Source organism: Camelina sativa, chromosome 8, assembly GCF_030686135.1.
Source record: "Camelina sativa cultivar CO46 ecotype springtype chromosome 8, ASM3068613v1".
In the NCBI taxonomy this organism is placed as follows: domain Eukaryota; kingdom Viridiplantae; phylum Streptophyta; class Magnoliopsida; order Brassicales; family Brassicaceae; genus Camelina; species Camelina sativa.
Genome location: NC_141887.1, coordinates 14,017,384 through 14,088,128, shown reverse-complemented (window position 1 = coordinate 14,088,128; position 70,745 = coordinate 14,017,384). Strand labels below are relative to the sequence as shown.

The following is a 70,745-nucleotide window of genomic DNA, read 5'->3' as shown; positions in this document are numbered from 1 at the left end:
ACGATGCTTAGTGACAAAAACGTGGCTATACAATTTTTTTTTTACTAGTTTTAATACCACTTTCTTGGTTTTTTTAATTAATCACTTTGATTAATGATTTCAACAAAATTATAAGTAAATAATGGCCAGTGGATTTGTGTTTTGATTCCCTGCCTCATTTTCAGACAAGCTTGTAAGTAGGCTTTTTGTTTTATATTTCTCTATGATCCAAGTGTCGTTATATTAATCAAACTTTCATATTTTCCTAAACTTAAAATTGATTTTTATTGTTCTTTTTTCCCATATGTTATAAAATATTTGAGTTTAGTTATGATCAACAGTAATGCTCTCCTCTCCTTTATATGTAACAATCCGTTTCATGGGTTTATATACCACAAAGTGAGTTTGTTTCTTACTTCTTACTTTCTTAGTTAGAAAATAGAGTATGAGCATGAAGGCATTGAGCAGATTGATTTCAGGGAAAGCACTAAAGGTTGGAAATTCATTTCCATATCAAATTTGTGTAGTTGGGGTTCTATGTGGAATCTGTCTCATTTCACTCTTCTTAGCTGCTCTCACTTCTCTTGGCACCTTCGAACTCGCCGCATTCTCTTTCTCTGCCTCCTCCTCTGCTTTTCTTCCCTACAATTCCACTACTCACATCATCAGTAAGTCTAAAAGATTTGGTTTTTCGTAACTTGTTTAGGTTTTATTAGTGTAATGAAAATTGGTTATAATGCAGATATGGTAGCTAGCATAGACCGGAAATTGAAATGGACGAACAAAAGTAAGACAGAAGATAATGATGATCAAGTAAACCTTTTGGTCTCTGCTTGAGAAATTTTATCACTAACCAATGAAGACTTCTTGAAGAAACTAGGGGTGAATAAATCTGATGTACCAAACGCTCTACATTTAGAGAACTGTGAGGAGATGTCACGAGTTAGGGAGCGTTTAGATAGACGGATAGAGAATCAGACGTTTCCAACTTGGGTATGCTTGTTATTGTTTTTTATTATTATTATCAAGCAATAACTATGATGACTAATTAAAAAGAAGTTTGTTTTAAGATCAATGGAGGAGATGAAGAGAACTATCCGTTAACGAGGAGAGTGCAAAGTGAGATATGGATTCATCAGCATACTTCGAACTGCGAAAACACGACCCTCAAGTTCCTTGTAGCTGATTGGGAAATGCTTCCTATATATGCATCTGGAGCCCAAATCACTGAAATGACCGGACTGCTCGCAAACGCTATAAACAAAAACCGTGTACTTGTTGCGAATCACTATAACCGAGCAGATCATGATGGTTGCAAAGGTACACAATGTTTTTTCTTTTCTCTCGCAATCGCTTATCATAGTCTACATCTTTTTGGTTAGTAGGCGAAAAAGTCTCATTGTTTTTGACTAATCCACGGGATAGAACCAAATTTTGAGTTTGAATTATAAAATTTCTTTGTTTGGTTTCAGGTTCTTCTCGTGGAAGCTGGTCATGCTATTTTCTACTGGAAACGTCAGAAGAGTGTCGAAAATGTGCGTTTGCGCTTGTGAGGGAGAAAGAAGCTTGGAGGAGTGGGATTGTTACAAGTAAACAAAACTACAGATCAAAGGTGATTTGGGATGGACCTGTTCCAAAGCTATGGGGTAGGCCTTGGAGTTATATGAAAGCTACTACATAAATAAATGGAAGTTTAATCTCGAGTCACCGGAAAATGGATCGGAGATGGTGGAGAGCACAAGCAGTTAGAAACTTGATGAAATTTCAACCGGAATACACTTGTGGTTTGATGAACGCTGCTCGAAATACCGCATTCGGAAAAGAAGCTGCTGAGATTGTTCTATCACGTGGTAGAGATTGGAGAAAAAACAAGAGAGGAAGAAGATTAGGACACAGATTGAGGAACAAGTATGGTCAAATCACAGGCCGTGGATTCCAAGGCCAATGTTGAGCGTTCATGTTCGGATGGGAGACAAAGCGTGCGAAATGAGAGTCGCGGCTTTAGAAGAGTACATGCGTCTGGCTGATCGGATAAACGATCGGTTTCCGGATCTCAAGAGGATCTGGCTGTCTGATGTAGTATTTTTCCATCAATTAAATTATCAATCCATAATTTGCATTAAACAACTCACTAAGAATACAAAAAGATGCTTAATCTATTCTTAAACAGGAAAAGATTATTTTGTAACAATCTCAACTAACAAACTGATTCAAATAAAGAAAACAAGACAATTCAAACAATGCAAACTCAAAGAAACAGAACAAAACTAGTAACAAGCTTTAAAATCAAGATTAAACAAGTGAACCTTAGGCAAGGTTATTGACTTGGGAGATAGCTAACCAATCCTAGATGTCTAAGCAACAATCAAGAACAATCCTATGGCTAAGAACACTTATGCAAACCAATTCATTTCCATGATAGAGATTCCTATGCTAATCAAGTGATAATAACCAATTTCCAAAGGCAATCACAAGGCAAGCATGCATTAAGAACAAGTCTAAAAACAACTAATCACCCTAATCATCAATTTCCATTGGCTAGGAATGCAAAGCTCTTGATTAATTTGGTTCAGGAATTTCATCAAACACCTTATGGGCATTGAAATCCTAATGTCTAGATTCAAGCTTGATCAAGGCTATCTAGTAATTTTAACACTAATCAAGATAAGAAATACATAAATAAAGCCTTAGACATCAAAGATCAATCATCTATCTCCCTAATCTACCTAGCCCAAATTTCCAAAAGATCTACTCACTCATGGTTATGATCACACAAAGGTAGAGAGGGTTGATCTTTGTGAAATCATAATTAGAGATTATTGAATAGGTGATTTGACTAAAAATTGCTATTAAAAACTTAGAAGTATTCAATCATTCAACAAACCAAGAGTAAACAAGCTTAAGAACCCTAAGTGGCTGCTAAACAAGAGATAAGATAAGAGATAAGTCTCCCCTTAATAGGGTTAGAGTATTTATAGGAAAATAGAAAAGTACCCGAGTCAACCAAAACAAACTGGATCAAACCAGGATTAAAACTAAAACAAGTATGGACTTCGTCGGCATCAGCCACCGTTTGGCCGATTGGCAAGGTCGATGGTGTCCACCGGTCACCTTCTGGCCACTGGTCCTGGCCGCGGGTAGCTCCTGACTTTGGCGTGGACAGTTCAATCGGCCTACACTTCGCCGCTGGTGGTGTCCGCTGGTGGTTCCTGATCGTAGACGTCCAGGAGTGGCATCGGCTATGCTCTGGCCGCTGATGGTGGCCGATTGTGACAAACGGCCATGGTTTGGCCGCTTGGTCTGACCGCTTATACCTCTTGATCCCTTGTCACTTCTCCAACTCCAACCTTCTTGCTTCTTTGCACCAAAATAAGTCCAAGTTCTAATGCTTGTCACAAGGCACCACTCTATTTCACCTTCTATCTATTGGTAAAGACTTGCAATCCTATTGAACATCTCTTTCACATTTATTAAAGTTTTTGGTTTGATCTTGCAAATGGAAAATAAATCAAGCTCAATTGGTTTAAGGGAAAGGCTTTTTATAAAGTGGTTGGAAATGGTGCTTTTGGGTGGTTTACTCTCAAACAAAGAGGAAAGCTAGACAGTAATGAAACCTATCTAAGACTGAGAATAATTTAGGCATACAAAGCTTAGCTCTTGATGTTCTACCCACCTAGAAGCTTTTCTACCTTTTTTCTCATCCTTCTTTTCTTTCTTTCAAACCCAAAAACTCAACTTGATTCAACTCAAACCCCTTCTCTTCTTTACTTATGGCCTTAAACTTTTGCATATCTCTAAGGCTTCACTTTAAACACAAGCTCTCTTTTTTTTTTATTACTTCTTTGAACTTCTATTGTTGAACTCCCATTCTTATTAAACTATGCTTTAGCATTCTCTTTTTTTTTTTTTTTTTTTTTAATAAAATTTTTCTAGGAGACAACAACTAGACTTTTCCTTCTCTTTTCATTCTTAGAGACTTAGAGCTTTTAACAACACTTAACCTTAGAGATAGATCTTTTCTTTTCTTTTGACCACGTAACTCTTCCTTTTTTCCCCTTTAATCTCTCTTGTTTCCAATCCTTTACCCAAATCAAAATTCTAATCACCTATTTCTTTCAAAACCAGTCCTATCAGCTAGTTCTAAAGATTCAAAACCTAGCTAAAACAAGAGCCAGTTCTTTGTCATTCTCAATACTCTCAAGGCTTCAAAACCTATAGCATTGTCAACAAAAAGACCTCACTCAACAAATCAACACAAGGCTGAAAGAAAAGGGTTGGTGTTCAAAGGTATGGCAAGAGATTGGGTTAATCAAAATAGAGTGGCAAAAAGAGATTGTTAACCCAAATGAAATTTCCATGAGCTAGTATTCATAGTCCATATGCAAGATAATTTTAAGATCAAATTAAGGTCCAAATAATATAGAGATGCAACAATGATCATGCAAGATTTACACTAGAAGAAAGTGCTTTCAAGTGACAAATTGCTTAAGCTTAGACTCTTCATTTTTTCCCAAAGATTAAACAAGCACCAATGAACTATAAATGAGGGATGTGGGTTCAATCCTAAGTCTCTACCTTTACAAGGCAACTTCATCATTATCCCCAAATGCAAATGCATACTAAATGCTTCTAGACTCAATCCTAACACAAAAATTAATATGCAAAGCTACATGCATTTTTTGGTTTTTAAATTTTTCAAATTTTTTTGATTTTTCTCAAAAAATAGCTATTAACAAATGCATGACACTAAAAATGAAGATCAAAGCAAAACACAATGTTAGATGGTTAGTCCCTCTCCCAAACTTAATTCACAAAGTCTCGGTGTGAGAAAGCTGGGAAAAAGACTAACAAGACAAAATAAAGATGAAAATAAGAAAAGACTATGTACAAGGGCTTGGAGTGTACCGCTAGTTCATGGAGAAGTCAAGAGAGTAGGAGGAGTTACTGGTGCATGGTGTTGGATATTTCTCTGCTCTTCTCTTCCTCCTTTGTCTCCTCTCATATGCTGAAGCTCTTGGTGGGTCATAAAAACCAAGTGCAGTGCTAGCTTCACCATGGAATGAGTGTCTCTCCAGCTCATCCTCAGCCACATTTGCTTGCGCTTCTCTTGAGTCCACAACAACTTCAAGATTTGGGTTTGAGGTACTTGCAATGTCAAGTTTTGCTTTCACATGCTTCAATCTTTTGTGAAGACCTTTCACTCCCTTGACTAGCTTTTTGATGTTCTTCCCTTGCCATTTAACCAAACGCTGGAGAAGGTGGATGTGGGTGTGTGCTTCTCTAAAAGACTTGTTTGTAGTGGCCTCTTCAAATGGTTGGAAATCATACGTAGCACTTCCATAAACTGGACTGGGAGAAGCTGCTTGTGAAGTGTCTTCAGCTTGACTTCTCCCCCTCCTTGAAATTGTTATTGGAATCACTGGCTCATCATCCTTAAAGGAGTAGAGGTAAGCATCTTTAATGTGGCAGCATATTCCAAACCTGACATAAAGGGATGTGACCTCCTGTTGAGGGAGTAGTAGCCTCTTCTTCTGCATGCTTTTGAAAATGTAACCATAGTATGCATATAAACCCTTCTCAGTTTGGCCAAACTCACCAAGCTCAATTCCTTTTGCTTGTAAAATGGGAGTGACAAGTCCACCCATACTTAGAACAGGAGTCTTATCTGTTGTTGTCCAAACCCAACCTTGGTAGTGAAGCATTTGGCGAATGAAGACAGCAGCAACACATGTATCTTCAGCATTAAACAATGGAGGATTCCTTTCCTGGTAGGTTCTTATGAAAGGTTGCAACCCTACTAAAAGACAACCAAGTTCATTGGCTTGAAATCCTCCAGCTTCTCTTCTTGCAAAAAGAGTGTGAGAGAGGACCTTGTGAGCATATCTCACTGTTGGATGATGGATGCTTGAGTTCTTCATTTGACCAGCTGCATAATTGCCCACACCAATAGATTGTCAAAAGAATCATACTCCCTTGGGTTAATGCTGTATTATAGCCTTGTTCCTGGTTGAAAACCATAAATAGCTCATAACTCTCCAAAAGTCATCTTGTAGTGCTTCCCTTGAACTTTAAACTCAAAATGTCCAAGATCATTGGCCTCCTCCACCATCTCATCTTCATAATAAGTCACTGACAAGGATGCAAGGAACTCTCTAGTTGGCTCAACATATGTGGGGAAAGCCATATTGAAGAACTGTCCTAATCCCAAAGTTGTAAAGATGGTTTGCATATCTTCCAGGAGTCCAGCATTGTGAAGAAATTCATGATCTGGGTATCTAGTTGGAGCAAACTTGATCTTCTTAAGTCGTTGCAGCAGTTGGGAGTAAGTAGGCTTCTTCTTGCTTGGCTTAAGCTGTTTTTCCTTGACAGCTAGAGGTGGTGGAGATTCAGGCTCACTCTCACTAATATCTCTTTCCTCTGAACCATATTCCTCAATCACAACCTCCTTACTCTTCTTCTTCCTTGTTGTAGCTTTTTGTTTACCAAGTGAAGACTTAGACTGAGTTGCCTTCTTCTTCTTCTTGTCAACATCTCTTTCCACTACCTCCTTTGCCTTTGTTTTCTTTTCTCCAGGTCTCAAGTTGGTTCTACCCATTGTTCCTATCAAAAATACTAAAACACTTGAAAAATATTAGTTAAGGCTCACTAGGAGCCACAATTTGAATTCACAACCAGCAAGTGCCAAGCAACTTAGGGGAAAAGCAATCCAATGAACAAATGAGAACCAACTTAAGCATAAACTCCATAAGCAAACTCAAGATTACTTCTTCTTAGGAATTTTAAGAACTCAATAAACCATCAAACATGATCAATTGTTCTCCAAAATTGCTAGTCTCCTACAGAATAATTCATAGTACAATAGACAAGGTAAAGAAACAATAAAACTCAAATTCCCCCAAATTTTAGATTTTAACAATTCTCAAGAACCCTAAGTGCCCAAAAATCAAAATTTTTTAAATTAAACAGCAAGCCCAACAATTCTACCCAAATTAGAGTTAGCTAGCATCAATATTAAGCTAAACAACCTAAAATCAAGACATAAATAGTTGGGAAGTCCAATCACACACTTATTGGATTCAAACTTTAGAAGAGAGGGTTGGTTTCTTACCTTGTTTTCGACGAGGAATGATGCAGAGCTAGCAGATGAGATTATAAGTAATGGAAAGAGCTTTCAAAAGCGAAACCAACACACCAAAAATCTTTACAAACGATTGAGTAATGAGAGAGATACAAGGTTTTTAGTGTTCTAAGGGTGGTGGAGATTGAAAATCGACAAAGTGAGAAAGAAGAAGAAGAGTTTCGGGTTTTAGGAGTTGAAAAGAGTAGTAAACCAGCTAAAACTGATTTGAAAAGTTTAAAAATTATTATGGTTTACTAAGATTGAACCGAATTAAACCAAGAAAGGAGGAGAAGACTTACCTCGATGGACACCAGCGGCCCCCATTTGGCTGATGGTTGTGGCCGATGGGTACGCACGGTCATGGCTTGGCCGATGCACGTTGCTGCGGACGGCTCCTGTTTGAAGTCTTGATGGCCATCACTCGGCTAACCTTAGGCCGAGGGCAATGCCCGATTGGGTCACGCGGTCAGCATCTGACCGATGGTCTTGGCCGCGCGTACTCCTTGTTCCAAAACTTCATGTGCTCGGAAATGTACCAGCGGCCACCGTTTGGCCGATGGTTGTACCCGCTCATAGTCCTGTTTAAGTGCCCCAAACTCTTCACTCGGCCTTCACTTGACCGGGGGGGGGGGGGGGGGCTAACCATGGCTTCATGCGGGCTCTGTCTGACCGATGCACCTAGCCACGTGTACCTCCTGGTCGAAACTTCAACATAACCATGCCGTGTTCTCCATCTGTTTATGAACTAAACCCACACAAGTTTCCCAAAATTTTCCAAACACAAAAACACACAAACTAAAAGAGATTAAGAAAATATGTACATAAGGATACCATGGGAATGCCTCCCAAGTGCGCTTGTTTTACGTCTCTAAGCTTGACGTTACCGCACAGCGTAGGCGTCTTGAGGTTCGAAGAGAGAAACTGTTGTTCCCTCCTCAATGAAGTCATTAGCCAAGTAGTGCTTCAACCTCTGACCATTAGCCACAAACTCTTTGCCAGCCTTGTTCAGCAACACAAAGGCTCCATAAGGTCGAACTTCTTTGATCTTGAATGGTCCTGACTAGCGGGACTTGAGCTTTCCCGGGAATAGCTTCAAGCGGGAATTGAACAGCAACACCAAATCTCCTTCCTTGAAAACCCTTGGAAGAATTCTCTTGTCATGGAATGCTTTTGTCCTCTCCTTGTATATCTTTGAACTCTCATAAGCTTCAAGGCGGATTTCCTCTAACTCATTCAATTGTACCAAGCGTTTGTCATGAGCATTCTTGATATCAAAGTTAAGAAGCTTGACTGCCCACATTGCCTTATACTCTAACTCAACTGGCAAATGACAAGACTTTCCATAGAGAAGGTTGAATGGAGTGGTTCCAATTGGTGTCTTGTAGGCAGTTATATATGCCCATAGAGCATCATCCAACTTCTTTGCCCAATCCTTCCTTGTGATACCAACTGTTTTCTCAAGAATTGATTTGATTTCCCTGTTTGAAATCTCAACATGACCACTAGTTTGGGGATGGTAAGGTGTAGCAACCTTATGCTTCACTCCATGCTTCTTAAGAAGGCTCTCAAAGACCTTGTTTACAAAGTGTTTTCCTCCATCACTAATGACCACTCTTGGAATACCAAACCTTGGAAAAATGATTGTCTTGAACAACTTCAACACTACCTTTGCATCATTGGTAGGACTAGCTATGGCTTCCACCCATTTAGAGACATAATCAACAGTCACAAGTATGTAATTGTTACCATATGAAGAAGGAAATGGTCCCATGAAGTCAATACCCCATACATCAAACACTTCAACCTCTAAGATAGGAGTTTGTGGCATTTCATTCCTCCTGCTAATGTTGCCTTTTCTTTGACATGAATCACACTTGGAGATGATCTCTTGAGTTTCCTTGAACATAGTTGGCCACCACAAACAAGCTTGAAGAATCTTTGTGACTGTCTTGAATGTAGCAAAATGACCTCCATGGGCTGCTCCATGACAAAGTTCTACTAAACCTTCTATCTGTTCTTTGGCAACACATCTTCTATAAATCTTGTCCTTACAAAGAGTGTAGAGGTAAGGTGCATCCAAATAGTAGTTGTTGATGTCCCTGAAGAACTTTTTCCTCTCATAACCAACCAGATTTGGTGGCTCTATTCCACAAGCAAGATAGTTAACATAATCAGCATACCAAGGAACATTCTCTTCCAACCTCATGACCTCTCCAAGCTTTTTCCAAGTCTCATTGGTCTTTTCAAGTAGTTGAATTTCCATTATCTGCTCTTCAGGAAGTGCATCATTGATTGGAATCTCATTGTCAATCCTTAATATTGATAGATGATCAGCTACTCCATTCTCAATACCCTTTTTGTCTTTAATCTCCAAATCAAACTCTTGAAGTAGCAATATCCATCTCAACAGCCTTGGTTTAGCATCCTTCTTTGCTAAAAGATGTTTCAATGCTTTGTGATCAGTGTGAACAACTACCTTTGAACCCACCAAGTATTGCCTGAACATTTCAAATGCAAAGACAATAGCTAGTAGTTCTTTTTCTGTTGTAGCATACTTGACGTGAGCTTCATCCAAGGTTCTACTTGCATAGTATATAACATGAAGCTTCTTATCTTTTCTTTGACCAAGCACTGCTCCAACTGCATAGTCACTAGCATCACACGTGAGTTCAAATGGCAAATTCCAATCTGGAGCTTCAACTATTGGAGCACTAACCAACTCTTCCTTTATCTTCTTGAAAGCTTGAAGACACTCCTCATTAAACTCAAATTCAACTTCCTTACACAGCAATCTTGTAAGAGGTCTAGCAATCTTTGAGAAGTCTTTAATGAACCTTCTATAGAATCCAGCATGGCCTAAAAAGCTTCTTATCCCCTTGACTGAATTTGGTGGTGCTAGATTGGTCATCACATCAATCTTAGCTCTATCAACTTCAACGCCTTTCTCTGAAATCTTATGTCCCAAAACAATTCCTTCTTTCACCATGAAGTGACACTTCTCCCAATTCAAAACCAGATTTGTTTCCTGACACCTCTTTAAGACCTTGCACAAATTCGAAAGACAACCAGAAAAAGAGTCTCCATAGCAGAGAAGTCATCCATGAAAACCTCCACAATATCCTTGATTAGATCAGAAAAAATTGACATCATGCATCTTTGGAAAGTAGCTAGAGCATTACACAATCCAAATGCCATCCTTCTATAAGCAAAAGTACCATAAGGTCATGTGAAAGTATTATTTTCCTGATCATTGGGATGTATGGGGATTTGAAAGAAACCAGAATAACCATCAAGAAAACAATAATGAGTATGACTAGCAAGCCTCTATAACATTTGATCAATAAATGGTAAAGGAAAGTGATCTTTTCTAGATGCAGCATTAAGTCTCCTATAATCAATACACATGCGATGTCCAGTTATTGTTCTAGTAGGAATCAACCCATTTTTATCACTCTTAACAACTGTAACTCCTCCTTTCTTTGGCACCACATCTACAAGTGAAACCCATGTACTATCTGATATAGGATATATGATGCATCATCAAGGAGTTTAAGAATCTCTTTCCTCACCACATCTCTTAAGTTAGGGTTTAACATTCTTTATGGTTCAATAGAAGTCATTGATTCATCATCTAAATGAATCCTATGCATGCAAAGAGTTTCAGAAATGCCTTTGATATCATCAAGTGAATAACCAATAGCTCTCATATACTTTTTTAATTCACCTAGAAGAGTAACAGTTTCTTGTTCACTAAGTTCTTGATTGATAATGACAGGATAAGTAGAGTTTTTACCTAGAAAAGCATATCTTAGCCCCTTAGGGAGAGGTTTAAGTTCAATCTTGGGTGCCTTAAGCTCACTCCAATCTTCATTTGAGTCCACTTCAACTGAACAAACCATTTGCTCTTTTAACTCAAGGAAGTTTCCATCATCACTAGAAGGCTTGTGAGAGTCAAGAATCTTTTCATACCCTTCACTATCTTCCTTTAGTAAACCAAACTCTCCTTGTTTAACTGTCAAGGTGCTTTGGAGCTCATCTTCTATTGCCAATTCCTCCAAAAGCTCATCAGCTAAAGCTTCCATCTTCTCAATATAGAAAACTTGACCATCAATTGTAGGCTTCCTCATCACTTTGTTGATGTCAAAAGTCAAGGCTTCCTTGCCCAAATTCAATTGAATCTTCCCACCTTTCACATCAATTATTGTTCCTGCAGTTATTAGGAATTGTCTCCCCAAGATGAGTTGATCTTTTGGTTCTTCATCCATTTCAAGCACAACAAAGTCAGTTGGGATTTCAAAATGGCCAATCATCACTGGTAGATATTCAAGCACTCCAACTGATGTTCTAACTGACCTATCAGCAAGAACAAGGGTGATCATACACTTCTTGTAGTGAGTGAAACCTAGTCTTTTGGCAACTGAGAGAGGCATCAAGCTCACACTAGACCCCAGATCACATAAACAATGGCTAAAAGATAGAGGTCCCAATGTGCAAGGGAGAGTGAAGCTACCAGGATCTTCAAGCTTCTTTTCTACTACCTTGTTTTGAATAATAGCACTGCACTCATGAGTTAAGATAATCATTCCTTGTACAGCTTTCTTCTTCTCCAAAACTGCATCCTTGAGGAACTTGCTGTATGATGGGTTCAGCAGGAATGCATCTATGATAGGCATTGTAATAGCAACATCTTTCATTTGTGCATCAAACATAGCTCTGTAATTGTCCACTTGTTGCTTCTTAAACCTACCAGGAAATGGCAATCTTGGTTCATATGGTGGAGGCACAAATAGAGTTTCTTTGGCAACACCTTTACTTTTCTTGTAATCTTCATCAATGGCCTTGTCTTGCTTTGGTTCCTCAACCACTTTACTCTTTCCTTTGTCAACCACAACTTCTTCAGCTTCTTTGTCTTTACCCAAATCTTTCAATATCAACTCATCCTCATCCTCAATCTCAACCACTACCTCCCTTCTTTTAGGCTCCACATGTGAATCTTTAGCTAACATAAATGCTAACTTAGTGGCAGTAACCCCTCTGCCCATTCCTCTAAGTCTTCCAGGGTTTTCTTTTCCTAAAACTTGACTCACATCATCGTCGGTAAGACTTGTTGTAGTGGAGGCCATTTCATTGTCAATAGTTTTAATTTTTTCCTGATACAAATATTTCAGCACAATGATGGCAAAGAATTAATCACCAAAAACCATATTATTAAATTTATAATTTCTTACAATAGTCTCAGCGAATTCTGGCCTCACTGGTCTCCCATCTCAGTGTGTATGTCCTGCTATCCATATCTTGCTTCTGGTCACCGTTCTCAGATTATAAGCCTTTTTCTTCTACAATTGTGAAACAATAGTATTTTATATGCAATTTCATCAATTCCCATCTAATTGTATGAAAGAGTAGACATATATTTACCAACTCATGAGCTAGCCAAACCATCCTTTTGCGGCTGGTGGTGTGTGGAATCTGCCCTTTCCGCATTGCTCTGTACTTAGCACTCAGTTCCTGAAAATTTCAGATAGGAATTATGATTAATATACAAGGACCCATACATAACCCATCTGCTTAAAAACAACATGTTTTTACCAATCTTCATTCAAATTAAACCTCCCTTACAATAAAATTGAATGTTATAGACAATTATAAACAGGCAAGTACATGAATCTCTTCCCAAAATGTGTCTTTAGTCTGAACAGGCAAGTACCTCCAATTATTAAGTAAGATAGGTACATGTTCTCTCACAAGCGGCCCAAAGAATGATGAAAGTGTCACTGATCCATCACCTACATGCTCACCAATAGATGTAAATTCAACAACTACCTTGTCGTCATGGTGGTTTGCAATATTCCGCATTTTGGTTGGTCCTCTTGTTTTACTTTTCTTGTTATTTGCCTGTACTTCCTCAGGTACATGTTCATTGCTGGGTTGCTGAATTTCTTCCTCATCTCCAGCCAGTACTTCTTCCGATACATCATGGTCATCTTCTGCGGCCACTTCCTCATCGGTATGATTGTCAACATGGTCATATTCTGCGGCCACTTTCTCATTGGTGTCCACATGGTCATCTTCTGCAGCCACTTCCTCATTAGTGTCAACATGGTCATCCTCCATGCCAGCCAAATCAGAACCAAGTACATCAGCAACGTGCTTGTCAACATGGTCAGATTCAGCGCCAAGTTTCTTCTTCTTGCTTCTTCTATGTTTTCTCAATCCAACATCAGAACTCAACTCAATGCCTTGCTGACGGTTACTGCGACGAGGTTTTGCATTATCACTTTTGGGCGCCATGATGGATTACCTGAAACACAACGAAGTTATAATCAAACTCACAAAACAAATAATTTCATTAAAATCATTGCTACAAGTCATCTCTAAGAAATCATTAAAATAATCAGCAACTCAAAACCCACTATTGAATTATTTCTAAGACCCCTTCACAGTCATTTCTAACATAGAAACTCTCGTCATCAGATGATTGATTGCCAAAATCATCAGTTTCCTGGGTTGGTATTGATGTTTAAACAAACTCTTCTTCTGTCTCTAACTCATGATATCCTCTTGGTGGGGCTTTCATGACAACATACCACAGTGAAGACTCATCTTATCTGGAACGGAAAACCTGTTTAGCTTGTGCTGCCATAATATATGGAACTTGAAGGAATGCAGATTGGTTTAAATTGAGGTTCACAAGAGTAAACTCGTCTTCTTCTTGAACATCGTTTCCTTTATTAGCCCAATTACACTTGAATATAGGAACTTGGAACATATGGTAGTCCAACAATATGATCTCCTTTATCACACCATAGTATGTAACTATATTAGCCTTTTGTCTTGTATCCTTGGCACTCGATCTACACATAGTGAAAGCTTCATATGTGACTCGACTATTTTGTGTCTTCCGCTTCATGTCATCTGTGTGAAATATATGTCCATTAATGACATATCCCTTATATGTCTAAGCAATATACCTTGGTCCAAATGCTAACCATCTCAGCTTCGTGGAGTGCTCCTTTGAGTTAATAGGGATCTGATAACAAAGGAGAGAATAGAAATAAATTTCTATTATTGTAAATGAGTCAATTAACAAAAAAAAAACAAATATCAAGTAACTGACCTTCTCTTTTATCCATAGTGAGAATTTTTCGGTATGTGTTTTCCATAAAAGAGTTTCATTTCTCTTACATCTTACATCAGTAGGTTGAAGTTCTTCTAAATGCAAACTGTTTTTAGATTTCCATATCTTAGTACACATATGGATCCATTAAGTAGTTAAAACATAAATCACTCAATGTGGCAAACATTTACTCAATATATGGTTCCATAACTGCCATGTTCATTAGAACATATCGATGCGCTATGTCCCGCTCTTTGTCAGTAAGTGTTACGTCTGTAGCCTTCCGCAGTGGCCGGCCTTCGATGATGAGTTTACTAGTCTCAACATCTTCACTGCGATTGACAGATTCTTGCACTTCTATAGTGTTTTGTAAAAACACGAAGCAAAAGGCCATACATTCTTCAGCCAAGTATCCCTCAGTCATACATGCTTCTGGCCTTGCATAGTTTTGACATAAACTTTAAGTTTTTTCATGTACCTACAAATTCAAAGATACAGGTTTTTCATATAATGGTTAAAAATATGAAATTTGAAACGAGGAAAATAGTTTGGGGTATACCTTTCATAGGGATACATCCACCTAAAGTGTACCGGTCCACCCAAACAAGCTTCTCTTGCCAAATGTAGTGGAAGATGAAACATGATATCGAAAAGAGATGGAGGAAATAACCTCTCCATCTGACACATTGTCTCCACTAGCTCAGACTCCAATGTTATTAGCTTCTCTAGGTCAATTTAAGAAGTTGCAGAGTCTGCTTATTGCAATCCTAGGTCCTTTTGGTAACAAGCCTCTCAAAGCAACATGTAACAAGTTCTGAAGAAGCACATGATGATCGTATGCTTCAATCCACCAATGATAGGTGGATCAATTGAGACACAATTGGCGATATTCTTATAATAGCCATCAGGTCCTCTAAACTTAGACAACCTAGTACAAAATCTCTTTTTCTCTTCTCTAGACAACCAATAAGCAGGTGGAGGTAAATATGGTTTTTTTCCCCTTAACTGTGTATGTAAGTTGCTTCGTATCCCCATATCCTCTAAATCGTTGAGTGCTTTAACCCCATCCTTTGATTTAGCATTTTGCATTATGATAGACAATATAGCATCAGAAACATTCTTTTCCACATGCATCACATCAATGTTGTGCCGGACAGGCATATCCTAACACAAAAAAGAATCATTAGTTAGAAACAAATAAACAGATTATAAATGATCATTGATTAGTGTAGTGCATACCTTCCAATAAGGTAACTCAAAAAGAATTGACTGCTTCTTCCATCTCCATTGATCAGTATCTTCCTCATATTCATCTTGTGACAACATCTCATCTTCAAACACCTCTGTTCTTTTTCTTTTACCTTTTCTCTCCAAAGGTTTCCCAAAATCATTTCTAAAATCCTTAAGTATCTCAGATATCTCATTTCCAGTCTGAATTTTGTTTGCAGTCTCTTCTTCTACAGTGTTGTCAAACCAGCCTTTTCTATGTCGGTAAAGATGCCCAGCTCTAAGTCGCTTTATATTACTTAAATACACATGCTTCCGACTGAACTTCAAACATCTAAAAGGTGTATCCGTTCCACAGACATTACAAGCTTGTTTTCCCTTGACTTTACAACCAGCCAATGTGCCTAAGGCTGGATAGTCACTAATACTCCACAACAACAAAGCTCTAAGTGTGAAATTCTCCTTTAAGAATGAGTCATAAACCTCGATGCCTTCACTCCCCAAATCTTTTAAGTCATCTATCAATGGTGATAGATAGACATCGATGTTATTGCTTGGTGCAGTAGATCAAGGGATCAATAATGTTAACATAAAATTCTCTGTTTTCATGCACAACGTTGGACTCATGTTGTAGTTAACTAGAAAAACCGGCCATGTACTATACTTTGTATTCTGTATAGCGAATGGGTTCAAACCATCAGTTGAAAGACCTAGTCAAAGGTTTCTTGGTTCAGCAGCAAATTGTGGCCATTTATCATTCACTTGAGCCCAAGCTATTGAGTCCACCGGATGTCGCATTGTCCCATCTTCACTACCATTGATGTAATGCCAACGTAAATCCTCAGCCATCCCTTTTGATCTAAACATCCGCTTGAATCTATCCTTGATTGGAAAATACCTAAGTACCTTAGCTGGAATCCCCTTCTTCTCCTCACCATTGTGTTTATCCCTTTCCCATCTTGAAGCATTGCATCTTGGACAGCTTTCCATCACCTCATACTATTTCCGGTAAAGAATACAATCATTGGTACATGCGTGAATGACATCATAGCCAAAACCGAACATCTTCAAGAATTTATTGATCCCATCTGTGGATGTTGGAAGAACATTATCTCCAAAGAGCATATCATGAACTATATTCAGTATCTGATCAAAGTAATTCTCTGACAAACCACTCTTCACTTATATGTGATACAACCCCATGATTGCAGAGACCTTAGTGTAATTGGGGCATCCCGAGTATAATGGAGTTTCAGCATCTTTGAGTTTCTTCCTGAACTTCAATTCTTCTTCGCAACATGTATGCTCAGGATTATCTCCATTCGGATTCCTAGAATCTGATTTTTCTTCACCCTCAAGAAACGCAGTTCTAATCAGCTCATAAGCTCCAAAATCTCCACTCAGGTCAACATCTGACTTAGCATTCCTTCTATCCCCATGCTTACTCCAACAATTACTCCTTTTATATTTCTCACCCATTCCTCTAACAATTAAATGATCCAATACATTCTCCATATGTTGGTGGCATATATTCTGACAATCTATGCATGGGCATAACATTTCAGTAGGATTACCCAAACTCTCGGCTGATGCATGCACACAATTAGTTGGTCCTTGCTCATATTCGACATTATTCCTTTGCATCCAAACCCAAGACTTATCCATAATACAATCAACTCAGACACACAACTAAGAGAAGACATAAAATCGATTATCAGTAAGAGCACTAACACATATATATAATATACCTGTTTAACTTCTTACTCCTATGCTGAATTTTTGAGATCCAGAAAACTGAAACTAAAATTAAAAAACAATTAACCCAAACTGAAAATAAAAACCCCAAATTGAAACTAAAAAAACTTTCAATTTCACATACCTTTCACTCTTGCAAACACCGAAATCTTCCTGTAGAACAACAATAAATTTGATTCAATGCCAAACCCCAAATTTGATTCAATACTAAATCTATTAGGGTTTCCCAAATAACCTTGAATATAGATTTAGCTCCTCATCAGTGTTCTTCAGTGGTTGCCGACTTAGTTCTCTGAGACGCGATTAAGTGAGATTGGAGAAGAACAGAAATATGAGATTAAGGGAGAGTGGGAAGAATATGGAGACCCGATTAAGTGAGATTGGAGAAGAATTGGAAGACGAGATTAAGAGAGAGTGGGAAGAATATGGAGATGCGATTAACTAAGATTGGAAAAGTTTAAGAGACGAGAGAGTGAGACTTAAAAAAAAAAGTCCCCAACTTTAAGATTTAACAAAAAAATTTACCTCCAATCTTAATTTTGAGGCGGGTGACGAATTTAATTCCCGCTGGTCACTTGTATAGCGTTTAATAAATTGTATGTGCTATTAGAAGAACACACATTAAAATCTCTAACATAATAAATATAAACACTCCTGCTTTTTTTAATAACCCCTAACTTATAGCGTTTCTATTTTAACAAACGCTATGACATATACAGAGTTACGTCAACAATAGCATAACTATGCTAAACGCTATCATCTAACGTTATCAATGCCCCATATTCTTGTAGTGCCTGTAGAAACTAGATCTCTCACAATGAATTTGTTTAAACAAATTTACTTAAGATCTCTCTAAAAAAAACTGGATTAAAACTTGTAAATAAAAGAAAATTAAGATGTCTTGAAGAAGAAGTTAGGTTTTCTCAAGAACAATGTTGAACTAGGGTTTTTATATTAATTGCTAGATGGTCTTGCATTGAAGAGGAATCCCCCTATTGATATGAATTCCAAACTTACAAGATAAGTCTATTTTCCTTAAATTTCGAAATGAATATTAGTTAAATTTCTCGGTTTAGTTGCTTTTCAAAAGTGATCGGTTTACCTCCGGTTTAGGTTAGTATGTCATGGATTCTAAATCTCGCACCAAAAATTAGCCCCCTCCCAGTTAGGTATATTCGAATCTCCGGACTATAGGAAGAAAAATATTCGACCTAAACTTTAGGAAACCAAATTTATTTCTTCGTATATCTGCACCGTCGCGACGTGCAATTCCGAATCGACAAGTGTCCAATACGTCGTTTCAACTAGGTCGGAAGCTGAAGCATCGCGTAGGTAATGATGGCCTTTCATAGTGTTGCCGCCCACTATGCTCCACAAATACTCGGCCTCCTTCTTCATTTCTCACTTTCCACCGAACACACTAAGGTATTTGCTCTGTTATCTCCCATCTCAGTGTTTCTTAATTTATCTTCGTTTCTCTTTCTATTCCGATTGATATTCTTCTGACTTGTTCCTCCACACTCTCTGTCGACTTAAAATGGCTATGACACCGACTGTTGCTTCTTCTTCCAATACCTAGAGTGACCAGTTAATTCGTCGAAATTTCAGATCCAACTCCCAGATCGAACAATGTGGCTCAGATTCCCAGATCCTTAGATCAGGTGGTGAAGTCCGTACCTCTGAGGCTGAACCGTGACTTCAATGGGAATACCGTAGCTCCATCTGACCTGCAGAGAGAGATCTCAACCGCCAATCCTTCTTTACCTCTGCGCGGACTCTCTTCTTGCGATCTACAGGATGAGGAATCATGGTTCGCGCTTCCGGGTGTAATGATTGAGGATATTCCTCCGGTACTTGATTATTGTGGCTAGATTGGTGGCGTTAGGACCTTGAGTGATGTCTGAACTGTCAATACGATGCTAAATTCCATTGGCCTTGCACATTGTGGTGTTTTGGCCGTTATTCCCCGCAAAGATCAACGTCCATAGAATCCACCGAAGGTATTACGTTTACCTTTACGAGTGCTACTTTAAACTTTGTTGACTCTGGTTCCCCCTCCCATCATTATTGACCTTGATGTTCATATGCACCAGTTGGGGATCTGCCAACTTACCCCAGCTGGTATATGTAACATTGTTGCGGCGTTGAGGTCGGAATCTGAGTTGTGGATAAGTGTTTCGAACAGTTGACGACTCTCAAATCATCAAAGAAAAGCGGGACCTGGACAGTGAATATGAATTCGGCTCATAAATTTTTGTTTGGCGAGAACGTCAGCAATTTCAAACAATGGGATGTACAGTACTTTGACGTCTGAGTGGATCATAACTCAATTGAAAATCCATTCAGCAGGAAGCAGAAAGTGTGGAAAAGTTCACCCAATAGGGTCACGTTTTCCTGCCTGCTCCAGATCGGGAAAATTTTTCTGACCTGATTTATTCTTTGTTTCTTGGGAGATTCCCGGAAGGATTTAGCAAGGTCAAAGCCGCACTCCTCTGAGGTTCTAACCGTAGGTGGGAACATTTAACTCGGATAAGAGGCGAGAGAGCTATGGGCAAACCCAAGACTAATTTCCCAAGTTTTGCGAGCATGTTAGGCAAATCGGCAAAGGACACTGGTATGTCTGTTGCCACCCCCGATCAAGTTCATGTCAAAAACCCGGCTCCTGTGATGAGGCTTCCATCCCGGAGGGAATTATTGATATCGAACAGCTCGATGATGATCGAATTGAGACCGATCTGCCAAGTACTGACCAAGCAGAGGTCGCCCTTGCAACTTCTGGACCAGTTACGCTTCCCTTTGAGACCAGAGAGAAGAAGAAGAAGAAGAAAAAGAAGAAGGATATGGGCAAAGACCCATCTGAAGGGTCAAGAATAAATCCAGCTGTAAGGGATTGGCTCAAGAAGTCGGATTCGACCCCTTTGGTCCTTTTTGAATTGTGAGGAAAGATAACCGAACTGATCAGTTCATTTTTGACTACTTTGGGGAGATTCCCCTTGTCGTGGACAGGGAAGCTGCCCGTCAACTTTGTCAGAACTTGAAGATCTCTTCAGTGATTCTTCAAGAGCCGCAGGACATTGAGTTTGAGGAAGATTACCTCAAATACGCCCAGTCCATTCTTAAGGTATATTTCTCGCTTCAAGATATTCAGACTTTTAGGTTCCTCGTAATCTGACGCATTTGATTTGATTCCGCAGTATGTCGCTTATATCAACTCCATGCTTCTGAAGTATGACTGACAGCTGAAGTCACAATCAACCGCTGAATTCGAGTTCACGAAGATGCGTGAATGTCTTAATCAGTTTCGAATTTTGGACTCGCCTCAGAAGAAAAGGATCTTGGAACTGGAGGATACGGTTGATGGGAAAAATGAGGCTTTCCCTCAAATTTAACAAGATGTTACTGACATGAGGTCCCGCGAGAAGATCATTGAGGAAGAGAAGGCTAAGCTACATCAAATTTTTGATAAGCTTAAATTAAAGTTCGACTTAGAAACGCAATGCCTTCGTCAAGACAGGCTTGCCAAGGTCGAGCGGACGACGAAGAAGGCGCATACCCGTCTTGATAAAGTGAAAGCCTTCTTGACTGAGCAGGAGACGACTGTTCTTCCGAAGGAGGACATACTCAACCAAGTGTTTGGGGTTGAGGCGTCCATGAAGGTCCTGCTTGAAAACGGTGTGATCATTCCTGATGAACAGATCACCCTGATCAAAGAGAATCAACTGAAGGCAAGAGCCAAAGTCGAAGCTTTGGACATCATTAACCTGGAAGATGGCGATATCACCATGTCTCCTAATCAACTTGGCTTTGGCATTTATCACCTGGGGGTTCCAGTTCTGACCTCTTTAAGAGATTTGCATGGCTACAGAGGCGTTTCAAGCCAACCTGTCCGATCCTCCGGAAGCATGATTGTGAACGACTGTCCTGGTCCCTTATTTCTTTTTGTTATTTGCGTTTAATTTTTTATGTTGCTGAAAACTCGATTTCCTGGGCTTTGAGCCCTTGTAATAATATTGGTCCTGTTTTTTTTGCTTTCCTTTTTGTTTTAGAATTCGTATAAGTTATTTCCTCCCTCTTTTTAAAACAAAGAAATTTGGTCTCCTAAGTTGGTTTAGCTTTTCCAATTCCGAAATGGAAATTCTTCCACAAGATGTATATAAATAGGCTGCTTCGCTTCCTTCCCTAGCCTTCCTTCTCTTGAACTTATCTAAAGAAAATTTTGTTTTAATCAATCCAATGGTCGGCTCCATCAAAAGTGTATGTTCCTCATTTGAGGTTGGAGTTAATGTTCCGACATTTTCGAACGCAGAGGCCGTCGAGAGAGGAATGTTTTATTATCCGAACATTAGGGTTCCATAGATGTTAATGTTCCATGTTAGTCCCAAGCAATGTGTGCTTTTGCGGGGAGCGAGATATGAAGCTCAGCTTATCCCCTTTGCATCTAGTTTGGAGATCGGATTGCAAAAATAAAAATCCATCTGACTAGAGCTTAGGTGCGAAACAAAAACTTTGGGTTCGGCTTATCTTTTGACTAAGAGTTCATGCGATTTGACGCGAGTCGAGCATCTAGCCAGGATGTCGATAAAAATCTTTTGGGAAAATAAGAACAAGTTCGGTTCTGAACTTGTCTTTTTTTTTTTGAAACGATTAACGTTTCCAAGAATGAAATTAATGTCGTCAACGCGCAACCGTAACAGTAATTAATGCTACACAGTTTTCAAGGCAGCCAGATTTATCTGCGGTGCCTCGGGACTCCGCGTTTTTTCGCCTGTTGCCCCTATCAATACGCTGGCTTGGGAAAGGTTCTACTTTCAACCATTCCCAGTGTATTTGATTTAAACCACTCAACGAGAAAAGCTGAAAACATACCAGTGACTACCATATCGGCTTGGTTAAGAAGAGCCTGTGAATTGATTGCTGCTAGGGTCAGCGAACACATGCAAGAAGATTCCAAGGAAGATCCGTTGCGGGAGGAAATTAAGACGTATCGAGCTCACATTCAGAAGCTGAGCACATATATTAAGGCCTTGCGATCCGAGTTCGAACATGTTTTCAGGTTTTGCCAGCTGGATAGGACCATCAGATATCTTGATCACTTAATCGCCGATGGTTTCTTTATCTCGGATTGGCAGACAGCAGGTTTGCTCGAAGATCGCTCTCGCTGTGAAGAAAGGATCGCTGAGGTGGTGGTACCTGACCTCTTAGAGGGCAATTATGAACCCCTAGTAGAGTCGGCGTTCAAAAATCACACAGACGTCAGAGCCTACCGAGCTAACCTCGAGAGATTGCGCTGCTACGTTATTCACTTAAAAAGTACTGACTAGTTGTTCTGCGAAAGCAGTCACATGGAAGGGTCCTGCACATTTCTCGAGAAGATGGTGACTAGGGGCGCCGATGTCTCAATGGAAAATTTGGAAGCACTAAGGAGGGAGTGCCCATTCTAGCACTTTGAGATTGGAAGGTTAGTGGTCGAAGAGCCCTCAGAAACCAATCTTGCGAGTCTGGCACCATAGATATTGAATCGACGGGCGACGTCGCAATGACCATGATTGTTTTCCTTATCACTTTTGTGTTATAGTGTTTGTTTTATGTTGTCGCGTATTGTTAGGCACAACGTTGAATTATGTATTTTACATATTATTATAAATAAAAAATTTATTCTCTGAACCGCATCATTTTTTATTAATATTATAGTTATGCCCACTCGTTCCTATTAAGAGAGAGGGGCTGCCTAGGTACCCCGAAACAGGGATCAAGCGAACTGTGGTTCGTAATACAAGTATGAAGTTGAGTTATGGATTCCAGAACTGTTTTATTGAGTTCATAGAGCCAAATTCTTAGGCTAGTAATAGTACCATTTGAGGTGAGATGCATTCCACGAGTTTGGAATTTTCTAGCCGTCCATCATCATGAGTTAATACACGCTGGGACGAATTGTTTTGGAGATCAGGTAGGGGCTCTCCCAATGAGCATCAAGTTTTCCGGCGTTATGTTCTTTGGTATTTTCGTAAACTTCCCGCAAAACCAGGTCACCCTCGTTAAATCATCTATGTCGAACCATCTTATTATAGTACCAATCTGCGGCATTACGATAATTTTGGATCTGGACCAAGGCTTGGTCGCGTAACTCTTTGGAAAAATTGATGTTGTCAAGCATCAACTCGGTGTTTAGGTCAGGATTGTCAACCATCATGGTCCGGGGAAGTGTTGGAACACCTGTCTCAGCTGGGGCCATTGCTTCGATACCATAGGCCAAAGAGAATGGTGATTGCCCGATAGCTCGTCTTTTCGTGGTTTGGTAAGACCACAACACACCATCATTGTTTTCTGCCCAGCTTCCTTTCCGTCGTCCAAGGCGATTCTTCAGTCCCTCTATGATCGTCTTGTTAGTAGCTTCATCCTGGCCGTTTCCTTGAAGATAACGGGGGGTCGACGTGCTTAAACGAATCTGCCATTTACTCCAAAAATGTCTAGTGATCTTCAAAGTGAACTGCGTTCCATTATCTGGGAAGATCTTGTATGGGAGTCCGTGGTGACAGATGATATTCTTCCAAATGAAGCCGGTCACATCCAATGACTGGACCTTGTGGAAAGGCTCAGAAAGCGAATAGCAATACTCAAACAAGGAAATAAATAAACAAGGAAAGGTCCTAAGGATGGATTCATGGGCTGGGCTCAAGCTATGGTTATCTAAACTGATCAACAAACCTCAATCAACAATGAGCTATCTCTAGACAATGATCTTCTAATACTTGTTAATCCATTCTCATGACAATAACAATCAAGCTTAGATACTCTTAGACCTAGTTTTCACTAGCTATTACATATAAAAGCAGGCATTAAACAACCAGATCATCAATGTCAAAAATCACTTTAAACATCTAATCTCTTAGCATGTTTCGTGATAATCTCTAGCATTAGCCTTATCTAACAACTTAGACATTGGTGTGATGCTAAGAAGCTTAAGATCTATCCTTACCCTCTCAGTATAAGAATAGCATAGAGGATATCTAATCCAGAAGTTGTATAACAATAAAGCTTGATCAATCTAAACACCCATAACCTTTACCCAGCCTAATTCATCCTTAAGATCTCTACACAATACTCACAATCACTAAACATGATGAACAAAATCATAAACCCAGAAATCAATGAAACTTGCATGATTAGAAAGATAAGACAAAGATCTACAATATTTAAGAAGAAATCAAACTCAAATTCTCAATACTTAGGAAGTTATGGAACCAACAAGTATCAAAGAATTTCTTGAGACAATACAAAAGTGGCTAATGATCTAAGGAAAATAAAAACAAAAAGTAGATAATTCCCAAAAGGGTAAATACTAGGTCTAGATATTATTTCTCTAAAAAGTGCTCTCTTTTGCGGCCATGAGGTACAAGGAGTTTATATAGGAGAGAGGGGAAGCCCTAAAATGGCTAGAAGATAAAATAGGCAGGCGGCTCGGTCAACTCGACCAGGTGCTCGGTCGAGTGCTTGGACGAGTGACCTCTTCTTCTACTTCTTCCATCCGGTCGAGTCCTTCTCCGCACACGGTCGAGTGTTTGGTCGAGTGTGCTGGTCGAGTGGACTTCTGGATCTTGATTATTCTTCTCTAGCTCCCTTGTCTTCTTCACTTGATAGCTCCAATCCTCCTCAGCACTCTTCCATGCTCTTTAAGATCAAAAATCACCTGCTTATGCTAAAAACTATGCAAATGCAATGCAATTCTACACTAATGCATAAACAGTCCTAAAGCTACTCAATAATGGCCAAATTAGATAGTAAATCAACCAAAAGATGTGAATATACTAAGGTAAAACAAGGTGAAATATATGAACATCAACACTCCCAAACTTAGTCTTTGCTTGCCCTCAAGCAAATAAACAAGACATAATTAGGGAAGTGAGGTTTAAAAGTGGGATCTCAGCTCCTAAAGCTTGACAATAAACTAGCTAGAATCAGTGTCCAAGTTACTAGTACTATGATGCAAGTTGAATGAGCTGTACTTAAAGATTTTAGACAACCCTATCACAACATTTACTGATTTAAGCCTTAGATATCCATATGAATTCAAATCAACAATTTCCTTTAACAGTCATTAAACAAGAACATGAATCAACTTTTGCAATGCTCTAAACTCATTTGGCTTGGTAATAAAGGTTTGGAGACAGTGATGGTCTCTCTTTAGAGTGGGGCTTATCAATATCAAGGTTCTCTCGTAAAAATGGATTGAGCTTTAGAAGAAGGCTAAAGGTAAGAACACTTAGACACATACAAGAACAAAACCTTGTCTACCCAAAGGTCCCCAAAGTGTTTATCCTATCATTCTAATCCCAAATTGTCCTAGTTCTACCCTTTAACTTCATCTCTTCTCAAATACCCTTTTCTCTTTTGTTTTTAAGCCTTAGGAGAGGTTTCTTATTTGAATAAACTAGTGGAATGGGGCTTCTTTATTATTTGCTATGGTTCCTTTTCTTCTCATTTCTTAGGACATAGAAGCTTTTGCTAGACTCATCTTTTCTTTCTTTCTTTTTCCTTGATTAGAACCATCTTTAACAATCTCATACTTCCCATTCTTTCACTAGAGCTTAAATTAACTTAAACACATTCCTCTCCTAAAGACTCTAACCTTTTCTTTCTCTTTTTCTCTTTTTTTTTTCTTTTTTTTTTCAAAACAACCAAGTCCCAAACCCAAGAAGTAAATACCACCTAGTCTTATCTAGTTTGAAAATTGCAAACTAGAACTACACAAGGCTTTACTCTTGTCAGCTCAAACCTAACACTTTCTACCAAGCTCAATCCCAAAAAGGCCTTACACACACAAGAATAAACATGGCTTGAAAGAAGGATTGGTTAAGGGTATTGGAAACTGATCTTAATGATTAAATCAGCTACTTGGATCAACAAGAGTGGTAGAATAGAGAAAGATGATCCAAATATGTATATGGTATCCATGAGTTTAAAGCAATGCACAAATTGATAATTAAAAGTCAATATTAGGTTCTTATAAGTAGGAAATGGCATCAAATCACAGCATGCTTCAATTTAGACCAAATGCAATGCAGGAATTCAAGGCTTGGTTCAACCTTATGCTTCTAGCTACTCAACTAGCATCAAAGTACTATTAACTTGGGCATTGATCCTAGTTTAGTGAATTTAAACAAGCTAACAAGGCTAAACTCATCATAGATCCCTAATGCAAATATTAAACAGTCCTATATGAAACATGCTAAACAAGATACTAATATGCAATGCAAACTACATGAACACTCTTTTTTTTTTGTAAAGATTTTTGCAAAAAAATTCAAATTTTTAGGTTTTTTCTATGCCTTAGATGAAATGCAAGTACTAACATGATTATGCTAAAAATTTGAAATAAGAAAACAAAACACAACATCAAATGCCATCTCAAACCCTCCCCCAAACTTAAATTACACAGTCCCTTGTGTAAGAGAAATTTGAAAGAGGATTCAAGACTCAAAACAAAATAAAACTATAGATGCAATGGTATTTACAATGAAAAGGTGATGTTGGTACCTCATTGGTTATGGAAGAAGTTGTCCACGTCCTCATTCATACTGTCAAATGTGTAGCTGGAGCTCAGAGCTTGATTTTGAGGTGGGGAAGGAGGCAACTCGACGATGGCCATCGACTGGTACTCGGTCGAGTGGGTAGGTCGAGTTGGCTTCCGAACCATCATTTCTTCTTCTGTTTAGACTCCCTTGCTTCCCTGACCATGAAAACAACAAAACAAAGATCAAAATACCAAAACCCTAAACAATATGCACAGAGTTACCTTAGGGACTTCCTCCCTAGTGAGCTTGTTTAAAGTCACTAAGCTTGACTTCTTCTATTTCTTCAGGCTTGAGGAGCATTCTTGAGAAACATTGTGATCTTTTCATGTTTCTCCTTTTCTCCCCAGTACTTCTTAACTCTTTGACCATTGACTGTGAACTCACTACCATCCTTGTTGAGAAGTGTGATAGCTCCAAATGGTAGAACCTCTTTTATTTCAAAAGGGCCTCCCCACCTACTTTTCAACTTCCCAGGAAATAGCTTGAGCTTTGAGTTGAACAGCAAGGCTTGGTCTCCGGCCTTTAGGTCCTTAATGAGGATTTTATTATCATGGAAGGCTTTTGTTATTTCCTTGTAGATTTTGGAGCTCTCATAAGCTTCTAATCTGATCTCTTCAAGTTCATGCAGGTCAAGGCTTCTTTTAGCTTGAGCTGTCTCTAAATCCAAGTTCAAAAGCTTGATTGCCCACAAAGCTTTGTACTCTACCTCAACTGGGAGATGGCAAGACTTTCCATAGACAAGTTGGAATGGGAATCTTCCTATTTGTGTTTTGAAAGCTGTTCTATAAGCCCAAAGTGTTTCATCAAGTTTGCTAGACCAATCTTTCTTTGTTGCTCCCACTATCTTTGATAGAATGGCCTTGATTTGCTTATTTGAGACTTCAACTTGCCCACTAGTTTGAGGGTGATAAGCTCTTTACACTTTGTGTTTAACTCCATATTTCCTTAGCATTCCTTCAAAGATCTTGTTGATGAAGTGTGTCCCTCCATCACTAATCACAACTCTTGGAATTCCATATCTTGGGAAGATTATGGTCTTGAAAAGCTTAAGAACCACTTTGTGATCATTAGTAGGGCTAGCAATAGCTTCTACCCACTTGGAGACATAGTCCACTGCTACCAATATGTAGACATTCCATTTGAAGGAGGATTAAAAGGTCCCATGAAATCAATTCCCCACACATCAAATATCTCAACCTCCATAATTGGATTTTGGGGCATTTCATTCCTTCTTGTAATATTTCACATCCTTTGGCAAGCATCACACTTTGTAATGAACTTGTGAGTCACTTTGAATAAAGTAGGCCACCATAAACCAGCTTGTAGGACCTTCGAGGCAGTCTTAAAGGTTGCAAAATGTCCTCCATAAGCAGAGCCATGACAGTGTCCCAACACTCCTTCAACTTCATTCTCTGCTATACACCTCCTAAACAGTCCATCTGATCCCTTTTTGTACAAGTAAGGTTCATCCCAATAGTATCTATTGATGTCCTTGAGCAGTTTCTTCTTCTTGTAAGGGTCCATGTCTTCTGGGATTTCTTCACATACTTTGTAGTTAACTATATCAGCATACCATGGCAAATTTTCACTGGTCAAGTGCCATCCATTCCTCCATTTGGTCCTGCTCGACCGAGTGGCCAAACACACTCGATCGTGTGTGCTCGAGCAGTCGGTCAAGTTAGATCGAGTTGCATCAGTTTCTCTTCAGGCATTGAATCATCAATTGGTATTTCTTCCTCTATCCTCATCCTGGATAAATGATCAGCAACTCCATTATCTATACCTTTCTTATCAACTATTTCCATGTCAAATTCTTGGAGAAGTAGAATCGATCTTAACAACCTTGGTTTGGTATCTTTCTTTGAGTAGATGTGCCTCAAATCAGCATGATCAGTGTACACAATAACTTTGGAACCCACTAGGTAGCTTCTGAATTTTTCAAAGGCAAACACCACTGCAAGAAGCTCCTTCTCTGTTGTTGAATATCTTCCTTGAGTTTCATCCAAGGTTCGACTTGCATAGTGAATAACATGCACCCTCTTATCTTTATTATGTCCTAGAACTGCTCCTACTGCAAAGTCAGATGCATCAAACATTATCTCAAATGGGAGATCCCAATTTGGAGCTTGGACTATTGGAGTTGATATCAAGGCAGCCTTGATCTCCTTGAAAGCCTTCAAGCAATCTTCATCAAAGTTGAATTCAGTTTCCTTACAAAGTAACCTTGTCAATGGCCTAGCAATCTTTGAAAAGTCCTTGATAAATCTTCTGTAGAACCCAGCATGACCAAGAAAGCTTCTTATATCCTTGACTGTCTTTGGTGGTTGAAGTTGAACCATGACTTCAATCTTTGCTTTATCAACCTCAATACCCTTCTCTGAAATCTTGTGACCAAGAACTATCCCTTCTTCAACAATGAAATGACACTTCTCCCAATTTAGAACTAGATTTGTCTCTTCACATCTCCTTAAGACTCTGCATAGATTAGCAAGACAAGAAGAGAAAGAGTCTCCATAGACAGAGAAATCATCCATAAAAACTTCAACCACATCCTCAATAAGATCAGAGAAAATTGACATCATGCACCTTTGAAAGGTAGCAGGAGCATTACATAGTCCAAATAGGATTCTTCTATATGCAAAAGTGCCATATGGACATGTGAAAGTTGTCTTTTCTTGATCATTAGGATGAATTGGTATTTGGAAAAATCCAGATATCCATCCAAGAAACAGTAATGGGTATGATTGGCTAATGGAAGGGGAAAATGATCTTTCCTAGTAGCGGAATTGAGCTTTCTATAATCAATGCACATTCTATGTCCTGTTATGGTTCTAGTAGGAATTAACTCATAATGATCATTCTTTACTACAGTAATTCCTTTTTTTTTAGGGACACAATGCACTAGTGAACCCCAAGTACTATCAGAGATAGGATAGATCACACCAGCTCCAAACAACTTAAGAATCTCCTTTTTTACTACTTCCTTGAGGTTTGGGTTAAGCCTTCTTTGAGGTTTAATGCTAGAATAAGATTCATTCTCTAGGTGAATTCTATGCATGCAGAGGCTAGGTGAAATTCCTTTACTATCATCCAAAGAATAACCAATAGCCTTCCTAAATTTTCTTAGCTCAACAACTAGCAAATCAAGTTCTTCACTTCTCAAGTTAGCATTCACTATGACAGGATAAGTAGAGTTTTTACCTAGAAAAATGTACCTAAGCCCAGATGGGAGAGATTTAAGTTCTACCTTGGGTGCTTTTAGCTCAGACCAGTCATCTGTGGGGGTTTCGGCAGGGCGCTCGGTCGAGTGGTGTTGGTGCTCGTTCGAGTGTGCGTTCGAGTGGGTGGTCGAGCTCTTTGTATCTGCTATCTGAACTGACCATACTTCCTCTCTTAATGCTGGTAGCCCCTCAAAAACCTCTGGATGGTCTGATTCTCTACTGGAGTCCAGTATCTCTTCATAAGCCTTGGTTTCTTTGTAGATGAACCCTTCTTCTCCACTTTTTGTCAAAACAGTTCTAAGGTGATCTTTTTCTGCTAGCTCTTCCATCAATTCTCCTGCTAATTTGTCCAATTCTTCAACCCAAAAGACTTGTCCTCCAATTGTTGGTTTCTTCATAGCCTCTACAATGTGAAATATCATTTTGAGGTCCTATCCCAAGTTGAGATCAATCTTCCCTTTTCTCACATCAATTATTGCTCCTGCTGTGGCTAGCAAAGGTCTTCCCAAGATCAAAGGATCTTTTGGTTCTTCATTCATTTCCAAGACTACAAAGTCTGTTGGGACTTCCACTGCTCCAACTCTAACTGGTAAATCCTCCAAAACACCATGTGGTAATCTTACTGATCTATCAGCTAAGATCAGAGATATGTTGCATGGCTTATACCTTGTAAACCCTAGGTGCTTAACAACTGATAAAGGCATTAGGTTTACTGAGGCTCCCAAATCACAAAGACATTTGTTGAAGATCAAAGGGCCTATAGAGCAAGGTAGAGTGAAGGAACCAGGATCTCTTAACTTTTGAGGGTTCACTTGCTTTTGGATTATGGCACTACATTCATGACTAAGGATCACCATCCCTTGAACTTCTTTGATCCTTTCCATCACAACATCTTTCAAGAAATTCTGGTAGGGGGGAATCATAGCAAAAGCATCTATTAGAGACATCCTAAGCTCAATCTCTCTAACTTGTTAATCAAACAATGCCTTGTACTTTTCAACCATCTGCTTCTTGAATCTTCCTGGAAAAGGTAGTGGAGGTTTGTAAGGAGGAGGATTGAATCGGACTTCTTTTTCCTTGGTAGCAACTGGCGTAATCTTCTTCTGAGAAGGTGCTCGATCCGGTGCCCGATCAACCACTCGATCGTGTGAGTGCTCTAGTGCTGGGTCGAGTTCAATCGTCTCTTCATTCTAAGTCTCCTGTTGCTGAAAACTCTCCCCATCTTGTTCTTCACTGTCCTCAGGGATTGGTAGGACGCCTTTACGTTCTGGTAACACCCTTCCACTGTGTAGATTGATTACATTGGCATATTCTGTAGAGTGCATGATAGCCTTGCCCTTATGTTGTTCATTCCTTGTAGGAGTAGAAGAAGCCAGTTTGGTCTCCATAGTCTCAATCTTAGAATTCAGAGTTTCAAACTTAGTATGGAGGTCACTGTATGTGTTGTCCATCCTTTTGCTCATCTCAGCAAACTTCTTTGCATTCTTAATCTGCCCATTTGTTGCATCATATCTCTCAAATCTGGTTTTTGGCCTTGGTTGGTCCGAAACCCCGGAGGGGGACATAATTGAGGCTGGAACCCACTGTGTTGCTGCTTGGGTGCATAGTTGTTTTGTTGTTGGGGCTGTTGAGGTGGGTAGACTTGATCTTGAGGATTGGATACATTGGTGCTTTTATAGGAAAAGTTGTTCTTCTTAAACTGATTGTATCCTTTGAACCCTCCTTGATTCTGCATGTAGCAAATCTCAGCAAATTCTCTCTCCCCATCTTGAACTGGAACCTCTTCTTCACCAAGAAAATGAATGTTCTTTTGTTGGCTTAGTAGAATCTTGTCCAACTTCTCATGAACAACCTTCAACTCCTTCTTATACTTTTTATCTTGATCATTGGAGACAAACCTTACTGTTCTGTCATAGTCTTCATTATAATTCCCATCATATTGTGCTAGGTTCTCCACTAGCTCCCATCCTTCTTCTACATTCTTGTTGAGGAAATTGCCATTGGAGGCTGTGTCCAAAAGCATCTTTATCTTAGGTAGAACCCCTCTATATAAGGTGCTGAGCAGAGACTCATTGTTGAATCCATGGTATGGACATTGAGTTTGGAAGCCCTTGAATATCTCCCATGCCTCACAAAAGCTTTCATTGTTCTTTTGTGCAAAACCAGAGATCTCATTCCTCAACCTTGCTGTTCTAGAATTAGAGAAGAATTTAGCTAGGAAGGCCTTCTTGCAAGCATCCCATGTAATGATAGCACCAGTTGGAAGTGTCTTCTCCTAGAGATGAGCCTTGTCTCCAAGTGAGAAGGGAAACTATCTGAGCTTGAAATTGTCTTCACTTACACCATTGATCTTGGTTAGGCTACAGAGCCTATCAAATTCATCAAGGTGGTCAAGAGGATCATCCATTGGCAGACCATGAAACTTTTTTGACTGAATCATTGTGATAAGCCCACTTTTTATTTCAAAGTTATTATTAGCAACTGCAGGAGGGACTATTCCTGCTCTTTGTGTGTGAGTGTTTAGGGCATCTCCAGCTCCTATTTGCCTTGGTCTTTGCATAGGTGGATCCATCAGTAGCTGATTCTCTTGTTCCTGAAGGATTCTTGTTCTCTGCTGTCTCAGGTCTCTTGGTAGGCGGTTGATATGATCAAGGTACCTTTGAAGATTCTGATTACCCTTGGATCTTGTTTGCATCAAATGACTCGATCTCTGATGTGAACTGACACTCGGTCGAGCACTGGCTCGAGTTAAAGGTCGACCTGACTGAGACAAGTATGCCTTTTTAATCCGGGTGGTGGCTCGATCAGGTACTCGATCGTGCAGGCGATAGAGTTGTAGGTCGAGTTGGTACCTGAGATTCAAAACAACCAAGCAAATGAAGAATCTTAATCAGTAGTGATCAAAAGAACAATAGTACTTAATCTTCGACTTGTATAAATCCTAAATGTCACAAACAAACACTAAAATGGCAACAGCGCCAAATTGAAACATATTGTTTTATTTGGGGGTTGTGTTGAATGTGAATGATGATAGAGATGATGAATGAACAGGTGGATGCAAGGTGTTTCAATTAACCCTTATGTTGTTGTAGCATAAAGGATGTCAATCCATAATTAGTGTGATGCAAGCAATCAGGATATGAATACTTATCTAAGTCTAGCCAAATGTGATGAATGTTTTTAACTAACAACCTAATGATAATGATAAGATGCAGTAAGTAAAGCTACTAAGACAAGGTACTAAATGCAAAGTAAACAGTGGAAACAAAGCAGTAATGATACTAAACAAAAACAGGAACTAAACTACTGCAAGACAAGAGACAAGATCAAACAGAAATGATGTGAATGAAACAGGAAATGAAACAAGTAAATGCAGAACATAAACAAGAACATTGGATGATGCTCGAGCAAGCACTCGATCGGATGCTCGATCGAGTGGGTGGTCGAGTTACTTAGTACGAAGAACAGAGACAGAACAACAATCAGAACAGAGCAAAACGAAAGTAAATCAAACAGAAAGCGAATAGTAATACTCAAATAAGGAAATCAATAAACAATGAAAGGTCTTAAGGATAGATTCATGGGCTGGGCTCAAGCTATGGTTATGTAAACTGATCAACAAACCTCAATCAACAGTGAGCTATCTCTAGACAATGATCTTCTAATACTTGTTAATTCATTCTCATGCCAATAACAATCAAGCTTAGATACTCTTAGACCTAGTTCTCACTAGTTATTACATATAAAAGCAGGCATTAAACAACCAGATCATCAATATCAAAAATCACTTTAAACATCTAATCTCTTAGCATGTTTCATGACAATCTCTAGCATTAGCCTTATCTAACAACTTAGACATTGGTGTGATGCTAAGAAGCTTAAGATCTATCCTTACCCTCTCAGTATAAGAATAGCATAGAGCATATCTAATCTAGAAGAGATGTATAACAATAAAGCTTGATCAATCTAAACACCCATAACCTTTATCCAGCCTAATCCATCCTTAAGTTCTCTACACACTACTCACAATCACTAAACATGATGAACAAAATCATAAACCCAGAAATCAATTAAACTTGCATGATTAGAAAGATTAGACAAAGATCTACAATATTAAAGAAGAAATCAAACTCAAATTCTCAATACTTTGGAAGTTATGGAACCAACAAGTATCAAAGATTTCTTGAGACAATACAACAATGGCTAATGATCTAAAGAAAAGAAAAACAAAAAGTAGATAATTCCCAAAAGGGTAAATACTAGGTCTAGATATTATTTCTCTAAAAAGTGCTCTCTTTTGCGGCCATGAGGTACAATGAGTTTATATAGGAGAGAGGGAAATCCCTAAAATGGCTAGAAGACAAAATAGGCAGGCGGCTCGTTCAACTCGACCAGGTGCTCGGTCGAGTGCTTGGTCAAGTGACCTCTTCTTCTGTTTCTTCCATCCGGTCGGGTCCTTCTCCGCACACGGTCGAGTGTGATGGTCGAGTGGACTTCTGGATCTTGATTATTCTGCTCTAGATCCCTTGTCTTCTTCACTTGATAGCTACAATCCTCCTCAGCACTCTTCCATGCTCTTTAGGATCCAAAATCACTTGTTTATGCTAAAAACTATGCAAATGCAATACAATTCTACACTAATGCATAAACAGTCCTAAAGCTACTCAATAATGGCCAAATTAGATAGTAAATCAACCAAAACATGTGAATGTACTAAGGTAAAACAAGGTGAAATATATGAACATCAAAGCCGTAACTGTGTTTAGCAGCTCAGGTGGGACATGCTTCATGGTACCATGATGCTGACATGCCTCACATTTTGCAGCAAACGCCTAGCAATCAGCGACCATCGTTTGCCAATAGTGATCGTCTTTCTTAATCTTTAATTCTAAGGCCCGACCTTCAGAGTGATTTCCACTTTCACACTCGTGTGCTTCCATCATTTTAGACAGGTAAGAAGGACTTCAGAAGAGCTACGTCAAAATAGATCTCCACCGAGGAGGACATAATGTGCGCAATAGGCTTTTTACTGTCGCGCTAGCCAACGATTTACTGGAACCTCATCGTCGCTGATGTAGAGTTTTATTTCGGTCTGCCAACCCTCTAGGGGCATTGTTATATCAGCCGAGTAATCAACTCCATCGTTGACTTCCAATGGCACAATATGGAAACTCAATGATTTTGATTGGGATGGTTCTCCTCAGGATTAGTGCATGTTGCTAAAGTTGCAAGGTCAACGGCTGGCGCATTCTCACTTCGCGGACTTCATTAGCGAGAAGGAGGCGAATTGGCCAGATATGGCCTGAACTAATTGCGGGTATGCTCCCATCCGCTCATTTTTTTGCCTCGAACTCGCTGTTGAACTGACTGCCTACCAGCTGGGAATCGCAGAAAACCTGAAGATGGTTTACCTTGAGTCCTTTCGCCATTCACAAGTTGGCCAGTACAGCCTAATATTCGGTTTCATTGTTGGATGCCTTAAAACCAAGATTTAGTGACTTCTCGAGGAATTCTCCAGTCGGAGACCGACAAATAAGCCCCACACCAGATCCTTGGTGGGACGATGACCCAACGATATAAAGTATCTATTTTTCTTCTCTTGGCGTTTCTACTTCAGATTGGCTCGACGATGAAATCCGCCAAGACTTGTGACTTAAGGATAGGTTGGGAGCGATACTCGATGTAAGGACTCAAGGGGATTATGCATGACAATTTGGAGTGGCTGATTGGTGTATAAGACGACCGAGTGTGAATGGAAGTATGGTCTAAGTTTTTCTCGCGGCGACCACAATGGCTAAGACCAGCTTCTCCAAGGTCTCTTATCTGGTTTCGACATCTCTAAGAGCTTTTCTGGTATAGAAAACTGGTTTTTGATCTCCGCGTTTGTCTCTAACTAAAATTCCAATTACTGTCGAAATGGAAACAGATACGAAGAGTTATAGTGTCTGCTTTTCCTCAGGTTTGACTAGTAGGGATGACTAGTCAAATATGTCTTAAGTTCTTAAAAGGCGACCTTGCATTTATCATCCCAGTGAAAATCATTATTTCCGCAAAGAAGCTAGTAGAAACAGAGGCATTTATCAGTCAACTGTGCGATGAACCGATTTAACACAGCGATCTGAACTGTCAAGCGTTGTACCTCACATTTGTTATTTGGAGATGGGAGCCCCAATACTGCTTTGATCTCCTTTGGATTGGCTTCGATTCCTCTTTCAGTCACGATGTACCCCAAGAACTTGCCCGAGGTAACACTGAATGTGCACTCTGTCGGGTTTAACTTCATCTGAAAGCGATCCAGTATGTCAAAACATTCGTTTAAAAGCCGAACGTGTTGCTACGCAATTAGTGACTCTACCAGCATGTCATCGATATAGACATCCTTTGTCCAACCTAGCAGATTGGCAAAGATTGTGTTGACCAGCTATTGATAAGGGGCTCATGCATTCTATAGTTCGAATGGCATGACCTTGTCGCAGTAAGTCCCTCTGTCAGTTATAATCACGGTCTTTTTATGATCTGATTATACCTCGAAAAGTGTCCATAAACGACAACAGCTGACTACCGGCATTAGCCACATCCTGTACCGCCTTTGCCTGATCTGGTCCTGTGACGCCAGAGTCGATTATGACCATATCTTTAGTTGACCAGGCAAATGTGGAAGATCTGGCTTTCACGAAGGCAATTAGTTCAATTTTAATGTTGTCCTCAAGTTCGGCACCAATTCCAACCGTATGGGATGGATATGTGTCATCAATGTTAACCTGGATGATCCGGCACCCCTAAAAACTTTATCAGTTCGCGTTTCGGCCTATGAAGATACGACGTGTGATCTCCACTCTGTAATTGCTATGCCTCATCCCGCTGTCTCTTCTTTTTCTTGATAACGAAGCAAGTCCGTGCAATCTTCTAATCTACATATAAGGTATAGATGTCGGTCGCCCTCAAAAAATTGATGCGAAGGTGGTACGTGAAAGGAATTGTCCGCATTGTGTATATCCAGGGAGATCGTAGGATAGCATTGTAGATCAGAGATGCATCTATCACTACGAATTTGGTCTTTCTGCTTATTTTGCAAGCATGCACCTGCAACTTGACGTTGCCCATCGACATCTTTGTGATTCCTTCATATCCGGTTAAGGTCCGAGTTTTGGGTCTGACTTGACCCGTCGTGATACCCATCTTTTCCAACGTTCAAAAGAAAATCACGTTAACCGTGCTCCAAGTGTCAACCAAAACTCTTTTGACATCGAACTCCCCCGTTGTTACTTCGACAACCAAGGGATTATTTTGACGGGATCGTTGCTAAGTGGCTGATCCTCTGGGAAAGAGTTGCCTTGCCCACTTCTTAAGAGCCCGAACTGAATTTTTCTAGTCGTCGGGTTGGTTGATGGTCATGGTGATTTTGTCACGAGGCAGAGAGTTGATGCGCTCGGGCCTGGGAGGTCATTCTCCCAAATTGGAATTTCCTGATGCCCTAGAGGAGGTGGACTTCGCCTATCATCCTCTAAACCGCGATAACTTCTGTTGTCGTTGCGTCGATCGTTGTTGCGGTATTTGCGTTCATTGTTACATGATCCCCTATCCATATTAGGTCTCCCTAGTCGGCCAACGTTATTCCGCCTTCCTCCGCAAAATTCCTATGGTCGATAAATGGCCTCTGCTTCGCTAGATATATATTTGTCAAACAAGACGTTCGACGAGTGTTTTAACGTGGCAGTCGCATGTTCAGGGACTTGATGAAAGTTGCAAAATAGTTGTATTACCCATCCGCTTTAGAGATCGAATGAACCGCACCTTGCTTGGCATCCCTTGGATCATAATGCTTTCATGATTCATGGTAATCATCCTGACTCCTTCCTTCGTGGTGATCGGTCGTGTATCTCTTAGAACCTGGTCAGAAAGTGGTGTAGAGATTCGTCGGTGTCATGGGTCATCTCCCAAAGATCAGAGCTGGAATCTCCGGGCTAGATGAAAATCCGATAGTGTCACAGGAAAGTTGCCAACAGCTGAGTGAAATTGTCGATGGAGTTAGCCTCGAGTCTGGAAAACCAGGTCAGTGCTCTACGCGATAAGCTTTCTACGAATAGCTGGCAATATCCAACATCCTTCTGTTCTTCAGTGAAGTGATCTTTGGCCATTATCGCCATGAACGACGTCATGAACTGCATTGGATCCTTCTTTCCTTTGTAGATTAGAAGCTTCAGCTTGAAGTGTGAGACTGTTGCTCGCATGATTCATTGAGTGAAAGGGGTCTGTTGTGTTTCCTCAAACATTCTGTCGATCTTGGAAGCCAAATCGATAGCTCGGTGAAGTAGGGATTCCATGTCCCCAAGCTTGGAATGGATCCCCTCTAGTTTGTGGTGAGGACCTGCGGCTGTCACCACGATTGGATTAGCAATAGGAATTTCGTAAGTATGTCACAGTTGTCTTGTGGTGGATCGAGTTCCTGAGGCTAGCTGTGATGGGTTTGTTTCGCTGCCGGGCTCGTTAATTATGACTAGAGGGTCAGCAAATTCAAAGCAGCAGATGAGATCGCCCATCCTGGAACTTCTTTGTTGTAAGGTGACCTGCTGAGGCGGAGGGGGTGTCTGGTTCGTGATTACGTCCAACCGCCGGTTCTTTGGTCATCGTTCTGAACACTAGTTGGAAGTCATCTAGTGAGACGACTTGTGGGGGTTGTGTGGTTCCCGTAGCAAGGGGTTGTAAGCCCCTAGGCTGTTGTTCGCCTACATGTTCTGCATCTTGGGTGGTTATCCCCGTCACGCCTACCTGAATGCGTGGGGCGGGTTGATCGTTGGTAGGGTTTGTCGACGTGCTCTGGTTACGGCGGTTGTAAATGACTGTTGGCCGAACGGATGGGACGTCGCCTTCATCGGCGAGTCTATCTCAAGGTTTTCAAGGCCCCAAACAATTAGGCTCTCGTCGGTAGGTGGTTGAGTCATCGTTGCACCGAGAAGGAACATTGAAGGAGCTTTGAGTTTTGTGTAAGAGAGAAGTATTTTACAACTTGTCGTCCCCATAAATGACGCAAATTGTAAAAATTGAGTTTCTCACAATGAACTTGTTTAAGGGGAAAACAAATTCACTGAAGATCTATCTCAAAAAACTGGATTGAAGCATGAAAATATTGAGAAATTAAGATGTCTTGAAGAAGAAGTTAGGTTTTCTCAAGAACAATGTTGAACTATGGTTTTTGTATTAATTGCTGGATGTCATTACATGGGAGAGGAATCCTCCTATTTATATGAATTCCTAAGTTACAAGATAAGACTATTTTTTTGAAATCCCGAAATGAATATTAGTTAAATTTCCCTTTTCGATGATCAAGTCGACATCGGAAGCGGTCTAAGAAATCGGTAGATTAAAGGGCTTCTGCTTTCGGGCTGTTTAGTCAGCCCAAAAGAGAAATCCTCGGTTTAGTTGCTTTTCGGAAGTGATCAGTTTACCTCTGCTTTAGGTCTCGTGGGTGCTAAATCTCGCACCACATAGCCCATTCAAAGTTGAGATCCACTACCACCACTGTATTTCAATATTTGGGCATTTTTTGCTCTTTACAAGAATACAACAGGAAAGAACACATAGTCCTAAAAGATTACAGTCCCAAACGATCCTAGATTATCAAAGATTTAGGCCACCAAATCAAATCTCCACCGTTCAAATCTTAAATAAACAAGTGAGGAACAATTCTACAAAAAAAATTAGCTCAAATAGAGAAGAACTCAACGTTTGATCTACCAAACACCAACGGTAAATACTGTAGAAACATCTGGACATTCTAGACATGATCAGCCATGTTAAAACTCATATTTCTCACAAAAAAAACCATTAAAACCGAACCTCCACCGTTGAATCTGAACACAACCAATTCATGAAACTATATTCTAAAAATACGGAGCTGTCATAACCATTAGACTTGTCAAAATCATTTTATATATACAGATTGGTCCCAGTTAGTGTTGTAGGGCCAAAGCAACTGTTTCTAAAATGACCAACAATGAGCTAGGAAAAGACATTCTTTTAACAAAACTGGACTTGTTGCATCTTTGGGTTTCCACAATTAATTCCCAATAAACATGTTTCAGCCAACCTTAAAAGTGTGTTTTAATCTTCTCTGACCCGTTTCCTCGATGCTGAAGGAGATTCAGCTTGTTCCACTGTTCGTGTGTCAAGACTGAATTCGACTTCTGCAGATGTGTCGTTGCATTGCTTAAGTGATGCTTCTGAGCAAGAGCTCGTGTTTTCTTGTATCTTTTGTTGTTTCTCAAACATCATCTGTAGGTATCGGCCCTGTTTTTCAATCTGTAACTGCAGCGTCCGTTGGATCTGGCATATAAAGTACACAGCATCAGACAATATTCATAATCTCTACGACGACTTCTCTTTCAACGCTAGATATAAGGCACAGAAGAGTTCTTTTAGCAGTTACCTCGAGCTGCTCATGAAGACGTTTCTGAACTTCCATTTGTAACCTTAGAGCTTGTGTAATCTCAACGCTCCTGGAAAAGAAATAGTAACAAAGTAAACTAACACGTAATAACTGTTTAACCCTATTAGGATTAAAATTCTAAACAGCATGAAGAAAAATTCCTGGTTTGTTCTGCAGTCAGGAAACTGAAATTTCTTACGTTTTCATGTCAAGAGATTTGATATCTTCGATAGATGTCAACTTCTTCTCTTGAGGTTCTCCTGTGGAAGAAAAAGAAAAAATTTATACAAAGATTTGTTCCCCTTTGTAAGGTGTTTGTTTGCCATGGAGACTTTTAGCATTTTCTAGAGAGTGACCAACTTTTTGGAGGCCTATGTGGCTTATAGCTCAGCAAAAGTCCAGAAATACTATGTTAAAGTATATGAAGTCCTTACCTGCAACTTCTGAAGTCTCTGGTTTATACCTTGCCGTTCTGTATTTCTGTAGAACATAAAGATGATACAAAAAATCAGAATGGGCTAAGGTTAGAAGAGAAAAAGCATGAGATGCATAAACTAAAAAATATATGGGTTTGAACAAACCTGCAAATGGCTTTTTACATGATAAATGGTCAAGCCAGGGTTATTCAAGAGCTTCAAAACAGCCTTAGGGGTGGCTCCTACGGTGAAAATTATAAAAGTCAGGAGAAGAGTAAGTTCCACTGTTTCCAGTTGAACGGCCTTGAGCTAATTATTTTCAGGAACGAGAGAAGAAGAAAGCATACGCACGGTCACTACCACCGAGCTGATTAACAGCTTCAACGAACGCCTCGTGAAGTTCTGGTGTCCAACGCATGCGTTGTTTAGATGTTGCTACGCTAGATGATGCGTTTCTCCCAATCAGCTGCTCCTCAGACAAAACCATCTGATGCTGCTGGTTAGCTTTTATATCTTGCCTTGGTACATCAGAAAATGGTATCGGTATCTGTTACAAATTATGCAAAACACTGATTAAATGACATATGGACAAACATAGAGATCATATATGGCTACAGATTGTGAACCTCTGAATTTTGATTGTGGGAACGTGGATCTCCAAGAAAATCAGACCAATTTGGCTCTGAACCATCATCAACAGATATCAGCTGATCTGCCCAATCTTGCCATTCGCTTTTCTTGTGGAGTTCCACGGATGAGTCCACCCTTACACCTCTACTTTCCTCTGCTTGTAGATGTTGAACAGGAACATGATCAGAGAAATCAAAGAACTCCTGAAGTGGATCTGTGAACTCTTGAGGCTGATGATGATTTATCAGTGAGGAGGATTGTGCTTCCAAAGTGCAGTCCTGCATAGCCAATCTGTCTCTTGGCACGGTGGAAACAGGTGGCTGGGTTTGTGAATTCCTTCCATGAGGTGACACTGCTGAAACATTGCAGAATCCGGAGGAAGAAGAAAACAAATACCCTCCAGAATTGCCGCCAGACACTGACTGACAGGGTCCAGGGTTATTCATCAGTTCCTGCCCTGATACCCAGAAAGAGTTAGGAAACTTGCGGTATCTGTCTTCTACAGTAGGATGAAGAGCTGAAAAAGATGAAGACATAGTGGTTGAATATCCGAAATCATTAGCCAGAGTCATAGTAACCTAACTCAGAAGGCAAATAGCTTTGCAATGAAGGAAACTTTGACGCACGAATAACAACGAGACATGAGACTCACAATACGCAAGTTTATATACAGAATATAACTTTCTTTATACAAGAGGAGATGAACCATTGAATCAATTCCCTTTCCATTAATTCGGATACTATCTTTTTCCCCAGTCAGAAAAGAAAAAAAAAAAAAATCTCTTAAGAATATTCCAAATTTTTTTGTTTTGCTTTATTTAGATCACAAACTCTTAGCTCTCAGCCGCTTCTCTACCTCATTTTCTCTACCCCTTTTTTCAAAGAATTCTCCTTTAATCATCAACAAATACAACAAAACGAAGAGATAAAAAAAGATCTGTTCTTTTTAAACCTGAAACTTAAAACCTGTTTCAGCTATAGAGCAATATCGAATGAACATGATTGGAGAACATCTACATAAGGATACTGAAAGGACATTACATAAGATATGGAATCAATACTCAAGGAATGAAATTTACGTCCACTTTGGCAAAGTTAAATATGGCTTTTGATGAAGCCATAGAGACGTGTAAAAGAAGAAGCCACCATGAACATAAATAACTCCATCAATATTGAAGAAAAAAACCTCTAAAACAAAAGTTCACACTATGGCGAATCTTTCAATTACTGAAACAAACTCAGAATCAAATTCCAAAAAAAAAAAAAAACTAATATCTGGGTTTTAACATAGACCTTCTCTTCTTTAGGTAATAACAAAGTCAACCATGAAAAAATCCACAAACAACAAAAATTGGTAAATTTGATAACTTTACTTATCACTTCATTTCAAAATCACGGAGAAAGTTAGAGAGATTGATAAAATAACGATTAGAGAAACTAGTTATTCAGATTGTTTCCAAAGCAGTGAATTTTGTAATCAAATAACACAGAAAGCAAACCCAACTAATCAGCTAATCCAGTCCTTAATTAAAAGTTTAGACTAAAACCCAGATTAAGAATGAGAAAACCCCAATCAAAGACCAAAACTAAAAAGTAAATTGAATCGCCGAAAAGAATCTTACCTGACTCAGAGAACACAAGGGCCCTGATGATGATGAGTGAATGAATGATCAAATATCGCTTTTTAACGTTTTTTTAGTATTTGTTTTCTCGATTTCACCAAAAATATAAAAATAATCTCTTCTTTTTTTTTGTTTTTCCCCCTAAACCATGAGATTGAAGAAGAGATGTATTTTGTTGGCTTGTCCTTCTTACGTTTTTGTTGTTTCCAGCATTTTTTTTTTTTTTGGGTTTATTTTTACCGTTGGATTCCCACTTGTTTTATCTATCAACGGTTTGGTTTACGTGGAGTACTGAAATGATTTTCACTATGTTGTAGAAGATCACTGGTGGAGCAATTTTAATGGCTGTTTTGCTTCCTTTTATTTTTTTTGGAGTTTCCTGAATTTAATATTGGTCAAATGCTTCCCTAGGTTTTCCTACCAAAAAAAAAAAAAGTTTTCCTAAGTTTTATAATATAGGATGTTTTAAAGAATTTTTTTGTTTCATAAAATGTTTTCAAGTTTTTATATTATTTTTAAATTAATTTAAAATTTTTTATTATGCAGTCTTATTTATGAGTGTTTGAACTTTTTTAAAGTAGTCACTTATTAAGCTGTGTGCTTTCACTTAAAACATCTTATATTCTGAAACAAAGATAGTATAATATATATATATATATACATATATATATTTTTTAGTTTTGTCACATGTACAAAAAAGGATAAAATAGGCTATTTTATCTTGAAAAATCAGTTTTCGTATAAAGGAAGTATTTTTGGGGAAATGACACATAAAACTGGTCGAAACAGGATATTCCGGTAAAAAAGGGTTAACAATTTGTGAAAGGTAAGGTTAGAATTAATTAGGAGTGTTTTGATTCGTCAAAAGAAGACCAAGTGGCTCATTCTCACACAAAAAAACAGGATAGAGGTTGGTGAGGCTGTGCCATGTGTTATTTGGTGAGCTGCCATGTGTTATCTTAAGAAGTGGATAAGTATTGTTAATTTGGAATGACAAGCTTTATATAATAAGAAGAAATCTATAACTTATCTAAGATTCATATATTTTCGTGGTTATAAGTTATAAATTTTTTATTTTTATTTTACTAGATAATTTTAAAACTTGCAAATGATGTGGGTCCTAATCTAGTAATTAAAATAAAAAAAATAAAAGTTACAAAAGTAAAAACAAAAAACAAAGGCTAAGTCCCAAACAAATTTGAAGCCCATTACCAAAATAAGAAAATTATCTAAACAATCTCTTCAAATTAAAACATTACATAACATTTGCCAAAAAACAAGACATTGCAAAACAATTCAGGCTGCTGAGATCGATTGAACATGAATCCATATCGGCTAAGATATTGAGAATGAACTAAATGAGATCTCAGAAGAAGATGATATTTCTCATATAAGATTTTAGTACTTGGTCCCGACAAAAAAAATATATATTATATTCATATTACTTAGTTTAATACGAAAATCTAAAATTAGAATATGTCTCTAAGTATTTACAGTTTTTTTTTTGTAATAAAGGACTGTTTCCTCCATTTTAGCATTTTATCAACACCTAAATTTGATCCATTTTAATAATAAAAGGTTATAGTGAAAATAACTTATAAATACAATTCATAATTAAAAAAACAATGTCACCACTTTATATATATAGAAGTGTTGATTATTTATATACTAGATAGTAACCTATGCTGTAGCACGGGACAAAATATTTTTATATAAATTTTAAATTTATAAAGTGATTAAGAATTATATTAACCCAACCGCTATAGCATATGTACGTTATTTATTATGTCAATTAAAAAAATTTAAGCTTAGACGTATTTACTTATCCCGTTTCATCTCGTCTAGTCTCATCTCGTCTTGACTCGTCTCATCCCGTATCCATCATAATTTATTTTGTCTTATGTTCGTTCTAGTTTAAATAATTATCCGTTAAACAATGTTTACTGAAAGAGATTGGGTAAAAAATTTAGATGGGATACCAAAGTTCTCTGTTGATATTTTTTTCTTAGTTAGCTGAAAGTATACAAAAATATAATTTTCAAAACTATATAATTGCTTTCAAAAATACCAAAATTTTCAAAGTGGTCATTCGAAAGTGGTTAATTACCTATCACAAAATCAATCCTTATCCAAATTAGTGAAAGCTTGAAATTTGAATTTATCTACCTATATTTTTTATTTATTACTTTTCTCTAAAATTTATGTCCTTTTTTCAAAAAATATCGTTCAATATATTGTTTTTCATTATTTAAATTACCTGTTTCAGTTTATATAAATTTATTTTTTGTCTTAATACCATAAATAGACTGGACTTTTTCTCAAAATTTAATTATTGTTTTTTTAAGTATATGTACTTAATTAGTAAATTAAATTACTTCAAAAACACTGGTAAAACATATATTCAATCAAATATACTATTTTAGGTCGTAAATTTTTTATTATATAATATTAGTATTTTCCATAAAAATTAGTTAGCCACTCTTTTAGGATGTTGTCAATATTTTGGTGTATATGTATCATACCACCACCCCTACCAAAAATAAACACTATCATCATCTTCAACACATTGAAAATATATCAATTTTTGCAATCCATCAATACTAATCAAGCACATTCCCTGTTTGTTGAAAATGTTAAAGTCATTTTGTTACGGGTGTTAAATCTCGTCTAGTCCCATCCCAATCCATCATCCTATTAGAAATTTTATATCCTATAACCATTCTCTTTTAAATAATTACCAATATAATATTGCTATTAATAAATTTTAGCTAAAAAATTTAGACAAAATACATTTATTCTCCATTTGAATGTTTAATTTATATAGTTAATATAAATTTGAATTTTTAAAAACTCTCAAAATATTTTCAATAATACCCAAAATTCTCAAAGTACCGATCTCAAATTAGTTCTTTACACATCACATACTAAAGTTTTTTAAAAATTGTTTATGTCCACTGTTTTCTATTATACGAATTACCCATTTCTGTCTCACATCCACTATTTCACATCGTAATACCATAAATAGACTTGAATGTTAATCATAATTTAATTTACATGTTATGATATGAAATTATGTACATAAACATTAATATATTTCCGATGATATTAAGAGGATATTTATATATAAAAAATTATCTTATGACTCAAGATTTTCATTCCGTCTTTTAATTCAATTTCACTTAAAATTATTTAATGTTTTTTTGGATATGTGGTTAATAAATAAAGTTATCTAAAATAAAATCCAAATGATAGATGTTCACCAAACAAATAACTATTAAAATGAAAGTGTGATACAATTTCTTTTTTTTGCCACTCTTTTAGGGTGCTGTCAATATTTTGGTTTACCACAACCCGTACCCGAAAATACCACAACCCTTACCCGAAAATAAACATGAACATCTTCTTCATCACCTGGAAATTATACAATTTTTTGCAATTCATCCATACTAATCAAGCATAGCCTGTGTTTGTTGAAAATGTTAAAGTAATTTTGTTATGAATGTTAAATCTCGTTCAGTCCCATCCCATCCTATCCCATTCCAATCCATCCTGTTAGAAATTTTATGTCCCATTGTCTTTTAAATAAGTACCCATATAATAATTTAGTTAATAAATTTTGGCTAAGAAATTTAGACAAAATACATTTATTCTCCATTTGATTTTTTAATTTATATAGTTAGTATAAATTAAAATTTATAGAAACTTTCACAATATTTTCAAAAATACTCAAAATTTTCAACGTATACGTCTCAAAGTAGTTTTTTACATGTCACATACTAAAGTTTTTTTTAAATCATTTAAGTACACTGTTTTCTATTATACAAATTACCCGTTTATGTCTCACATCCACTATTTCTCATCGTAATACCATAAATAGACTGGAATTTTAATCATAATTTAATTTACATGTTCTGATATGAAATTATATGCATAAACATTAATATATTTCCAATGATATTAAGAGTTTATTTATATAGAAAAAAATTAATCTTATGATTAAAGATTTTCATTCCGTCTCTTGATTCGATTTCAGTTGAAATTATTTAGTGTTTTTTGGATCTTTGGTTAATAGTTAAAGTTATCTAAAATAAATTCAAATGATAGATGTTCTCCAAACAAATCCCTACTATTAGAATGAAAGTGTAATCCAATTTTTTTTTTCCGTCAAAAACAAAAATAATATAATGAACTATGACTGCTTGTATATTTAAAAAAAGTCTGTAATTTTAGAAAATTTATTTGCTTATAATTTTTTCAATGAAGTTCATCAAAGTTAGAGATATTTGTTTAACTCATGCTTTAGATGGAAAAAATACCTTAAAATCCATTCCAACTAAATAAGAGAGGATTGTATTAATCAAATACATAATTGAATAACATCAGTCAAAACTCTTTGAAAATCTATTGGATGGATAAACCCATTTCTGTTTTCATCAATGACATTTCTGTTTTCATCAATGACATCAATAGCACTACGGAAATGTATTGTTTTTGAAGTCCCTCGCTTCCTGGATCGGCAAAAAGTCATAAGCTGTTCATCACCTACATATTCTCTTAAAAGACCATCATCATCAACATCATCATAATCTTCGGAAATGATAAACTAAAAGAATAATCTACATTCTTTTTTTGTGGTGTGTCTTACTTAGATATCGGCAAGCACCATGTGGAAAGTGTCTCTTTTTCGAGGTCTGAAGCACCCTCACTTAACATCATTGAGGAATGACACTGTTTGAGCCATTGGTAGAAAAAGACATTGAGAGAGTTTACATAGAAATGAGGTAATTGCTTGGTGAGTTAGAATGTTAAGTGAAACTTGATATTTGTAGAGAAACTTAGATGATGTCTAGGGTTATGACTTAATCGATTTTAATAATCTTGGGGACCAAGTCGAGTAGCTAAGATACGGAAAACAGAAAAGGATACTTAATTGAAATCTAAATGAATTTTTTGGAAAGATTAGGATATTGAGAAGTAACGATATAGGTAAGATTTTAAATAATTTAGTTTATCCAATATGTCCAGTGTTGTTAAATAATAAAAAGTGTACGTGCTCAACAAAACAATTGAACAAAAATCCCTAATGTATAGAAAAATGTATACCCCTCACTTTCTCCCGCAGGCTCAGTCTCGACCAATTATCATACATTGTCATTTGTGTTGAAAATTGAGTACAAAAGGGCACCATCATCCTTCCGAATAGTGTGGAGACTGATCTTTCCATGCTCCTCATTAACCAAATGATCTACTATAGAAGCTCGGTGAGCAAGTTGCACAAGAGGGGGTCAACTGGAGTTCTAATCATTGGAGGCATCATCACTTCAATGCTAGTGGCTGCAAAAGTACCACTTAGAGGAGAACAAGCCAAGCCAAGATGGATTGACACCAACTACCTCACCTCTACTCTCATTCTAGCCAAGGAGATGCACAATGGGAAGCACCTCTTCAACTTTGAGCTCCCAACACTAGGGAAGACTCAACTTGTTCTACCCAACAAGGAGCTTACCACCATAAGTGAAGGGGTGAACATTGATTTTTGGCCATCTGCTGAGTTCTTGTTTGATGGGACAGCCCAAGTGAGAGTAGATGAAGCTGGAGATGTAGAGATGGCTGATGGGGAAGAGCAATTTTACTTTGAAGACTATGAGCCAAGCCCAAGAGATAGTAGAGGAGTGAGAGAGACTAGCAAGAGGTTGACACTCCTATAAAAGTGGAACAAGTGGCATGGGAAGAACTTTGACAAGCTGAAAAAGAAGATGGGAAGGATGACTAAGTCTATCAAGGGTTTAAAGAAGGAAATTGCTGAATTGAAGAGTGGAAATTCTTCACCAACACCATCTAACCCTTTAAGGAGGAGTAGCTCAACAAGAGCATTATCTAGAGCTGAACTAGCAGTGGAACCGACAAGAGCTTCAATGCATGAGCCAATTCAGAGGAGAAGAGGTTCAAGTCGCCCAAAACAACAGTTTCCAAGGCACTCGACCGGCACACTCGAGCACACACTCGACCGAGCACCTCAAATGCACTCGACCGAGTACTTGCCAAGACCTCCTTATGGTTTCCCAGCTCCAGCAGGCTATCCAGGATATCCCTATGGCCAAGCTTACCCTCCCATCCCTCCCCAATACTTCATGGATCCAGCCCTCTTGCAGCAATTCTACCAGCAGCAAGGTCAGCAATTCTTCCCACCACCACAGACTCGGCAACCAACTCGACCACCCCACTCGACCAGACACTCGACCGAGTACCAATCGATGGCCATAGTCGAGTTTCCTCCTTCTCCACCTCCAAGTCAACCACAAGACTCACACTACACCTATGAAAGCATGAATGAGGATGTGGACAGCTTCTCCCACAATCCATGAGGTAACAACATCACCTTTTCATTATAAATACCATTGCATCTCTAGTTTTGTATTGTTTTAAGTCTTGAATCTACTTACAAATTTATCTTACACAAGGGACTGTATAATTTAAGTTTGGGGGAGGGTTTGAGATAGTATTTGATGTGTGTTCTGTTTTCTTATTTCAAATTTTTAGCATAATCATGTTAGTACTTGCATTTCATCTATGGCATAGAAAAACCCTAAAAAATTGAAAATTTTTGCAAAAATTTTTGCAAAAATCTTTACAAAAAAAAAAAAAACGAGTGTTCATGTAGTCTGCATTGCATATTAGCATCTTGTCTAGCATGTTTCATATAGGACTGTTTAATATTTGCATTAGGGATCTATGATGAGTTTAGTCTTGTTAGCTTGTTTAAATTCACTAAACTAGGATCAATGCCCAAGTTAATAGTACTTTGATGCTAGTTGAGTGGTTAGAAACATAAGATTGAACCAAACCTTGAATTCCTGCATTGCATTTGATCTAAATTGAAGCATGTTGTGATTTGATGCCATTTCCTATTTATAAGAACCTAATATTGACTTATAATTATCAATTTGTGCATTGCTTTAAACTCATGGATACCATATACATATTTGGATCATCTTTCTCCTTTTACCACTCTTGTTGATCCAAGTAGCTGATTTTCTCATTAAGAATCAGTTTCTCCTACCATTAACCAATCCTTCTTTCAAGCCATGTTTATTCTTGAGTGTGTAATGCCTTTTTGAGATTGAGCTTGGTAGAAAGTGTTAGGTTTGAGCTGACAAGAATATTGCCTTGTGTAGTTCTAGTTTGTAATTTTCAAACTAGATAGGACTAGGTGGTTTAATTGTTGGGTTTGGGACTTGGTTGTTTTGAAAAAGAAAAAGAAAAGAGAAAGAAAGAAATAAAAGGTTATAGTCTTTAGGAGGGGAATGTGTTTAAGTAAATTTAAGCTCTAGTGAAAGAATGGGAAGTATGAGATTGTTAAAGATGGTTCTAATCAAGGAAAAGAAAGAAAGAAAAGAAGAGTCTAGCAAAATGTTTTTATGTCTTAAATATTAAGAAGAAAAGGGAACCATAGCAAATAAGAAAGAATCCTCATTCCACTAGATGATTCAAATAAGAAACCTCTCCTAAGGCTTAAAAATAAAAGAGAAAAAAAAAGGGTATTTGAGAAGAGATGAAGATAAAGGGTAGAAATAGGATCATTTGGATTTAGAGTGATAGGATCAAACACTTTGGTTACTTTTGGGTAAACAAGGTTTTGTTCTTGTATGTGTCTAATTGTTCTTACCTTTAGCCTTCTTCTAAAGCTAAATTCATTTTTATGAGAGAACCTTGATCTTGATAAGCCTCACTCTAAAGAGAGACCATCATTGTCTCTAAACCTTTATTACCAAGCCAAATGAGTTTAAGCATTGCATAATATTGATTCATGTTCTTGTTTAATGAATGTTAATGGAAATGGTTGATTTGAATGCATGTGGATATCTAAGGCTCAAATCAGTAAAGGTTGTGATAGACTTGTCTAAAATCTTTAAGTACAGCTCATTCAACTTGCATCATAGTACTTGGACATTGATTCTAGCTAGTTTGTTCGCAAGCTTTAGGAGCTGAGATCCCACTTTCAAACCTCACCTACCTTCTTATGTCTTTCATTTGCTTGAGGGCAAGACTAAGTTTGGAGGTGTTGATGTTCATATATTTTACCTTGTTTTCCCTTAGCATATTCACATCTTTTTCATGATTTTCTATCTCATTTGTCCATTAATGTGTAGCTTTAGAACTGTTTATGCATTAGAGTAGATTTGCATTGCATTTGCATAGTTTCTTGCATAAACATGTGATTTTGGATCCTAAGGAGCATGGAAGTGATGCTGAAGAAGATTGGAGCTGTCAAGAGAAGGAAACAAGGGATTTGGAGCTAAGAATCAAGGTCCGGAAGTCCACTCGACCACCCACTCGACCAGACACTCGACCATGTGCGGAGAAGGACTCGACCGTATGGGAGAAGCAGAAGAAGAGGCCACTCGACCAGCACTCGACCGAGTACCTGGTCGAGTTGACCGAGCCGCCCACCTATTTTGTCTTTTAGCATTTTTAGGGTTTCCCTTCCTTTTCCTATAAAAGGCCTTGTACCCTGCAGCCACCAAGGGAGAGATTTTTCAGAGTACAATTCTAGACCTAGTGTTTACCCTTTTGGGAATTATCTACTTTTTACACTTCTTTGTTTAGATTCTCTAGCCACTTTTGTAGAAAACAAAGAAATCTTTGATACTTATTGGTTTCATAACTTTATAAGTATTGAGAATTTGAGTTTGATTTCTTCTTCAATATTGTAGATCTTCATCTCATCTATCTAATTATGCAAGTTTCATTGATTTCTGGGTTTATGACTTTGTTCACCATGTTTTGTGATTGTGAGTAGTGGATTAGGATCTTGAGGATGGATTAGGGTGGATAAAGGTTATGGTTGTTTGGATTGGTCAAGATTCATTGCTTAATATCTCTTCTGGGTTAGATATGCTCTATGCTATTCTTATACTGAAAGGGTAAGGGTAGATCTTAAGCTTCTTAGCATCATACCAATGTCTAAGTTGCTAGATAAGGCTAATACTAGAGATTATCATGAAGCATGCTAAGAGATTAGATGTTTGTTTGATTTTTGACATTAATGATCTGATTATTTAATGTCTGCTTTGATATGTAATAGCTAGTGAGAGCTAGGTCTAAGAAGTATCTTGGCTTGATTGTTATTGTCATGAGAATGGATTAACATGTATTAGAAGATCATTGTCTAGAGATAGCTCATTGTTGATTGAGGTTTGTTGACCAATTTAGATAACCATAGCTTGAGTCCATCCCATGAATCCATCCTTAAGACCTTTCTTTGATTATTGATTTCCCTATTTTAAATCCTGTTAATTGATTGATGTTTGCTCTGTTTCAATATTTGCTCTGTTTCTGTCATTCTTTCATCAACTCGATCATCCACTTGATCGAGCATCCGATCGAGTGCTTGTTCGAGCTCATTCCAGAGTTCCTGTTTTATGTTATGCATCTTTCTGTTTCATTCCCTGTTTCATTCCAGTTGCATTTCCTGTTGCATTTTGTTTAGTTCCTGTTTAATCATGTGTCATTACTTGTTTTGTATTAGTTTAATTCATGTTCTTGTTTCATTATATTACTGCTTTGATCATTCTGTTTACTTTGCATCTAGTATCTTGTTTTAGTAGCTTAACATTCTGCATTTCATAATCATCATTAGGTTGTTAGTAAAAATCATTCATCATATTTGGTTTGACTTAGATGAGTATTCACATCCTAATTGCTTGCATCACACTCATTATGGTTTGACATCCTTTATGTTATAACTACATAAAGATAATTGAAACAACTTGCATCCATCATGATATCATCATTCCAAACCATACAAAATAACATGTTTCAATGTTTTCAATAAATTTTGTTAAACAGATTTTAAATAATATTTGATAATAAAAATATAGAATTATTAATTATATATTAAAATTGTTAAAAATTATTGAAAGTTGTAAAAAAATATTTAAAATAGTATATTTTTTTTGTAAACAGATACTTGTAACTTTTAATATTTTGAATGACTAAAATAATAAATTTATGATGCAAATAAGCATCACATATCGCCTTATTTGCATATTAAGTTCTTGTAATTTGATGTATAAATGCAAATTTTGTGTTTTTGCGTTTTTTATTGTGATTTGTTCAAATTTTTTGTTATTTGGCAAACTTTTTGCCTAATCGCATTGATAATGCTATTATACCATTATCATGTTAATAATCAGAGCATCTATATATTGAGAACACGTTCCGAAGCTTGCGAAGTTCGCTTAATATGATAACCATATTTAACATCAAATAGAACAGATAAAAGACCCGGAGACCCGGAGAGAGAGAGATTTGGAAGCCATGTTAATTAAAACATTACTTTTGTAATTTCTGTTTTAAGGAATTGAGGAATGTTTTTTTACTCTTATTTAAAGAATTCTACAAAAAAAAAAAAAAACTCTTATTTAAAGAAACAACATTGCTTAGTCATAGAAACACGTGTCAACAAAAGAGTGCTTGTTCAAGAGCGAAGCAACTCCCGCGACTTATTTGGAATCGGTTAGCACATCAAATCTCTCTATATAATTAAAAAAAGAAGAGGGCCTTTTTAAGTCTCCCACAAACCACAAATACTAAACGAGAACGAGCGATGGCGACAGACGCAGGAGCAGAGTCGATTGCTACGGTCGCTGAGAAAGCCCCCGTCACTGCTGAGAGGAAAGTCCGTACGGATCTCGACGATCGTCTCCCCAAGCCCTGTTCGTATATTTTCTTTATCTTTTGCTCTTGTTTTTTTTTTTTTTTTTTTTCATGTTCAAGTTGTATTCATAATTTGATTCTGATCTTAAAACTTTCTCCAGTTTCCACCCACTTTGACGCATTTATTGTATACACAATTTTTCTTCTCAAGAGAAACAGTTTTTTTTTTTCAATATTTACATTCATTAAAAAAAAAATGTGTAAGATTCACGTCTTATGGTTTTTCTGAATAATAATTAAAAAAAAAATTGTTCTGAATAGTTTTTTTGGTGGATTGGAAAAACAGATTTGCCTCGAGCAATGGTTGCACCAGACATGGAAAACGTGAATGGCACAACGGGACACAAGCACCAGGACATGTCTGTTCTTCAACAACACGTCGCTTTCTTTGACCAGGACGGTGATGGCATCATTTACCCGTGGGAGACATTTAGAGGTATCAATAAACATATTAGAACAATTGATGAAAAATCAAGAATAAAAAGATTTTAGTATAGTCTCTTTTGCAATGCTCAGGATTTAGAGCTCTTGGTTTCAACGTGGTTTCTAGTTTATTTCTAACACTCATTGTGCATCTTACAATGAGTTACGCCACAATGCCTGTAAGTTAATTTCTTATGAACATCTCAATTAAGATGTTGATGAGTTAGTGTCTTTTATCTCTTTGGTTCCTCTCCAGATGTCAAGATGTTTATTACTTTGTTTTCTTGTTTGAACACCAGACCTGGATGCCTTCTTACACCTTCCCGATTTACATCAAGAACATCCACAGAGCCAAACATGGAAGCGACACCTCGACTTACGACACTGAAGGAAGGTTCGTCTCTCAATATAACCTTTGTCCATGATGATACTTTCCGACTTGTGGTTATAATTGTCAAAATCTTCAGGTACATTCCTGCAAATCTGGAGAACATGTTCAGTAAGTACGCACGTACAGTGCCTGATAAGCTAACCCGTTTTGAGCTGTGGCAAATGACCGAGGCTAACCGCAACGCATTCGATTTCTTTGGCTGGTCAGTCCAATCTTTTTCTCTTTCTTATGGCCTTTCTCTATCTCTCTCTTAATGGCGTGAAATTGGAAACTCAGGGCAGCGAGTAAAATGGAGTGGGGAGTACTGTACCTACTGGCCAAAGATGAGAATGGTTACTTATCCAAAGAAGCAGTTAGGAGATGCTTCGATGGGAGCTTGTTCGACTACTGCGCCAAGGCGAGAGCTTCTGCTAAAAAGACTGAATGATGGATGACACGCATGCCAGTTTCTTGAGTTTTAGGCAGTTTCATATCTTAAGTAACCTTTTTTAATCTCTTAACCAAAACATAAAACAGATCATTAATTAATTCAGATGGTAACTTTTTGCTACCTAAATTTCTTACCTTGGTAAATTATTCTTGATAATTTGTTAGAACTGATCCTTTTGAGATTATTCTTTTAGTTTATGGACTTTGGTGAGTACTTTATTTGAGGGATATCAAGATTCTCAATGTGTCACTTTCATAGATGATTGTACAAAATATTGCTACGTTTGTTTGCTACGTAGTAAAGACGAAGTCTTGGAAAAATTCAAAGAATAATAAAATCAAAGTTGAAAATCAACTCTCAAAAACTATCAAGTAGTAAGAAGTGATAGAGGAGGCGAGTATGATGGACCATTTAATGACTTTTGTCAAGAAAATGGTATTATACATTAAACTACTGCTCCCTATTCACTGGAATCTAATGGAGTTGCCAAACGAAAAAACCGAACTTTGAAAGAAATGATATAAATGCAATGTTGCAGGAATCGGGGTTACCACATAACCTATGGGGGAAGCTTTGATTACAAAAAACCACATCCTGAACAAAATACCGCACAAAATAAGCGGCGATACGCCTTATCAATTTTTGAAATGAAATGTACCATCGTACAAATACCTGAAAGTGTGGGGGTGCTTCGCTAAAGTCGTAGTGCCACCTCTTAAGAAAGTTACTGTTGATTGTATTTTTATTGGATACGCACACAACAGAAGTGCTTACCAGTTTCTCGTTCACAAATCAGATATTCCGAACATTCATTTATATATACATTTTTGGAGACATATATGAAATAAATCCTGAAGTGCACACTTATTTATAGGCATGCCATTAACAATAAATATTTTTAATTTTAATTTATAAAATGAAATTTAAAACCAAGATTTTGTGCAGAACAAAATTCCTAAAATATCTCCTTAATCAATCAACGAGTAATTACAATATCTCATTAAATATTTGTTTTGTAAAATTCCTAAATATTTCCTAAAATATCTCCTTAATTCATTGCAATATTTAATGCTAACAATAAAAATGTATGTGCAAATCCCAAATTAATCTTTAAGTCAAAACATATTTGTCCATTTTATCTGCAAAAAAAAAAATAAAAAAATAATAATAAGAATTATCATATTTCATAACTTATTTCTGAATCATTAAAATTAAGATATTTTGAAGATAATGTATACTTGATTAGCAAGATTTTTAGTACTATAATTTTTTGCATTTTTGTTATTTGGATTTTGAAAAACGTGCATGTTGTACTTAAGCAAGAAGAAAACGGTGTTTGGATATCTAGCGGGATGAGTTTGGGTATTAATATAAATTAACAATTATTTTATTAACTGTTAGTAAATCATCAGTTCATTATTTTGTTAACACCATCGACATTTGAATATTAGGTATATCTAATTAAGTTTATTAAATTACGATTATGTAAAATAAACAAACAGTACTACAGTATACCACATGTTATATTCTGAATTTAACAATTTAAACCGGTAAACCTAAATTTTTAAACCGGTAAATCTATATAATATATAGATATAAAGGGGATATATATTTAAAACTTACAAAACATTAGTCATATATATAATTAATCTATTAAAAATTACATTTTTATTTTACTTTTAAAAATATAGTCCTGCGGTGTACTGCAGGTTAAAACCTAGTGTTAATACAATAATGGAATCAAGAAATGCGTCTTTCTTTGAAAATATTTTCCCATGTAAGGATAAACAAAATATGAAACGTACTCGGAAAGAGAGAGACGCAAACACTGCTGCTAATGAGGCCAGTACCTCAAGTACCTCGGAAAAACAAGCAGAAAAAGAACCTACACGTAGCAAACGGGTGAAATTCATGAACTTCACTTGTAGATCATGAACTTCACTTGACCAAAAACTTGGGTGAAGCGGTGTCACAGATAGAGTATGCTAGGGTGATCGGAAGTCTTATGTACTTAACAAATTGTACAAGACTCGATCTCGCGCACGAAGTCAACATACTAAGTCGCTACACCAATAATCCAGGTCATAAACACTGGCAAGCCATAAAAAGAGTATTAAATTACATAAGATACACAAAAACTTATGGGTTGCACTATGGTAAAGAACCTTAGAAGGATAAAATGATGCCAATTGGATAGCTGAAACCAAAAACTCAAAATCCACAAGTGGATATGTCTTTACTTTAGGAGGTGCAAAAATATCATGGAAATCTGCAAAACAGACTCTAACGGCTGGATCAACCATGGAGTCAGAGTTTATAGCTTTAGATAAAGCCGCACAAGAAGCAGACTCGCTTCAAAAAATTTTGGAAGATATTCCGATGTGAGAAAAACCTATGCCGGCATTTCGTGTACACTGCAATAGCCAATCGGCTATAGCCCGAGCACACAATACTCACTACAATGGCAAGAACCGTCATATTAGAATACGTCATAAGACCATTAGAAACTTGATCAGTACTGGTGTAATTACAATAGACTACATAAACACAGTTTTGAATCTTGCGGACCCCTTTACTAAAGGGCTAGCTTGAGATAAAGTTGTAATATCATCAAGAGAAATGGGTCTAAAGCCTACAACCTAAGAGGATGTCTGATGGAAACCCCACCTAGATGACTGGAGATCCCAAGAATTAGGTTCAAAGGGAAAACTAAATCAAACAAAATCAACTTGGAGTACTACATGACTAATAGTCACAGCCCAGTTCCCAAGATGAAAACAGTACTTCCTGTGTTTTTAAAAGTTAAGCAATGCTTTTAATGATCAAGTCCATAAGCTTTGATATATCAGTGGAGCATTTTCTATAGGGAAACTTCTTAAAACAAATGCTAATGGCAAATCACCTAGTGAGTGTGAAATGAGGCTGTTTCTTGGAGAATAAAATGTAAGGCTATATTCTCCAACTTCACTCATGAAATCCAGGCATGTTCACGGCTAAAATGAACACAATAGGGAAGTTGGTTCTTCGAGAAAAAGAAGATGGGTTATACATGTTGTCTTGGTTTACATGATGGTTCAAGGCATCATGTTCACCTCTTGGCCAAGTAAATCTGACAGATATTAACAATGAGTAGTTCAAGGCTGAAAAATGCTACTATCTCAAACACAATTATTTTTCTCATACACTTTTGAAAGTCGAGTCTATCTAGTCAATCTATTATTTTTAGTCTATTAAGTTTAGTTAAGTCTTCATATGTTTAGAGTCAATTTTATTCATGTGGGGATTGTTGGAACTACATTTTTGAGAACATGGCTTCAGCCATCTTTCCGGTGACTTTTCTGGTGACGTCCGTCATCAGAATGACTGGTTTAAGGATTCTTTGATTCTTTGTAATGAGCACTATAACATAGTGTAGTTACTTGTCAAAATCGTCGTTATAATGAATGAGAAGTGGTTAGCTTGAGATGAGTGACCGTTATGCAAACCACACAGGCCTCTGTGCCGTACCAAACTGATCTTGAGTTTGGGTCTTGGTGAATGGGCCTTTAGGCCCAACAAGATATGTCGTCTTGCATAATGAAGTCGAGAATTGAAATCTTATCAACTCCAAACGAAAGAGTAGGCGTTCCGCAGATCTCGTCAACGTGTGATACTCGGCCGCGTCTTCAGCTCACCTTAACTCCCCGAGATATCAGTCCACGAGCCTAGATTTTTTGGTGAGCAGCTCGTCCTTCTCTCCATATAAATCCAAGGCTCTCTCGTTCACTTGCGAAGAAGAAAAACTCTGAAACAACAAAAGTCCAACTCTCTCTCACTATTCTTTCTCTCACTATAAACATAATTGTTATTATCAAGAGTGTATCGTTGAGCCAACGTTCGTTAGAGTCCAAAATCAATTGTCGTGATTCGATCGTGTCTAGGTTGTATCCTGGGATCCATGTACTCGTTAAACCGCCACACTGTGGGAGCTACTTTGGGTTAAGGAAAAAGATAATATCTCGCCTCCGAGAATCTAGTTCTACTCCTTTCTTTTAGCGTTCTACATAGGTGTTAATCATTATATCATATTTGGATTTTTGCGGTCTTACAATATCTAATTCATATAGCTTTGATTTGCATGATTATTTCTGAGTAGTTCTCTTGTTGGGTTTAAGGGTTTTCAAAAGGGGATTCATGGATTGTTGACTAGGGTGATTAGATTTGGATCCGTTCGTTTATTTTTCTCCATCTAAATATCTTTCTGTTGCTTACTGCTTGATTGACGCCCTAGCTACTGATTTTAGGATTAGATTTAAATCGCATGGAGTAATTTAGATAAGCAAAGCGTCAGAACCAACTAAAAGTTGAGTTATGAAATTTTGTTTGTGAACTTATCAAACTTGGATTATTTATGTGTGTTTAGCTCCTATTTACCTGCGGAAATAGAGTTACCTAGGTTGTCTAGACAAACTGATTCGGTTCTATGGGAATAGGGCAGTTGCTTAGTCTAAATTTAAGTTCTTGAACAATAATATTCGATAATTCCCGGTTTAGTTTATTAGTATGACTCGATCCATGATACCCTGAGAATTCCCTGCTGCCCAACACTTCGTCTATTGATATTTACATTGCTTTATTTCTTATTTCTTTTCTATTTTGGTTCATAGGGAAACCCACAACAAACTCCCTTTTATTTTTTCTTAGCCATATTTCTTCTTCATAAATCTCGTCGCGTAGCTTTTTAGTCTATGTCGGATTGATACCTTAAGTACTACAATCAATTTGCTGTGCACTTGCAGCTTTTCTGTTGTATTATTCTAGGTTAAAACCTGACACACATCACTCGGATTAACAGAACCCTAAGATTTTTTCTTAGTTTGTTCTCGATCTATTTTCAACCCACTATGAGAGAAACTCTCACCCTTTTCTCCCCAATGGTGTCAAAAGACTACAAGACTTTTTCGGTTTTACAATGTTCTTGAGGGCTATAAAATATTGCTTTATAATATAATCACTTAAAGTGATACTTGTGACAGTTTGAAAACTTTCTGGATAGAATGAATCAAATCTTGCCTTATTGTCAAACTTATAAGGGATCTAAAATAGTGGATTCTACCCTAAGAGAGTACAATTCTCGTATTCAATATCAAATATTTGTGAGAATCATTGTACTACTAAATGTACTTTATATCTCATAAAGATCCTCTTATGTCACACTCATGTTACACGTTCAAGTGTAAGGACTACAAGTCGAAATATTATACCTTTAAGAGACTTGAACTATTTTAAATAGTCACTTCTTTCAATGATTAACCAATCATTTATTGTATACACTTTTCAATAAAACCTTTTCTATTAATTGCGGTTTGTGATCCTTGATTGTTATCCATAAAATATCGACTGCAACACTGCATGCAAACATATTTACGACATCGATTTGCTTTTTGGTTCCTTTTCATTCGAGAAATGACTCAACTTGTTGAGATTTCTTTTCATTATCATTCTCAGGTACCTGAATCTCTTTCTTACTCATGTCTAAATCTCTTTTAGACGTTTTTCATAACTCTTTGCTTCCTCAGTGCCATATTAATATATGCTCCTTTTTTCCGAGGATGCTTATATTTGGAACCAGAAGTCTATCACACTTCATGCGATCTGTAGACTTACTAGCAGTTGATCTTATCCTTCTAGGACATTTATTTAAATTGGAGCACAACTGGTATATGTGACTTTGTCACTATCATAGTCGGAAAATGCTTCTTGCATTCTTTTGCTAACCTTTGAAAATAAATTATCTTTTCAACTTCTAGAGCACATTTCTAGAACGAGGATCAAGATAATTTTTTCCAATATATTTTTCTTTTCCAGCTGTTTATTTTCTCTCCCTCATGTTGGAAAGACTGACTCACTGAAACAATAGTCTCTACATCTCGAGCCTCAAATTATCAAGATATTCAATCTTCAAAAGAGATTCATATCCAACATATTTCCAACATTCTTTCAAATCCCATCTTATATCATTGAGATGGAGCAACCAACATGTATAACACATTTAGATGGAACGTATCTGGTTTCTGGCCAAAACCAATTATAGTGGGGATTACTCATAATAATTTGTTGGTCTGATGTGAATTTATCGACATATAGAGTCATATATGTAAATTACTTAACATGGTTTCACCATCATTGTCAATTAACCAAATACTCTCGCAAACTCCATGTTGCAAGTGGATAACAATAATATATGGTGGATGATCAGTCCATCATATTTCTTTGTATACATCACAATATCTCTTTGTATACATACCAAAATATTGACACTATCCAAATTTATGAGTCGGTGAAAACCGTATAATCAGCTTGCTTTGTAAAGCATCACACATAAGAAATCACTTCAGAAATCTCTGATTATTCTTTCGCATCTCTACTAAACCGGAATGGGTTAACCGGTTATGCCAAACAGTGAGATTTTTACAAAACATTTTATCTTCTAGATAATGCATGTAATCTCTAAAATACTTTTATTGCGGGTAATAATACTTATGTTTCAAAGTATTTTCTTTGCTTATTGTCTCAACATGATTACTTTTCAAATCCTCAAGATTTGCTCTATCATATGAGTGATTAAACTCATTTTGGGTGTGAACATAATCTTATATTTGTTCCATCACCTCTGTATGTGGGATCCATGAATTCTCCCCCTCGAGATGATGACACTTGATTTTAAGCCCACTGTAATCAATAACATTCTCAAATTGGGTAATGTATTATATCTTAGATCCTTTTGACTTTGAGACTTGGGAGACTATAATACATTAATAATAAATTATGTTTCCATAGACAATAGTATATATACACTCTTCAAGAGCTTTCAATACTTTTTCTACTACTTCTTAATATTGTAGTAGAATAGTGGAAATTATTTTACACTAGGTTCTTTCATCGTCATATATATATATATATATATATATATATGAGATAAGTACCTCTTGTACTTATTATTCACTTCTAGGGGAGAAACTAGTCGAAGTTGACTGCGACTTTATATATCATATCCACATTCATGGCCACTTTTATAACTAACTTTTTCATGGTGGTGTGACTTTTCTTTTATAACATAAAGTTATATTCACTATGAGTATACCAAGTCAATAGGATGTGATTCACATCAACATCTCATCATTTACAGAGTCACAAATAACAAAATTATAATATTTTTAAAATATATGTTTTTTTTGTCTACACGACAACAATAGTTTGTGACAAGTAGATTATATATTTTCTAACATCTTTTTATCAATGATATTTTTGTGTATATCTTGATAATAATTGGAAAGAAGTTGTTATGTATATATTGTCTTCTAGATTTTTCGTCATTTACTTTCTTTAGATTGTTCCAAACAACTAGTGAATATTTATGGTCAAATACTTGGTCTTAAAACACTTTATAGAAGTGATGCCAAAAAAATATGATCATACAACATATTTTATGAATAGAACAAATTAATTGTTATCACCATTTACTAGTTTAAAACTATCATGTAATTAAACTACATTTTTATTTAACCAATTAACTTCCATAGAAGGTAATATGTCAATATGTTTCAACTTCGTGATTATGAAATTTCTATTTATAATCAGAAAATATATATTTTTATAAGCTATTCACGAAAATATACAGTACTTAATAATTATGCTAATCGATAGAAGTATGAAGGTTGTACTTATCTCGATAAAGATGTGACGAAGACACCATATGTGAATCAGTATTTGCTTAGTCCTTCCACTCATGTTGCAACAGAAAACTTTAGCTCGATCTGAGTGGTCGGCGTATTATTTAGTATTTACTCCATCCTTTGCACTTACTCCTTCCTTATATTAAAGGATGGGTGTATAACAAAGAAGCATAAGTCAACGTGAAAGCATGAAAGAAACATTAAACTTCATAACTTAAATGGATAAAATGTTAAAAAAATCTCCAACTTTCAAATTATACAAAAAAAAAAAAAAAAGCATAAACTTTTGAAATCTCATTTAAATTACCAAGTTTTTGTTAACTTTTAAAAAAATACGTAACTTTTGTTGACTAGGCTATTTAAGACACAACTAAGGCTGGGCAGGATATTATCCATTCCGGTTCAAGTAAACGGGTATAGAAAAATAAAACACATTGGATATTTTTGGATATATGGATTTGGTTCGGTTTGGGTACTATCGGGTTCGGGTCAGTTTGGGTTACAAATTTTAGAACCCGATTAGTACCCGAACTACCGGGTACCCGAAGAAATATAATTAAAATTAATTAAATTTAAATAAATTTAGTTAAATTTTGACTTATGTGACAAAAAATATTTTTGATATTTTGATTATTTTTGATATTTAGATATAAAACTAAATGAAATATTTAAAATTATAATCATAATTTTGGGATAATTGTATTATATTAATGATACATATTATAAATATGTTTATATGTCCAGGTTTAATGGGTACCCAAGCGGGTATCGAATATTACCCGACCCTAACCCGAACCCACGGGTATTAGAAAATAGAACCCAATAGAGTTTTATAGGCAAACCCGTACCCAACTCGAACCCGGTTTTTCGGGTCGGGTTCCGGGTTGGGTATTCGTGTACGGTTTTTATGCCCAGGCATAGGCACGACGTTAAATTTTCAGTTAAATAACGATGACATGGTCAACTTCCGTCAGAATCACCGTTAAACCAAAACGACATCATTTTCGTTAGAAGAATAAGTCAAAAACATTTCAGCCCAGCAAGAATCAAACTGCCTACCTTTAAACCACATAACCACCTCTCTACCATTGAGCCACAATAACATTTCTATATATCATTACAAACAGAATTATATTTATACGTAAACAATCGATTATATGTAATGTATTTATAATATATATGTCATCATATCATTAATTTATATATATATATATATATATTAACGTTTTAGAATATAGTATATACAAAATATATAAAATATAAAGAGCAAAAACTAATATAACTTTTTTCTTTGCTATATATATATATTTTATTATTAAATACTAAATAAAAAATATAATTCATAGTGTGCATATATTTAAATTAATATCTTATTTATCAGGAAACAGAGTGTAAATTTTAAATGTGGCTCAATGGTAAAGAGGTGGTTATGAGTCATAAAGGTAGGTAGTTCGATTCTTGCTGGTCCCAAATTTTTTTGTCTTATTTTAATGAAAACGACGACGTTTTGGTTTAACGGAGATTCTAACGGAAGTTAATCCCGTCATCGTTGTTTAACTGAAAATTTAACGTCGTGCCTTAAATGGCCTAATCAACGAAAGTTACCTATTTTTTAACAAAGTCAATAAAAACTTGATGATTTAAACGACATTTCAGAAATTGATGCTTTTTTTGACCACGATTTGAAAGTTGGGGATTTTTTTGATATTTTTCTCTAACTTAAATCATCGGTTTGCGAATTTACTAAACCAATGATTCTTTAATTAAAAAGCATCTTAAGGTAGGCGTTGAAACATGAGATTAAACAAACAATAATGTATAGATCTTAATAATAAAACAACTGAGCACTAGTGACTAAATCATCAATCGATTCCCATAATATATGTTACAATTTTACCATGAATATATTGATAAGCTGTAAGTAATATGGTGAATAATAGCACTTAGCTCGACTGTGTGTTTTCGGAGATGGGGACGCAGACACCGAACTATGACATGTCGGCTAAGGATTTTGGTGGGAAAATCTCATAGCATATGACCGATTGTTTCCTATCATATATTAAAGTATGAGTCATTATTCATTAGACATCAAACACTAGTATATACATTAATAAGCAAGTGATGATTATTAATATATTATATATGAACAATCAGGTGATTATTACTATCAAATTTATAATCACCGATCACCTAAACCGACTCGAAAGCAAGGACCAAATAATACAATAAAATTTATAAAGCAATAACCATATCAGACGTGTTATAACCAATAAAATATTAAGTGCTAACAAACAGATCTCCTTGTCAAGCTATAATAAAACACACGTATCCAATAATTCAAGCATGAATAATTATAATTCCTTACACACGTTAGACGGTAACTAATGGTCTATAATGAGCATCCACTAAATCATTTGTAACACTTTTAATAATTTAGTAATTTATTCCTCCCGTATTATATATTATTAATAAGTCAAAGTATCACATTAGTTTATATACTTTCTAACCAACTTTGTAAATATTCTCATAATTATATAATAGAATTTTATATCAATTAATACCATAGTTATAGGAGGTAATACCCGCAAACCAAAAATTGAAATTTTAGTTAAGGTGTCGACCGACACTACTTGTGGTATCGGTCGACACCATTTATGGATAGTTTAATCAGTTCGATTTTATTCATTTGGTTTGCGTGGTTGGTTTAGGGAAAACTCTAGTCTCGAGTTTAATAGGTAGAACTCGATTTCCTTCGTCTCTTTAGCTGTTTTTGAGAAAGAAACAGAGAGAAAGAGGAGAAAAGTGTTCTTGAGGTTTTTGGGAGAGTTTGTGAGATTTCTTGACTGTTTTTGAGATATTTGTTCCTGTTTTTGGGAGAGTTTGTGTTATCTAAACTAGATTTCGGAATTAAAAGTTTGCTATTGTTTATATGCCGACATTCTCTCCATTTAAACATTAAATGCTCAAAATTTTATTTTATAAAAAAATTAAATACAAATCGTATATCCAACTGTTTTAAAGAAGCGTCCACATCCTTTTATACGGGTCAATCAATCAAATTCTTTAAAGATCCGCATGTTTTTGATCTGGATCCTATATTTTTTTTTTATAATTTTGACGGCCAAGATCAAAGTGAAGCAATGGTGCAGATTAAAGAAAAAGATCTGAAATATCATAACTAGGTCAATAGGATCCGTGCGTTTATCCGTTTACCCAGCTAAGATAATGATGATTTTACCATTCTTGCAAAATAATTAATTTGTTTGATTTCAATGGCACACCCTTCTAATTTTTTACAAAATTAATGTTTGTTTATAATTGTGTTTACGATTCATATATAGGAGGGATGTCCTCCTAACTGGTTCTTCATCTTCAACAATTCCATCACAATCCCCCTAACTCTAGAAGATAGACCAATTAATACAGTCTATTGCACCATAAAATGTTTCACCAAACATGTTGGCTCTTAGATTTTAATGGAGAAAGTACCTTCTGCTGAACAATCTGAACCTCCTCTAACAATACTATCTACATAACTAGCGGGTTCTACTATTACATTTTCTAATTTAGATTGTATCTAACGTTTTGACTTTCAAATCATAGTACCTCACTTCACGCAAAGCTTCATACTCCGCGTTGGCTCATTTCTATCCTGGAGACATGTTCCTGACTCCTTGATATGGGCTGCAAACGCATCAATTTAAGGTCGTCCCTACTCAACATCTTTAAGAAAGAAAATAAAAGAATTAAGCTTTGGTGTTGGCACAATGCAAAAGTAGGTTGAAGAACAAACAACTGTTGGTCTCTCTTTTAAACGATTTGGAGAGAAAAACTCAATAGTCAACCTTTTGCTCCTTTATAGATGAGATTGGTAGGTGTTAGAACAGATGTGAGCGAGATAATTGGAAAACGTAAAGATCATGACACAGATTTAACATGGTTCACCAACACTTTCTGTTGGCTACGTCCACGGGCAAAGAGACATATTTGAAAAATACTTAGGTTCACCTCCTCTCCTCTTAACCAATCAGAATGTTCTACCTAATATTTCATTTTAAAAAGAAATCAAAATTAAATTAAAAAGCAAAACAAATTAAGGAAACAAATTCTGTATACTTTTATTTAAGAAAAAATAAATATTGGTTTAGTTTAGATTTTACAATTAAACGAGGTTATATATTGGTTTGGGTTTATAAATGAGAATTATGGTTTAGATTTACAATTAAAATAAAACTATATGTCGGTTTGAGTTTACAAATGAGGTGGTTAGGGTTTAGATTTGTAAATTAGAACAAAATTATGTGTCGGTTTGGGTTTACAAATAAGGTGATTAGAGTTTAGATTTACTTATATGTCGGTTTGGGTTTACAAATGAAGTGGTTAGGGTTTAGTTTTTTTTACAATTAAAACGAAATTATATGTCATTTTGGGTTTACAAATGAGGTGGTTAGGGTTTAGATTTTACAATTAGAACGAACTATATGTTGGTTTGAGTTTACAAGTGAGATGATTAGGGTTTAGATTTTACAATTAGAACAAAATTATATGTTAGTTTGGGTTAACAAATGAGATGGTTAATGTTTATATTTTACAATTAGAATGAAATTATATGTCGGTTTGGGTTTACAAATGAGATGTTAGGGTTTAGATTTTACAATTAGTATGAAATTATATATCGGTTTGGATTTATAAAAGAGTGGTTTAAGTTTTTAATTTTATAATAATATATACAGATTTTATTTCCTTACATTATAAGAGGGTGAATGAAGAGGTTCACGGCTAGGGGAACCAAATATTGTTTCAGATTTTATTACCGGAGAAAGTACAAAATTTTCAGAATACATGGAGGCTAGATTAACAAGAATACTAGGTACTATCCCGCGGTAAACCGCGGGCTAAACTTTTTTCTGATGAAAATTTGCAATAATTTATTTTGTTATTATGTTATTTATAATGGTTTGTGATTAAAAATTTGTTGCTTATATTATAATTATTGTATTTTAAAAATGTTTATTGAAAACCTGTCAATAAAACATTTGCATGTAATGAATAAAATTGTTTAAACCTTTGTCAATTCAACGAAATCCTTGCTATAGTTGTGAAGTAAGTAAAAAGATATAACTAACATGTAAAAAAAGAGCAATTAAATCTTATTTGTTAATTTTTTTAAGTATGAATTAGTTTTGATTCTAATAGATTTTTATTTTATTTTTTACAATTTATTTTATTTGATGTGTCCCTTATTTTTGTTTTTTTAATTAGTTATATTTATTTAAGTCTTAATTAAGTTTTTCTAATGACAATTGAATGTAATTTTTTACACATTTTAAGATTAGTTTTATTTGTACTTCCCAATTAATATAGTAGGATATGTAAAAACTCAACTTAAGCCTAACCTGATTGGACCTAAATTCATGGGACCAATCTAATTCAAGTAGGGTTATAGACTTATATATAGTTAAATTCTTATTAATTACTTCTAAATATTTAACAATACTATTTCTTTGAGACCCATGCTTTCAGGCACATGCCGCGTCCTCTCACCTCTGTTTGGTCTTGGGCCAAGCCTTTTGCTAATTTCTTGACGTTGTTGTGATAGAATATAACATATCGATTACAAAAGAAAACATACACACGGGACAATGTCTTGTCGGAGTAAACTATATATGAGCTCAAGGAGGTGTTTTTGTGTATCAAAAAGTACACTAAAGCTTCAAAATCTAAAGATCACCTGCAGAAGGGATGTCGTCGACAGTTAGATCCACGCCATCATCCGGTAACTCAGATTCGAGTGGTCCTAGTATCCCGTCAGAACTCAGTGTCAGTCCGCTCTGCTCAAACACACAAAACCATGAATTTATTATCCTCCACGACCTTAAAGCTTCTATGGTTATCTTCGGTTAAACAAATCAACATATCGAAAAGAACAGCATAATTTTCGAAATCCAATAACTCAGTTGTGGTGATAAGATAAAATGAAAAGTATCTTAGATACTAAACATGTACGCCAATCTTTAGAGCTTGATTGCAATAAGAAATCAATAAGAATGGATAAACAAGATCAGAGAAGTGGGTACTAATACCTCCGGTTGGAAACGAAGCATGTCAGCACGAGCCATAGCTTCTGCTTGCGCGATTCTCTGTCTGAATGTCTGAGCCATCTCCTCAGCCTTGGGAGAGCAGGAAAGTGGCGATATTTGAGACAAAAGAGAAAAATCGGGAAAGTATATCAATGAAAATAGAGTTACCTTCTCAAAAACAAGTTTTGGGTTGCGAATCATATCACCAGGTGTTGGCTCCAGCTTCTTTGTGGAGAGACTTACTCTTCCTCTGTCACGGTCATGGCTCAATATCATAACCTATACATTATGAGTTAGGGACTGTTGTTTTAACATCTGAAATAAAAATCTTAAGAATATCAGTGAAGGACCTTCAATGTGTCACCAGGCTGAAGAACAGTTGCGATATCTGAGACACGGTCATGACTGATCTGACTGACATGAAGAAGCCCGTTTATTCCACCAATGTCAATGAAGGCACCATATGGTTTCAAGCTCTGAACAACTCCAAGGACCACAGATCCAATTCCAAGCTGAGCCTGGCTGTCTGCTACAGCTTTACGGTTGCTGAGGACAAGCTTTGTTTGTTCCTCATCAACCTCCACAAACTTGAGAGGTATTTCTTTTTCAAGAAGCTCTTCAGCTGCTGCTTTCTGGCCAAAAAAAAAATGTAGAAAAAAAAAACACATCTAATATATCAAGGATTCAAGATTGTGTGTTTGACGAAAAAAATATATCAGGTTGTGTGTTGTCTTAAAATCAACAAAGAATCCGTGTTGACAAAACCTGCTTATTGATAACCCTTCCTTAAAATCTTAACAGTTGTGAGACAATACTAACCGATGAAATCTGAGAAAATGGCACAAATCCACGAAGACCTTCCACAAGAGCGACCAATCCACCTTTGTTGGCACCAATAACCTAGGCATATAATCCAATTGCTAAGATTAAAACCAGAAAAGAAAAAAAAGAAACAACAAGAGTAGCAAAAGTAGGATACAAACGTACCTTAGCCTTGACAATAACATCCTCAGCCTGAAGCTGCCTGCATCGTTCCCAAGCAAGTTCGTATTGAATATTCCTTAAGCTCAATAGCAAACTGTCATCACTTTCATTTTCACCAATGATGACAAACTCTTCCACCATACCAGGGACAATACCGGCTTCTTCCACATGCTTAATTCTATGTATGCACGCTTGTTCTACTGACAAGTAAGCCGATGATTTTGCAGAAATGTCAACTAATGCACCATTTGCATCAGTCTTGAACACTGTTCCTTTTACCTAACACAACATCATTGACCACAAATGAGATACGCAAGTTCTACAGAACCAACATTTTCATATATAACACAAGGCGAATTTTTTTATTAAAAAAAAAAAGAAAAAGAAAAAGAGATTAGACCAACCCTAGTGCCGATTTCGGAATTGAAGTCGTATTGTTCAATAGCAGCTGCGAAATCATCGACAGTGAAAGCAACACCTTCCATAGGAGCAGTTCTGCAGCGTTCATAAGCATCTTCGAACATCTTCTTCAGCTCGAGACGCTCTTTTGTTTGACCGCTTGACATCGCTACAGCGGCGACAATAGTCGGAGAAACGGAGGTGGATTTGTTCTGCGGAAAGTTCTTGGAAGCTCTCCTCGATAACCTAGAAGAGGAAGAGAGTGGAGAACACATCAACCCCGTGAATTGCTGAGCCAAAGACGCCATTGTTGAGTCTCACTCACTCACCGAGATAATTTTTATCTCTTCTTCTTCTATGGCTCCTGCGTTTTATCGTTGGGTTTTAGATAAGGGAAGATACAAAAACAATTAGAGATGATGATCTGGATTGAAACTACGTGCCGTCTTTTAGTCTTCTAAACAGCATGATTTGGATTAAACTACATGCCGTCTTTTAGTTATCTAAACAGCGTGACGT

The 70,745-nt window shown here is 36.8% G+C and overlaps 6 protein-coding genes, 1 non-coding gene and 1 pseudogene across 14 annotated transcripts in view; 3 read left to right on the top strand and 5 right to left on the bottom strand.

Annotated features, from left to right (window-relative positions):
* The first annotated feature begins 424 nt into the window (after positions 1–424).
* LOC104709513 (uncharacterized) lies at positions 425–3,236 on the top strand (annotated as a pseudogene).
* A 7,462-nt stretch (positions 3,237–10,698) lies between these two features.
* Positions 10,699–14,129, bottom strand: LOC104707137 (uncharacterized). The gene is made up of 5 exons (XM_087461122.1): positions 14,071–14,129; positions 12,807–13,400; positions 12,518–12,607; positions 12,328–12,435; positions 10,699–12,249 (listed from the first exon to the last, which is right to left on the bottom strand). Exon 5 carries the CDS (start codon positions 12,220–12,222, stop codon positions 10,699–10,701), a length of 1,524 nt encoding a protein of 507 aa, XP_087317248.1. The 5' UTR covers positions 12,223–12,249; positions 12,328–12,435; positions 12,518–12,607; positions 12,807–13,400; positions 14,071–14,129.
* Positions 14,130–15,008: 879 nt separating this feature from the next.
* LOC147940056 (uncharacterized) lies at positions 15,009–16,922 on the bottom strand. The gene is made up of 6 exons (XM_087461121.1): positions 16,659–16,922; positions 16,488–16,589; positions 16,206–16,442; positions 16,108–16,115; positions 15,456–15,996; positions 15,009–15,380 (listed from the first exon to the last, which is right to left on the bottom strand). Exons 1-6 carry the CDS (start codon positions 16,920–16,922, stop codon positions 15,009–15,011), a joined length of 1,524 nt encoding a protein of 507 aa, XP_087317247.1.
* Positions 16,923–27,053: 10,131 nt separating this feature from the next.
* Positions 27,054–28,294, bottom strand: LOC104709514 (uncharacterized). The gene is made up of 2 exons (XM_087461120.1): positions 28,017–28,294; positions 27,054–27,663 (listed from the first exon to the last, which is right to left on the bottom strand). The coding sequence occupies exons 1-2, from the start codon at positions 28,292–28,294 to the stop codon at positions 27,054–27,056; spliced, it is 888 nt and encodes a 295-aa protein (XP_087317246.1).
* Positions 28,295–32,069: 3,775 nt separating this feature from the next.
* LOC147940055 (small nucleolar RNA R71) lies at positions 32,070–32,176 on the top strand. The gene has a single exon (XR_015564827.1). It is a non-coding gene; the product is annotated as a small nucleolar RNA R71 (small nucleolar RNA).
* A 7,694-nt stretch (positions 32,177–39,870) lies between these two features.
* Positions 39,871–43,419, bottom strand: LOC104707138 (protein PHR1-LIKE 1). Of its 2 annotated transcripts, XM_010423415.3 has the most exons (8): positions 43,086–43,419; positions 41,460–41,980; positions 41,185–41,380; positions 40,999–41,075; positions 40,852–40,897; positions 40,617–40,677; positions 40,418–40,487; positions 39,871–40,314 (listed from the first exon to the last, which is right to left on the bottom strand). In XM_010423415.3, the coding sequence occupies exons 2-8, from the start codon at positions 41,907–41,909 to the stop codon at positions 40,093–40,095; spliced, it is 1,122 nt and encodes a 373-aa protein (XP_010421717.2). In that variant the 5' UTR covers positions 41,910–41,980; positions 43,086–43,419; the 3' UTR covers positions 39,871–40,092. The 2 variants fall into 2 exon arrangements, with proteins under 2 accessions (XP_010421717.2, XP_010421716.2); XM_010423414.3 differs by lacking the exon at positions 43,086–43,419 and having other exon boundaries at positions 41,460–42,964.
* Positions 43,420–53,624: 10,205 nt separating this feature from the next.
* Positions 53,625–55,297, top strand: LOC104707140 (peroxygenase 2-like). 3 transcript variants are annotated; one of them, XM_010423416.3, is made up of 6 exons: positions 53,625–53,803; positions 54,091–54,240; positions 54,321–54,406; positions 54,527–54,621; positions 54,695–54,820; positions 54,895–55,297. In XM_010423416.3, the coding sequence occupies exons 1-6, from the start codon at positions 53,695–53,697 to the stop codon at positions 55,043–55,045; spliced, it is 717 nt and encodes a 238-aa protein (XP_010421718.1). In that variant the 5' UTR covers positions 53,625–53,694; the 3' UTR covers positions 55,046–55,297. The 3 variants fall into 3 exon arrangements, with proteins under 3 accessions (XP_010421718.1, XP_019084543.1, XP_087319387.1); XM_019228998.2 differs by having other exon boundaries at positions 53,645–53,803; positions 54,900–55,297; XM_087463261.1 differs by lacking the exon at positions 54,321–54,406 and having other exon boundaries at positions 53,655–53,803.
* A 9,247-nt stretch (positions 55,298–64,544) lies between these two features.
* LOC104707141 (small ribosomal subunit protein bS1c) overlaps positions 64,545–70,745 on the bottom strand; it is a 6,433-nt gene continuing 232 nt past the window's right edge. Inside the window, exons 1-9 of one of the 5 annotated variants that reach the window (XR_015564604.1) lie at positions 70,232–70,645; positions 69,831–70,106; positions 69,663–69,743; positions 69,194–69,475; positions 69,012–69,122; positions 68,847–68,933; positions 68,495–68,594; positions 66,370–66,486; positions 64,545–64,812 (exon numbers count right to left, since the gene is read on the bottom strand). Coding sequence is in view for 4 of the 5 variants with exons in the window: in XM_087463258.1 (XP_087319384.1) it covers positions 66,371–66,447; positions 68,495–68,594; positions 68,847–68,933; positions 69,012–69,122; positions 69,194–69,475; positions 69,663–69,743; positions 69,831–70,106; positions 70,232–70,534 (1,317 nt within the window). In the remaining variant the exon portion in view is untranslated. Of the gene's footprint in view, positions 64,813–66,172; positions 66,487–68,331; positions 68,595–68,846; positions 68,934–69,011; positions 69,123–69,193; positions 69,476–69,662; positions 69,744–69,830; positions 70,107–70,231 lie in introns of those variants that run through there. The other 4 variants (XM_087463258.1, XM_087463259.1, XM_087463260.1 and 1 more) reach the window with 4 other exon arrangements.

Coding starts and splice junctions, on each gene's coding strand:
- LOC104707137 (XM_087461122.1), bottom strand. CDS start 12,222: ATGGCCTCCACTACAACAAGTCTTACCGACGATGATGTGAGTCAAGTT.
- LOC147940056 (XM_087461121.1), bottom strand. CDS start 16,922: ATGGGTGAGAAATATAAAAGGAGTAATTGTTGGAGTAAGCATGGGGAT. Junction 16,590..16,658: donor GATGCCCCAATTACACTAAG/GTCTCTGCAATC, acceptor TACTTTGATCAG/ATACTGAATATAGTTCATGA. Junction 16,443..16,487: donor TGTTCGGTTTTGGCTATGAT/GTCATTCACGCA, acceptor TACCGGAAATAG/TATGAGGTGATGGAAAGCTG.
- LOC104709514 (XM_087461120.1), bottom strand. CDS start 28,294: ATGGACCCTTACAAGAAGAAGAAACTGCTCAAGGACATCAATAGATAC. Junction 27,664..28,016: donor TGTGATGCTTGCCAAAGGAT/GTGAAATATTAC, acceptor CCCTCAAACTAG/TGGGCAAGTTGAAGTCTCAA.
- LOC104707138 (XM_010423414.3), bottom strand. CDS start 42,035: ATGACTCTGGCTAATGATTTCGGATATTCAACCACTATGTCTTCATCT. Junction 40,898..40,998: donor ATGTAAAAAGCCATTTGCAG/GTTTGTTCAAAC, acceptor TATGTTCTACAG/AAATACAGAACGGCAAGGTA. Junction 40,678..40,851: donor AGAGACTTCAGAAGTTGCAG/GTAAGGACTTCA, acceptor TTTCTTCCACAG/GAGAACCTCAAGAGAAGAAG.
- LOC104707140 (XM_010423416.3), top strand. CDS start 53,695: ATGGCGACAGACGCAGGAGCAGAGTCGATTGCTACGGTCGCTGAGAAA. Junction 54,622..54,694: donor ACTTACGACACTGAAGGAAG/GTTCGTCTCTCA, acceptor CAAAATCTTCAG/GTACATTCCTGCAAATCTGG. Junction 54,821..54,894: donor GCATTCGATTTCTTTGGCTG/GTCAGTCCAATC, acceptor TTGGAAACTCAG/GGCAGCGAGTAAAATGGAGT.